At 42.6% G+C, this 61251-nt stretch overlaps 3 protein-coding genes across 3 annotated transcripts; 1 reads left to right on the plus strand and 2 right to left on the minus strand.

Moving 5' to 3' along the window:
* The first annotated feature begins 15313 nt into the window (after positions 1-15313).
* On the plus strand, positions 15314-21483 carry smdt1a (single-pass membrane protein with aspartate-rich tail 1a). Its single transcript, XM_079520370.1, has 2 exons — positions 15314-15520; positions 21058-21483. The coding sequence occupies exons 1-2, from the start codon at positions 15353-15355 to the stop codon at positions 21193-21195; spliced, it is 306 nt and encodes a 101-aa protein (XP_079376496.1). The 5' UTR covers positions 15314-15352; the 3' UTR covers positions 21196-21483.
* Positions 21484-22435: 952 nt separating this feature from the next.
* Positions 22436-28493, minus strand: ndufa6 (NADH:ubiquinone oxidoreductase subunit A6). The gene is made up of 3 exons (XM_079521090.1): positions 28335-28493; positions 24767-24882; positions 22436-22674 (listed from the first exon to the last, which is right to left on the minus strand). The coding sequence occupies exons 1-3, from the start codon at positions 28471-28473 to the stop codon at positions 22543-22545; spliced, it is 387 nt and encodes a 128-aa protein (XP_079377216.1). The 5' UTR covers positions 28474-28493; the 3' UTR covers positions 22436-22542.
* Positions 28494-30493: 2000 nt separating this feature from the next.
* On the minus strand, positions 30494-60603 carry triobpb (TRIO and F-actin binding protein b). Its single transcript, XM_079521062.1, has 13 exons — positions 60161-60603; positions 55292-55348; positions 54088-54156; positions 52176-52265; positions 51694-51803; positions 49426-49897; positions 47150-47408; positions 41863-41974; positions 35954-36113; positions 34444-34560; positions 32827-32913; positions 32299-32490; positions 30494-31637 (listed from the first exon to the last, which is right to left on the minus strand). The coding sequence occupies exons 1-12, from the start codon at positions 60164-60166 to the stop codon at positions 32329-32331; spliced, it is 1701 nt and encodes a 566-aa protein (XP_079377188.1). The 5' UTR covers positions 60167-60603; the 3' UTR covers positions 30494-31637; positions 32299-32328.
* Positions 60604-61251: the final 648 nt, after the last annotated feature.

Below are 61251 nucleotides of genomic sequence, written 5' to 3' on the forward strand. Positions count from 1 at the left end.
CGGAGTGATTTTCGTCTTTTTTTCAAATCCTCAAAAATGCTATAGCCCATGGCCTCGGACGGCATACTATAGCATGCCGTTTTTCATCATTTTTGAGGATTTGAAAAAAAGATGAAAATCACTCCGGGCCTCGGACGGCATACTATAGCATGCCGTTTTTCATCATTTTTGAGGATTTGAAAAAAAGATGAAAAACACTCCGAGACCATGGGCTATAGCCCATGGCCTCGGACGGCATACTATAGCATGCCGTTTTTCATCATTTTTGAGGATTTGTAAAAAAGATGAAAATCACTCCGAGACAATGGACTATAGCCCATGGTCTCGGAGTGATTTTCATAATTTTTGAGGATTTGAAAAAAAGACGAAAATCACTCCGAGACCATGGGCTATAGTCCATTGTCTCGGAGTGATTTTCGTCTTTTTTTCAAATCCTCAAAAATGATGAAAAACACTCCGAGACCATGGGCTATAGCCAATGGCCTCGGACGGCATACTATAGCATGCCGTTTTTCATCATTTTTGAGGATTTGAAAAAAAGATGAAAATCACTCCGAGACAATGGACTATATAGCCCATGGTCTCGGAGTGATTTTCGTCTTTTTTTCAAATCCTCAAAAATGATGAAAAACACTCCGAGACCATGGGCTATAGCCCATGGCCTCGGACGACATACTATAGCATGCCGTTTTTCATCATTTTTGAGGATTTGAAAAAAAGACGAAAATCACTCCGAGACCATGGGCTATAAAACGACGAGTATAATAAACTGGAATTAAAGTAACAAGTGTGTGTTCTGGTCCTGTTGATTGAGCTGAGCAGGGCCTATAAACCTTCAAGGTTTATAAGTCCTTCTCAGCTGGGCTGGCTGCCAGGATCACATCCACCAATGGGGAGGCTGTCTGTGTCCTGTCATGGTTTCTCCTCTGTATTATCTGATTAACATCCACGATAACACTTACAAGCACTAAAGACACCTTTGATGCACAGCACCATTCAAATGCTCTGTACATGATCCCAAGGCCCCATTTGAAAAGTGACACCAAGAAGAACAACTTTCAACCTAAAAATCACTGAGAGCTCAGTGGCACCCTTGTTAAGATGATGTCCATCTGAGCCAGAGGTTGTGAGTTCAAATCCTGCTGAGATCCTGCTACTTTCACTTTGCAGCATGTTTTGGAGAATAACATCCAGAAGAGAACTGGAAAGAGATGGAAAGCTGAGAAGATTCTCAGAGAGCATGGTGGCCTCTGTCATAAGCTGCTGTCTATGAGAACCACAGGTCGTGCGTTCAAGTTCAGTCCATGGCCTCAGATGGCATACTATAGCATGCCATTTTTCATCATTTTTGAGGATTTGTAAAACAGATGAAAATCACTCCGAGACAATGGACTATAGCCCATGGTCTCGGAGTGATTTTCGTCTTTTTTTCAAATCCTCAAAAATGATGAAAAACACTCCGAGACCATGGGCTATAGCCCATGGCCTCGGACGGCATACTATAGCATGCCGTTTTTCATCATTTTTGAGGATTTGTAAAAAAGATGAAAATCACTCCGAGACAATGGACTATAGCCCATGGTCTCGGAGTGATTTTCGTCTTTTTTTCAAATCCTCAAAAATGATGAAAAACACTCCGAGACCATGGGCTATAGCCCATGGCCTCGGACGGCATACTATAGCATGCCGTTTTTCATCATTTTTGAGGATTTGAAAAAAAGATGAAAATCACTCCGGGCCTCGGACGGCATACTATAGCATGCCGTTTTTCATCATTTTTGAGGATTTGAAAAAAATATGAAAATCACTCCGAGACAATGGACTATAGCCCATGGTCTCGGAGTGATTTTCGTCTTTTTTTCAAATCCTCAAAAATTATGAAAAACACTCCGAGACCATGGGCTATAGCCCATGGCCTCGGACGGCATACTATAGCATGCCGTTTTTCATCATTTTTGAGGATTTGTAAAAAAGATGAAAATCACTCCGAGACAATGGACTATAGCCCATGGTCTCGGAGTGATTTTCGTCTTTTTTTCAAATCCTCAAAAATGATGAAAAACACTCCGAGACCATGGGCTATAGCCCATGGCCTCGGACGGCATACTATAGCATGCCGTTTTTCATCATTTTTGAGGATTTGAAAAAAAGATGAAAATCACTCCGAGACAATGGACAATATAGCCCATGGTCTCGGAGTGATTTTCGTCTTTTTTTCAAATCCTCAAAAATGATGAAAAACACTCCGAGACCATGGGCTATAGCCCATGGCCTCGGACGGCATACTATAGCATGCCGTTTTTCATCATTTTTGAGGATTTGAAAAAAAGATGAAAATCACTCTGAGACAATGGACTATAGCCCATGGTCTCAGAGTGATTTTCGTCTTTTTTTCAAATCCTCAAAAATTATGAAAAACACTCCGAGACCATGGGCTATAGCCAATGGCCTCGGACGGCATACTATAGCATGCCGTTTTTCATAATTTTTGAGGATTTGAAAAAAAGATGAAAATCACTCCGAGACAATGGACTATATAGCCCATGGTCTCGGAGTGATTTTCGTCTTTTTTTCAAATCCTCAAAAATGATGAAAAACACTCCGAGACCATGGGCTATAGCCCATGGCCTCGGACGGCATACTATAGCATGCCGTTTTTCATCATTTTTGAGGATTTGAAAAAAAGATGAAAATCACTCCGAGACAATGGACTATATAGCCCATGGTCTCGGAGTGATTTTCGTCTTTTTTTCAAATCCTCAAAAATGCTATAGCCCATGGCCTCGGACGGCATACTATAGCATGCCGTTTTTCATCATTTTTGAGGATTTGAAAAAAAGATGAAAATCACTCCGGGCCTCGGACGGCATACTATAGCATGCCGTTTTTCATCATTTTTGAGGATTTGAAAAAAAGATGAAAAACACTCCGAGACCATGGGCTATAGCCCATGGCCTCGGACGGCATACTATAGCATGCCGTTTTTCATCATTTTTGAGGATTTGTAAAAAAGATGAAAATCACTCCGAGACAATGGACTATAGCCCATGGTCTCGGAGTGATTTTCATAATTTTTGAGGATTTGAAAAAAAGACGAAAATCACTCCGAGACCATGGGCTATAGTCCATTGTCTCGGAGTGATTTTCGTCTTTTTTTCAAATCCTCAAAAATGATGAAAAACACTCCGAGACCATGGGCTATAGCCAATGGCCTCGGACGGCATACTATAGCATGCCGTTTTTCATCATTTTTGAGGATTTGAAAAAAAGATGAAAATCACTCCGAGACAATGGACTATATAGCCCATGGTCTCGGAGTGATTTTCGTCTTTTTTTCAAATCCTCAAAAATGATGAAAAACACTCCGAGACCATGGGCTATAGCCCATGGCCTCGGACGACATACTATAGCATGCCGTTTTTCATCATTTTTGAGGATTTGAAAAAAAGACGAAAATCACTCCGAGACCATGGGCTATAAAACGCCGAGTATAATAAACTGGAATTAAAGTAACAAGTGTGTGTTCTGGTCCTGTTGATTGAGCTGAGCAGGACCTATATAAGTCCTTCTCAGCTCAATCAACAGGACCAGAACACACCTGGGCTGGCTGCCAGGATCACATCCACCAATGGGGAGGCTGTCTGTGTCCTGTCATGGTTTCTCCTCTGTATTATCTGATTAACATCCACGATAACACTTAAAAGCACTAAAGACACCTTTGATGCACAGCACCATTCAAATGCTCTGTACATGATCCCAAGGCCCCATTTGAAAAGTGACACCAAGAAGAACAACTTTCAACCTAAAAATCACTGAGAGCTCAGTGGCACCCTTGTTAAGATGATGTCCATGTGAGCCACAGGTTGTGAGTTCAAATCCAGCTGAGTTCCTGCTACTTTGCAGCATGTTTTGGAGAATAACATCCAGAAGAGAACTGCAAAGAGATGGAAAGCTGAGGAGATTCTCAGGGAGCATGGTGGCCTCTGTCATAAGCTGCTGTCTATGAGAACCACAGGTCATGCGTTCAAGTTCAGCCCATGGCCTCAGATGGCATACTATAGCATGCCATTTTTCATCATTTTTGAGGATTTGTAAAAAAGATGAAAATCACTCCGAGACAATGGACTATAGCCCATGGTCTCGGAGTGATTTTCGTCTTTTTTTCAAATCCTCAAAAATGATGAAAAACACTCCGAGACCATGGGCTATAGCCCATGGCCTCGGACGGCATACTATAGCATGCCGTTTTTCATCATTTTTGAGGATTTGTAAAAAAGATGAAAATCACTCCGAGACAATGGACTATAGCCCATGGTCTCGGAGTGATTTTCGTCTTTTTTTCAAATCCTCAAAAATGATGAAAAACACTCCGAGACCATGGGCTATAGCCCATGGCCTCGGACGGCATACTATAGCATGCCGTTTTTCATCATTTTTGAGGATTTGAAAAAAAGATGAAAATCACTCTGAGACAATGGACTATAGCCCATGGTCTCAGAGTGATTTTCGTCTTTTTTTCAAATCCTCAAAAATTATGAAAAACACTCCGAGACCATGGGCTATAGCCAATGGCCTCGGACGGCATACTATAGCATGCCGTTTTTCATCATTTTTGAGGATTTGAAAAAAAGATGAAAATCACTCCGAGACAATGGACTATATAGCCCATGGTCTCGGAGTGATTTTCGTCTTTTTTTCAAATCCTCAAAAATGATGAAAAACACTCCGAGACCATGGGCTATAGCCCATGGCCTCGGACGGCATACTATAGCATGCCGTTTTTCATCATTTTTGAGGATTTGAAAAAAAGATGAAAATCACTCCGAGACAATGGACTATATAGCCCATGGTCTCGGAGTGATTTTCGTCTTTTTTTCAAATCCTCAAAAATGATGAAAAACACTCCGAGACCATGGGCTATAGCCCATGGCCTCGGACGGCATACTATAGCATGCCGTTTTTCATCATTTTTGAGGATTTGAAAAAAAGATGAAAATCACTCCGGGCCTCGGACGGCATACTATAGCATGCCGTTTTTCATCATTTTTGAGGATTTGAAAAAAATATGAAAATCACTCCGAGACAATGGACTATAGCCCATGGTCTCGGAGTGATTTTCGTCTTTTTTTCAAATCCTCAAAAATTATGAAAAACACTCCGAGACCATGGGCTATAGCCAATGGCCTCAGATGGCATACTATAGCATGCCATTTTTCATCATTTTTGAGGATTTGTAAAAAAGATGAAAATCACTCCGAGACAATGGACTATAGCCCATGGTCTCGGAGTGATTTTCGTCTTTTTTTCAAATCCTCAAAAATGATGAAAAACACTCCGAGACCATGGGCTATAGCCCATGGCCTCGGACGGCATACTATAGCATGCCGTTTTTCATCATTTTTGAGGATTTGTAAAAAAGATGAAAATCACTCCGAGACAATGGACTATAGCCCATGGTCTCGGAGTGATTTTCGTCTTTTTTTCAAATCCTCAAAAATGATGAAAAACACTCCGAGACCATGGGCTATAGCCCATGGCCTCGGACGGCATACTATAGCATGCCGTTTTTCATCATTTTTGAGGATTTGAAAAAAAGATGAAAATCACTCTGAGACAATGGACTATAGCCCATGGTCTCAGAGTGATTTTCGTCTTTTTTTCAAATCCTCAAAAATTATGAAAAACACTCCGAGACCATGGGCTATAGCCAATGGCCTCGGACGGCATACTATAGCATGCCGTTTTTCATCATTTTTGAGGATTTGAAAAAAAGATGAAAATCACTCCGAGACAATGGACTATATAGCCCATGGTCTCGGAGTGATTTTCGTCTTTTTTTCAAATCCTCAAAAATGATGAAAAACACTCCGAGACCATGGGCTATAGCCCATGGCCTCGGACGGCATACTATAGCATGCCGTTTTTCATCATTTTTGAGGATTTGAAAAAAAGATGAAAATCACTCCGAGACAATGGACTATATAGCCCATGGTCTCGGAGTGATTTTCGTCTTTTTTTCAAATCCTCAAAAATGATGAAAAACACTCCGAGACCATGGGCTATAGCCCATGGCCTCGGACGGCATACTATAGCATGCCGTTTTTCATCATTTTTGAGGATTTGAAAAAAAGATGAAAATCACTCCGGGCCTCGGACGGCATACTATAGCATGCCGTTTTTCATCATTTTTGAGGATTTGAAAAAAATATGAAAATCACTCCGAGACAATGGACTATAGCCCATGGTCTCGGAGTGATTTTCGTCTTTTTTTCAAATCCTCAAAAATTATGAAAAACACTCCGAGACCATGGGCTATAGCCAATGGCCTCGGACGGCATACTATAGCATGCCGTTTTTCATCATTTTTGAGGATTTGAAAAAAAGATGAAAATCACTCCGAGACAATGGACTATAGCCCATGGTCTCGGAGTGATTTTCGTCTTTTTTTCAAATCCTCAAAAATGATGAAAAACACTCCGAGACCATGGGCTATAGCCCATGGCCTCGGACGGCATACTATAGCATGCCGTTTTTCATCATTTTTGAGGATTTGTAAAAAAGATGAAAATCACTCCGAGACAATGGACTATAGCCCATGGTCTCGGAGTGATTTTCGTCTTTTTTTCAAATCCTCAAAAATGATGAAAAACACTCCGAGACCATGGGCTATAGCCCATGGCCTCGGACGGCATACTATAGCATGCCGTTTTTCATCATTTTTGAGGATTTGAAAAAAAGATGAAAATCACTCCGAGACAATGGACTATAGCCCATGGTCTCGGAGTGATTTTCGTCTTTTTTTCAAATCCTCAAAAATGATGAAAAACACTCCGAGACCATGGGCTATAGCCCATGGCCTCGGACGGCATACTATAGCATGCCGTTTTTCATCATTTTTGAGGATTTGTAAAAAAGATGAAAATCACTCCGAGACAATGGACTATAGCCCATGGTCTCGGAGTGATTTTCGTCTTTTTTTCAAATCCTCAAAAATGATGAAAAACACTCCGAGACCATGGGCTATAGCCCATGGCCTCGGACGGCATACTATAGCATGCCGTTTTTCATCATTTTTGAGGATTTGAAAAAAATATGAAAATCACTCCGAGACAATGGACTATAGCCCATGGTCTCGGAGTGATTTTCGTCTTTTTTTCAAATCCTCAAAAATGATGAAAAACACTCCGAGACCATGGGCTATAGCCCATGGCCTCGGACGGCATACTATAGCATGCCGTTTTTCATCATTTTTGAGGATTTGAAAAAAAGATGAAAATCACTCCGAGACAATGGACTATATAGCCCATGGTCTCGGAGTGATTTTCGTCTTTTTTTCAAATCCTCAAAAATGATGAAAAACACTCCGAGACCATGGGCTATAGCCCATGGCCTCGGACGGCATACTATAGCATGCCGTTTTTCATCATTTTTGAGGATTTGAAAAAAAGATGAAAATCACTCCGAGACAATGGACTATATAGCCCATGGTCTCGGAGTGATTTTCGTCTTTTTTTCAAATCCTCAAAAATGATGAAAAACACTCCGAGACCATGGGCTATAGCCCATGGCCTCGGACGGCATACTATAGCATGCCGTTTTTCATCATTTTTGAGGATTTGAAAAAAAGATGAAAATCACTCCGGGCCTCGGACGGCATACTATAGCATGCCGTTTTTCATCATTTTTGAGGATTTGAAAAAAAGATGAAAATCACTCCGAGACAATGGACTATAGCCCATGGTCTCGGAGTGATTTTCGTCTTTTTTTCAAATCCTCAAAAATTATGAAAAACACTCCGAGACCATGGGCTATAGCCCATGGCCTCGGACGGCATACTATAGCATGCCGTTTTTCATCATTTTTGAGGATTTGTAAAAAAGATGAAAATCACTCCGAGACAATGGACTATAGCCCATGGTCTCGGAGTGATTTTCGTCTTTTTTTCAAATCCTCAAAAATGATGAAAAACACTCCGAGACCATGGGCTATAGCCCATGGCCTCGGACGGCATACTATAGCATGCCGTTTTTCATCATTTTTGAGGATTTGAAAAAAATATGAAAATCACTCCGAGACAATGGACTATAGCCCATGGTCTCGGAGTGATTTTCGTCTTTTTTTCAAATCCTCAAAAATGATGAAAAACACTCCGAGACCATGGGCTATAGCCCATGGCCTCGGACGGCATACTATAGCATGCCGTTTTTCATCATTTTTGAGGATTTGAAAAAAAGATGAAAATCACTCTGAGACAATGGACTATAGCCCATGGTCTCAGAGTGATTTTCGTCTTTTTTTCAAATCCTCAAAAATTATGAAAAACACTCCGAGACCATGGGCTATAGCCAATGGCCTCGGACGGCATACTATAGCATGCCGTTTTTCATCATTTTTGAGGATTTGAAAAAAAGATGAAAATCACTCCGAGACAATGGACTATATAGCCCATGGTCTCGGAGTGATTTTCGTCTTTTTTTCAAATCCTCAAAAATGATGAAAAACACTCCGAGACCATGGGCTATAGCCCATGGCCTCGGACGGCATACTATAGCATGCCGTTTTTCATCATTTTTGAGGATTTGAAAAAAAGATGAAAATCACTCCGAGACAATGGACTATATAGCCCATGGTCTCGGAGTGATTTTCGTCTTTTTTTCAAATCCTCAAAAATGATGAAAAACACTCCGAGACCATGGGCTATAGCCCATGGCCTCGGACGGCATACTATAGCATGCCGTTTTTCATCATTTTTGAGGATTTGAAAAAAAGATGAAAATCACTCCGAGACAATGGACTATATAGCCCATGGTCTCGGAGTGATTTTCGTCTTTTTTTCAAATCCTCAAAAATGATGAAAAACACTCCGAGACCATGGGCTATAGCCCATGGCCTCGGACGGCATACTATAGCATGCCGTTTTTCATCATTTTTGAGGATTTGAAAAAAAGATGAAAATCACTCCGGGCCTCGGACGGCATACTATAGCATGCCGTTTTTCATCATTTTTGAGGATTTGAAAAAAATATGAAAATCACTCCGAGACAATGGACTATAGCCCATGGTCTCGGAGTGATTTTCGTCTTTTTTTCAAATCCTCAAAAATTATGAAAAACACTCCGAGACCATGGGCTATAGCCAATGGCCTCGGACGGCATACTATAGCATGCCGTTTTTCATCATTTTTGAGGATTTGAAAAAAAGATGAAAATCACTCCGAGACAATGGACTATATAGCCCATGGTCTCGGAGTGATTTTCGTCTTTTTTTCAAATCCTCAAAAATGATGAAAAACACTCCGAGACCATGGGCTATAGCCCATGGCCTCGGACGGCATACTATAGCATGCCGTTTTTCATCATTTTTGAGGATTTGTAAAAAAGATGAAAATCACTCCGAGACAATGGACTATAGCCCATGGTCTCGGAGTGATTTTCGTCTTTTTTTCAAATCCTCAAAAATGATGAAAAACACTCCGAGACCATGGGCTATAGCCCATGGCCTCGGACGGCATACTATAGCATGCCGTTTTTCATCATTTTTGAGGATTTGAAAAAAATATGAAAATCACTCCGAGACAATGGACTATAGCCCATGGTCTCGGAGTGATTTTCGTCTTTTTTTCAAATCCTCAAAAATGATGAAAAACACTCCGAGACCATGGGCTATAGCCCATGGCCTCGGACGGCATACTATAGCATGCCGTTTTTCATCATTTTTGAGGATTTGAAAAAAAGATGAAAATCACTCTGAGACAATGGACTATAGCCCATGGTCTCAGAGTGATTTTCGTCTTTTTTTCAAATCCTCAAAAATTATGAAAAACACTCCGAGACCATGGGCTATAGCCAATGGCCTCGGACGGCATACTATAGCATGCCGTTTTTCATCATTTTTGAGGATTTGAAAAAAAGATGAAAATCACTCCGAGACAATGGACTATATAGCCCATGGTCTCGGAGTGATTTTCGTCTTTTTTTCAAATCCTCAAAAATGATGAAAAACACTCCGAGACCATGGGCTATAGCCCATGGCCTCGGACGGCATACTATAGCATGCCGTTTTTCATCATTTTTGAGGATTTGAAAAAAAGATGAAAATCACTCCGAGACAATGGACTATATAGCCCATGGTCTCGGAGTGATTTTCGTCTTTTTTTCAAATCCTCAAAAATGATGAAAAACACTCCGAGACCATGGGCTATAGCCCATGGCCTCGGACGGCATACTATAGCATGCCGTTTTTCATCATTTTTGAGGATTTGAAAAAAAGATGAAAATCACTCCGAGACAATGGACTATAGCCCATGGTCTCGGAGTGATTTTCGTCTTTTTTTCAAATCCTCAAAAATGATGAAAAACACTCCGAGACCATGGGCTATAGCCCATGGCCTCGGACGGCATACTATAGCATGCCGTTTTTCATCATTTTTGAGGATTTGAAAAAAAGATGAAAATCACTCCGAGACAATGGACTATATAGCCCATGGTCTCGGAGTGATTTTCGTCTTTTTTTCAAATCCTCAAAAATGATGAAAAACACTCCGAGACCATGGGCTATAGCCCATGGCCTCGGACGGCATACTATAGCATGCCGTTTTTCATCATTTTTGAGGATTTGAAAAAAAGATGAAAATCACTCTGAGACAATGGACTATAGCCCATGGTCTCAGAGTGATTTTCGTCTTTTTTTCAAATCCTCAAAAATTATGAAAAACACTCCGAGACCATGGGCTATAGCCAATGGCCTCGGACGGCATACTATAGCATGCCGTTTTTCATCATTTTTGAGGATTTGAAAAAAAGATGAAAATCACTCCGAGACAATGGACTATATAGCCCATGGTCTCGGAGTGATTTTCGTCTTTTTTTCAAATCCTCAAAAATGATGAAAAACACTCCGAGACCATGGGCTATAGCCCATGGCCTCGGACGGCATACTATAGCATGCCGTTTTTCATCATTTTTGAGGATTTGAAAAAAAGATGAAAATCACTCCGAGACAATGGACTATATAGCCCATGGTCTCGGAGTGATTTTCGTCTTTTTTTCAAATCCTCAAAAATGATGAAAAACACTCCGAGACCATGGGCTATAGCCCATGGCCTCGGACGGCATACTATAGCATGCCGTTTATCATCATTTTTGAGGATTTGAAAAAAAGACGAAAATCACTCCGAGACAATGGGCTATATAGCCCATGGTCTCGGAGTGATTTTCGTCTTTTTTTCAAATCCTCAAAAATGATGAAAAACACTCCGAGACCATGGGCTATAGCCCATGGCCTCGGACGGCATACTATAGCATGCCGTTTTTCATCATTTTTGAGGATTTGAAAAAAAGATGAAAATCACTCCGGGCCTCGGACGGCATACTATAGCATGCCGTTTTTCATCATTTTTGAGGATTTGAAAAAAAGATGAAAATCACTCCGAGACAATGGACTATAGCCCATGGTCTCGGAGTGATTTTCGTCTTTTTTTCAAATCCTCAAAAATTATGAAAAACACTCCGAGACCATGGGCTATAGCCAATGGCCTCGGACGGCATACTATAGCATGCCGTTTTTCATCATTTTTGAGGATTTGAAAAAAAGATGAAAATCACTCCGAGACAATGGACTATATAGCCCATGGTCTCGGAGTGATTTTCGTCTTTTTTTCAAATCCTCAAAAATTATGAAAAACACTCCGAGACCATGGGCTATAGCCCATGGCCTCGGACGGCATACTATAGCATGCCGTTTTTCATCATTTTTGAGGATTTGTAAAAAAGATGAAAATCACTCCGAGACAATGGACTATAGCCCATGGTCTCGGAGTGATTTTCGTCTTTTTTTCAAATCCTCAAAAATGATGAAAAACACTCCGAGACCATGGGCTATAGCCCATGGCCTCGGACGGCATACTATAGCATGCCGTTTTTCATCATTTTTGAGGATTTGAAAAAAAGATGAAAATCACTCCGAGACAATGGACTATAGCCCATGGTCTCGGAGTGATTTTCGTCTTTTTTTCAAATCCTCAAAAATGATGAAAAACACTCCGAGACCATGGGCTATAGCCCATGGCCTCGGACGGCATACTATAGCATGCCGTTTTTCATCATTTTTGAGGATTTGAAAAAAAGATGAAAATCACTCCGAGACAATGGACTATATAGCCCATGGTCTCGGAGTGATTTTCGTCTTTTTTTCAAATCCTCAAAAATGATGAAAAACACTCCGAGACCATGGGCTATAGCCAATGGCCTCGGACGGCATACTATAGCATGCCGTTTTTCATCATTTTTGAGGATTTGAAAAAAAGATGAAAATCACTCCGAGACAATGGACTATATAGCCCATGGTCTCGGAGTGATTTTCGTCTTTTTTTCAAATCCTCAAAAATGATGAAAAACACTCCGAGACCATGGGCTATAGCCCATGGCCTCGGACGACATACTATAGCATGCCGTTTTTCATCATTTTTGAGGATTTGAAAAAAAGACGAAAATCACTCCGAGACCATGGGCTATAAAACGCCGAGTATAATAAACTGGAATTAAAGTAACAAGTGTGTGTTCTGGTCCTGTTGATTGAGCTGAGCAGGACCTATATAAGTCCTTCTCAGCTCAATCAACAGGACCAGAACACACCTGGGCTGGCTGCCAGGATCACATCCACCAATGGGGAGGCTGTCTGTGTCCTGTCATGGTTTCTCCTCTGTATTATCTGATTAACATCCACGATAACACTTAAAAGCACTAAAGACACCTTTGATGCACAGCACCATTCAAATGCTCTGTACATGATCCCAAGGCCCCATTTGAAAAGTGACACCAAGAAGAACAACTTTCAACCTAAAAATCACTGAGAGCTCAGTGGCACCCTTGTTAAGATGATGTCCATGTGAGCCACAGGTTGTGAGTTCAAATCCAGCTGAGTTCCTGCTACTTTGCAGCATGTTTTGGAGAATAACATCCAGAAGAGAACTGCAAAGAGATGGAAAGCTGAGGAGATTCTCAGGGAGCATGGTGGCCTCTGTCATAAGCTGCTGTCTATGAGAACCACAGGTCATGCGTTCAAGTTCAGCCCATGGCCTCAGATGGCATACTATAGCATGCCATTTTTCATCATTTTTGAGGATTTGTAAAAAAGATGAAAATCACTCCGAGACAATGGACTATAGCCCATGGTCTCGGAGTGATTTTCGTCTTTTTTTCAAATCCTCAAAAATGATGAAAAACACTCCGAGACCATGGGCTATGGCCCATGGCCTCGGACGGCATACTATAGCATGCCGTTTTTCATCATTTTTGAGGATTTGAAAAAAAGATGAAAATCACTCCGAGACAATGGACTATAGCCCATGGTCTCGGAGTGATTTTCGTCTTTTTTTTAAATCCTCAAAAATGATGAAAAACACTCCGAGACCATGGGCTATAGCCCATGGCCTCGGACGGCATACTATAGCATGCCGTTTTTCATCATTTTTGAGGATTTGTAAAAAAGATGAAAATCACTCCGAGACAATGGACTATAGCCCATGGTCTCGGAGTGATTTTCGTCTTTTTTTCAAATCCTCAAAAATGATGAAAAACACTCCGAGACCATGGGCTATAGCCCATGGCCTCGGACGGCATACTATAGCATGCCGTTTTTCATCATTTTTGAGGATTTGAAAAAAAGATGAAAATCACTCCGAGACAATGGACTATATAGCCCATGGTCTCGGAGTGATTTTCGTCTTTTTTTCAAATCCTCAAAAATGATGAAAAACACTCCGAGACCATGGGCTATAGCCCATGGCCTCGGACGGCATACTATAGCATGCCGTTTTTCATCATTTTTGAGGATTTGTAAAAAAGATGAAAATCACTCCGAGACAATGGACTATAGCCCATGGTCTCGGAGTGATTTTCGTCTTTTTTTCAAATCCTCAAAAATGATGAAAAACACTCCGAGACCATGGGCTATAGCCCATGGCCTCGGACGGCATACTATAGCATGCCGTTTTTCATCATTTTTGAGGATTTGAAAAAAAGATGAAAATCACTCCGAGACAATGGACTATAGCCCATGGTCTCGGAGTGATTTTCGTCTTTTTTTCAAATCCTCAAAAATGATGAAAAACCCTCCGAGACCATGGGCTATAGCCCATGGCCTCGGACGGCATACTATAGCATGCCGTTTCTCATCATTTTTGAGGATTTGAAAAAAAGACGAAAATCACTCCGAGACCATGGGCTATAAAACGACGAGTATAATAAACTGGAAGAAAAGTAACAAGTGTGTGTTCTGGTCCTGTTGATTGAGCTGAGCAGGACCTATAAACCTTCAAGGTTTATAAGTCCTTCTCAGCTCAATCAACAGGACCAGAACACACCTGGGCTGGCTGCCAGGATCACATCCACCAATGGGGAGGCTGTCTGTGTCCTGTCATGGTTTCTCCTCTGTATTATCTGATTAACATCCACGATAACACTTAAAAGCACTAAAGACACCTTTGATGCACAGCACCATTCAAATGCTCTGTACATGATCCCAAGGCCCCATTTGAAAAGTGACACCAAGAAGAACAACTTTCAACCTAAAAATCACTGAGAGCTCAGTGGCACCCTTGTTAAGATTGTTTCTATTAAGAAAAAGGAATGCCAAATGCAGATTTACAATTCACACGCAGAATTGAGGATTTACAAATGTTTTTTTAGGATAAATGCACACACAAATCTAATATTTTCTTTGTAAAAATACAAAATACATTTGTAAATCATGGAAACACATTTGTGAATCATGGAAACACATTAGTAAATTGTGGAATATTTACAATACATTTGTGAAAATTATCATAAAAAAGCGTGACGTTTGTCTCAAAATGATTCAACAGGAAAAAGGAATGCCAAATGCAGATTTACAATTCACACGCACAATTGAGGATTTACAAATGGTATTTTAGGATAAACGCACACACAAATCTATATTGTTTTTGTAAAAATACGAAATACATTTGTAAATCATGGAAAAACATTTGCAAATCATAGAAAAACATTTGTAAATCTTGGAAACACATTTGTAAATCATGGAATATTTGTAAATACTTTTGAGACATATTTCTCCCCATAGTCAGTCACAATGTGGGACAGGGTCTCAATTTGAACACTGATGCCTGTCGGTCACAATGTGGGACAGGGTCTCAATTTGTGGGACGTCTGAAAAGTCTTGGAAATGAGGGACTGTCCCACACAAAGTCAACCTCACACACACACACACACACACACACACACACACACAGTTATCCAGAGTCAATCTCAGTTTTCCGCATTGCTGCTGCTGCCTCCCGACTCCCGAGGCAATACTGCTGCATCAACCTGGAAAGATGGCGTCGGCCTACTACGGTCGCTTGGTCGGCCTGTCGGCGTTTCGAAATTCCCCTAGAATACGCAACCTAAAGTTTTCCACTTCGAGCTGCTCTGGGACGGCGCTGACACCGTGGCGGACGGCCGTGCATAAGGACTCAGGCGCCATCCGGCCAAAGCCCAGGAAGGTGAGAGTGCTGACATTGAATCATGGTAAACAAGTGTAGCCTATGTGTGTGTTCAGGTAATCAGGCTGATTATGATCCCATGGTGTATGAACGAAACAGACGATGTATAAGCTCACATGGAGTCGCATTCCTGCCGCGTTGTGAACTTGTAGATCGGCTATTTATTTATTTTTTCCAAATAATTGTAGTAATAGTATTGAAAAGTGGACATACTCAAGTAAAGTACAAATACCTCAAATATTCTGAGATGTCCCATATCGTTTTTTTGACTCAGGAGTTGACACGGGTGTGATTTGTTTTTCATTAACTTTAATTCATTTACACTGACTAGTTTTTCCAAAATAAATGTGAGCGCTGTGGCTGCAACCTTTGAAAAATGTTTCTGTCTCTGTAAAACGTCTGGAGACTCATATTGTCCTACATGTGAGGGGTTCTGGTGACTCATATTGTCCTATGTGAGGGGGGCCGTACTGGGGGCTGTACTGGGGGCCGTGCTTTTTCTTTTACTGTTTTCATTTATTTTTAATAATTGTTTTTGGAAAAGAATGACGACTCCTTGGAAGACGGAGGAGACTAAAGAATAAAAATAAAAATATTATGGCAATTCGACATTCAAATTCATGATTTGAGGCTGTGATCAAGCCAACGGTGCCGGAGATTAGCTGTCCACAGCTGTCCGCAAAACGTGGCCTACTCTTTTTTTCATTTTCATTTATTTATTTATTCCGAACATGTTAAAATATAAACAAGAAAAGACAAAGTAAATATTAAAAACAAAAAAAGAAGCGTCCAAAAATAATAATAATAGTGATCTTTCATAATCCTTAACTTATGTTTATGTTCGAAAAAGGAGTAGGAAGAAGTTTATTGAAAAACGTCCCCTTCTTTGTGTATCTCAATACATCAGAACTTGATTTTTTTTCTTTGTTTACACACTCACAGTATAATAACAAAATGGAAATACAAAACATTTCAATAAAAACAAGTCTATATAAGACAATTCAACTAAATATATAATTACAATGTATAATAACAATACTCTCCCCATGCCTTCGGCCTGGTGGAGACAATGAACAGAGCAAATTCAATATCCATATTCGTACACAATATCAATGGTAGAGGGGATATAAGTAAAGGAGAGAACAAATGTTTCCTTGTTTACCTTGTTCAACAGATGGCAGTCTTGAGCTACAAGATGTCTATCAGTCTATGATCATAACAAGATAAGATTATAATAAAAACCTTTATTGATCCCTGGAGGGAATCAACAAGATGCACTGCACCCTGAATGAGCATATCTCTGCTCCAAAATGGTAATTTTTTAGGAAATGAAAAATATACATTTTTCAGGAAATTAAGAAAACCATATATTTTGAAAACAAAGCAATACTCTGCCTCATCAAAGTTGGTGTTGTGTGTGACTTTATATAATGTCAATTACTTTGCATGAGATGGGGAGAGTTGGTGGAGCTAGTTGCTTTAGCAGACCGTTTGAGGGTCCGATGGAGTTAAGAGGTTTTGTCCGAAGCATGTTTTACTACTTTCCACTGGTTCAGTATTTTCGAACACAATGTCTCCTGGTGCTTTTGAGTTTTAATTTTTTATTCAAGCCTTGAAAAGTTCAAATTACTGCAGAATTGAGCTGTAGGAGGAATGGGACTTGAACATGGAATGTCTGTACTGAAAGCCTGATCATTAGACCGCTGCGCCATCAGTCAGACACTCTCAGCCAAAGTCTCCTGGTAAATTTGAAGTGATGTGAATAACACTAACACAGAAGTTAATAACACAGAATCATATTAATCAGATGTTAATTAGCGCTGTTGAGGTCTTCTTTTGTATGTTAGTGTAACATCCGGGAATCGAACCCTAGTCTCCCACGTGGAAAGCTGACATCTTAACCACTAACCCAAAGCAACTGCCTATGGCTCAGGGGAGATATGAGACTTTTGAGGTCATCAGGCTGAGGCTGTGAGCCACTGCTATACAATAGGCTTCAGTAAATACACCTCTACATGTTCAAATCCCTGTTCTCCTATAGTTTAATACTGGAGTGTTTCAACTTTACTAACTGAAGGCCAACACACAATTACCTACTTTGGCTGAGGGTGTCTGACTGATGGTGCAATGGTCTAATGATCAGTCTCTCTGTACGGACATTCCATGTTCAAGTCCCATTGCTGCTATATAGCACAATGCTCTAGTACTTTGAACTTTTCAAGGCTCGAATACAAAATAAAAACTCAAAAGCACCAGGAGACATCTGCTGAATGCCCTAAGGTGCCTTGGCTCAATGGCATGGTGTGCTTGATATTGCTTGATATTGGTTGATTCGGTTCCCTCTGCTACAGACAGTTGGCAGGTTCAAGTCCCATGTCATCAAGGTGCTGGAACGGACCATCGGGAGACGGTGCTCTCTCCCCCTGTTTCCTGATAAGTAACCGCTGGTGCTTATGTCTGAAAGAACCCTGTCCACCTAACATTTTACAGATACGAATTAGGTCAAACGTTTAAAAATAAAATAGCAATGCATTTTGGCCCATCATCTGACAGAATAGTCTGTGTATTTCATCTGACAGAATAGTCAGTGTATTTGCATACTGGGCCCCGATTATAATCGTCGACAATGGCAATGTCATTTTTCTTGACTTTTGACGATGAAAAAACTACACACTATAGTATATTTGTTTAATCATTTTCATCTTTTTTTGTAATCGTCGCAAAAACCATGAACTATAGTTCATGTTTTTCGTAACGATTTAAAAAACAAATATGAAAATGATGAAAAAACGACATACTATAGTTCATGGTTTTGGCCCATCATCTGACAGAATAGTCTGTGTATTTGCATACTGGGCCCTGATTGGTGGCCCAAAACTTGGTGGGAAAGTCCCTCTTTTATGTCTGGCTTCCAGGCCAGTTGGAAAAGGGCACACTGAGAGCTGGTAAGAGTATGTTAAATTGGACATTTTCATGGTAAAAGTTTAGCTGGACAGGGTTCTTTCAGACATAAGCCCCAACCGTTACATCTCAGGAAACAGGGGGAGAGAGCACCGTCTCCCGATGGTCCTCCAGCACCTTGATGACATGGGACTTGAACCTGCCAACTGTCTGTAGCAGAGGCAACCGATCAAGCGCACCACACCATTGAGCCAAGGCACCTTTGGGCATTCAGCAGACGTCTCCTGTTGCTTTTGAGTTTTTCTTTTTTTATTCGAGCCTTGAAAAGTTCAAGTTACTGCAGCATTGAATGAGACTTGAACACAGAAAGCCTGTACTGAAAGACTCATCATTAGACCACTGCGCCATCAGTCAGACGCTCAGCCAAAGTCTCCTGGTACTTTTGAAGTGATCTTTTGTGTGTTAGGCTTCAGTTAGTAAAGTGAAGATAACACAGAATCATATTAATCAGATGTTTCTTAGCGCTGTTGAGGTCTTCTTTTGCATGTTAGTGTAACAGCCGGGAATCGAACCCGGGTCCCCCGCACGGAAGGCCAACATCCTAACCACTAAACCAAAGCAGTTGCCTATGGCGCAGGGGAGATATGAGAGGTCATCAGGCTGGGGCTGTGAGCCCCTGCTACAATAGGCTTCAGTTAATACAGCTCTACATGTTCAAATCCCTGTTCGCCTATAGTTTAATGCTGGAGTGTTTCAACTTTACTAACTGAAGGCCAACAAACACAATTACCAGGAGACTTTGGCTGAGAGTGTCTGACTGATGGTGGAATGGTCTAATGATCAGTCTCTCTGTACGGACATTCCATGTTCAAGTCCCATTGCTGCTATATAGCACAATGCTCTAGTACTTTGAACTTTTCAAGGCTCGAATACAAAATAAAAACTCAAAAGCACCAGGAGACATCTGCTGAATGCCCCAAGGTGCCTTGGCTCAATGGCATGGTGTGCTTGATATTGGTTGATTCGGTTCCCTCTGCTACAGACAGTTGGCAGGTTCAAGTCCCATGTCATCAAGGTGCTGGGACGGACCATCGGGAGACGGTGCTCTCTCCCCCTGTTTCCTGATAAGTAACCGTTGGGGCTTATGTCTGAAAGAACCCTGTCCACCTAACATTTTACAGATAAGAATTAGGTCAAACGTTTAAAAATAAAATAGCAATGCATTTTGGCCCATCATCTGACAGAATAGTCTGTGTATTTCATCTGACAGAATAGTCAGTGTATTTGCATACTGGGCCCCGATTATAATCGTCGACAATGGCAATGTCATTTTTTTTGACGATGAAAAAACTACACACTATAGTATATTTGTTTAATCATTTTCATCTTTTTTTTTAATCGTCGCAAAAACCATGAACTATAGTTCATGGTTTTGGCCCATCTGACAGAATAGTCTGTGTATTTGCATACTGGGCCCTGATTGGTGGCCCAAAACTTGGTGGGAAATTCCCTCTTTTATGTCTGGCTTCCAGGCCAGTTGGAAAAGGGCACACTGAGTGGCAGGCATGATATGACTGGATAGATCAGTCGTTTTCAACCAGTGGTCTGGGGACCACCAGTGGTCCCTGAGGGGGTACCAGGTGATCCCAAGCTGAATGATGGAAAGTTGGTAACCAAATGGACCCGTCCCTTTTAGATCTTTAACTCTTGAGAGTGTAGAATGAAACCTTTAATTTTACACTCTCAAGAGTTAAATTATTGTTAAACATCTGCATGACTTTAATTTATAAGAAGTCTTACCTGTTGTCTCTCCTATGGTACCAACAGTGGAAAAACTTTGTCCAACCAATTAATGATTACAAAATATCCCTTATTTTTGGGTCTGCGAGGCTAAATCTCATCAAACGGTGGTCTGTGGCCAAAAATACTGAATAATATTGAATACCTTGAAATGAAAAGGGTTGAAACCCACTGGGATAGATAACTATTGACCACTACTAGGGTTATATTTCATAATACATCCACAATGATTGATTTTGATGATTGATTTTGTGTAACTAGGGACCAGTGGAAATACGCCTATGGCACCTTCTATGTATGACAGACAGTTATAAGCAATTCAATAAATACAAATCAAATTATACTAATTAAGATTACATTCCATTTCTAGTGAACCAACATGCACAATAGCAGCACCCTGAGAGATGTAATTAGTATCCCTGGTAGAGTAATAACCTGTATGGGCTGTATAAAACCTGTAATTTAAACAGAATATATGATCAAATCAAAAAATATATATATTTGTATGGACAGACAGTAGGCTGACAGGAAATGGGGAGAGAGATGACATGCAGTAAAGGCCGTCGGGATCGGGAGTCGAACCCACGGCACACTGCCAGACTGGATTACCAGCCAAGGTGCCTGGACCGCTGAGCCACGGCCCAGGCCGATCAAATCAAAATTAACCTTTAAATTTGAATTAACCCATTAAAAAAAAAAGGTATAGTTTTATAATCTTACATTATTGCTCTACCAAAGCCCATTTTCTCTAAAAGAACATAACCAATGGTAGCTTTTTCTTTCGATGAACTAAACGTTGTTTCTGTGATCTTGGGATGTTTGACGCTGGAGGACAGACCTCCTTCGGCCTCACACGGATCATGATGGTCGTGGTGCCGTTCCTGTACGTGGGGACGCAGATCAGCAAGACCTTCGCTGCACTGCTGGAGGAGCACGACATCTTTGTCCCCGAGGATGACGACGATGATGACTGAAGACAAGAGTCTGTGTGCTTTCTGGGAACCTGGCTTTGACTGAGACTAGCTCGGAATATTGTATCTGACCCTTTGCATGTGTTGTGTTGTACCGAGAGTACGAGCTAATGCCATCCGGTATGGAGATATAGAACTCCACGGTATATGTATAATAGATTTAAACACTCATTTGTTCCCCTGTCAATCAAAATGCTCAATCAGAGATTGCCGAATGCACTTTATTGACTCAGAGATTGCCGAATGCACTTTGACTAGTTGCACTTTATCAAGGGAATGTGTGCAATTTTTTTTTTAAAGACTCTGTAAACAACTTGTCTAGTTTTCTCTCTGTTTGCCTTTCCATTTCTGGCAGTTGAGATACATTTTACTTTGTTTTGTACTTGTACCTGCAATACTTTCTTCCTCCCCAGATCACCCTGCTTTGTGTAAAAAAAACAGACACCACCACCCTGGGATAAATCTGTGAGCTTCCGTATACAGACAAACCAAGGATAATACTTCCTGAAGTTCTGACTGCTGCCTTTTCCTCCATCTGCCTTGGATATAAAGCTGTTAAACTGATTTCACTAGATAAGAAATGGGGGTGTACCCATCTGGTGATCATATTCTGTGTTTGCAAGTCTTAATAAAAAAGGGAAATTATAACAATTGCAAAATTCACCAAATGTGTTATCAAGTTGATGTATTCAAGAATACGGTATGATTGATTCATGTGCAAAGGTTGCAATGGAACAGGATCACCTGTTCCGTGTTCTTTGTATACACAACCAAATTTCAATGACACATTGACATTCTCTCACACACAGTCACACACACACACCACACACCACACACACACACCACACACCACACACCACACACACACACACACCTCAGGATCTAATCATAATTTAAAAACATTAAAACCAAGGCATGGATTTCCCGAAGATACAAGTAAAGTATCTTTACAAATCTGTCAAGGTCCATGTGACTAAGGCGCGATTCATAGAGCCGAATAAAAGTCGGTTGGGCTCTGTAGAGCCTACAATGTGACATCATTGGAGGTTCGGGGGGGCGGGTACCGTCCTAAAGTCGGCTCTTCGGTGCTACTGAAACACAGCCCCTAGATACCAACCCATGATAACAATGTATTAATTCCCTACTTTGCATAAGATCATAAGCCCATTCTTTCTTCAAGGGAACACATATCATTCTAGATCAGCCTAAAAAAAAATAATACATTCAATGAAAGATCATGAGGCACAGATTTAGACATTTGTAATGTGAATGTATTTACATTTGAATAAAGAGGAATACAAGCAGGGAAGGAGCCAGAGGTCACAGAACATAATATTCTATATCAAGAGTTCATGGGTCGTGACCGTGATAGAATTTGGACAGGAAGTCTGTAGGGCGAGCTGCCTCCGACTCATGGAAATACCGCATAATATGAGTCTTCTGCTTCCAAACGTTGACGGTCTCCTGGAGTTCCATCTTTCCCTGGTAGAAACAAAAATACAGAACCATTACTATACTTAACAGTTCTGCTTTATAACCCGCTTTCCACGCTACTTAATCCATGTTTCTGCCCTGCGTAATACGCTAAACCCGCTATTTGTTTTATGTGTTTAATTCGCCGTTTAATAAAATAAAAATTTAAATTAAAAATAAATCGCAGATTTGTCGCGGACCTGGTGACGAGGCCGTCGCATTATGATGACGAAAGCGGAAATCGACCCGTGCTCTGGGCTGCAAGGGCTTCTGGGAAAATGAGTTCAATGCAAGTTAACGGTAGTTTCAACTACACTCCAGCAGCTCTCACTGCCTGTTGTGCCAGATCGCGACGGTGGCATATTTTTCGGTTCGACAACAAGCCATGGAACTATTTTCATGGATCAAAGGCACAAATACTTCGGCGTTATGCTCCAAAGGTAATTAAACAATCTCGGCAGCCTCGGTATATTAATTTAAAGCCCTCAATCCAATTCTAACTGGAAAGCAGAAAGAAATGTTCAAGAAATTCTAGCAGCAACATTAAGTGCATCAATACGTGTCCTTATTATATTTTAAAGCGAGTATCATGGTGAATGGAAAAGGTAGCGTAGTCTACAGGTTCAATGAGGTTGATGCAAACACTGAACAGGTAAGCCCTGGTCCAGGGCGTCAGCGAGTCTCTCACTGATGACCTGTCGGACTCTCTCACTGATGACCTGTCCATCCACTGCTCTGTAGCAATTTTCCCACTGCCGTGCGAGGCTATAGAATTCTCCGAAAATAAACAAAACGACGTAACTACTCACCGAAACAAAGCCTGCTTTGGTAAAAGTCTATTCTCAAAGCTGGGAAGCGTCTCAGGTCCCCAGCTTCTCTCTAAAATGCACTGTGTGCCATTTTAATAAAGCAATGTACCGGAGAGAGTAACTTCTTCTACTACGGCATTTCCCGGGTTGTGACTGCGCCGATCCACTTGGAATGGATGCATTTTATTTCATGACAAAAATAGTGCATTTTAGAGAGAAGCTGGGGATAGAATAGACTTTTACCTTAAAGGTGTAGTGAAATAAAAAATACGTTTTTCACACTTTTAGACCATACCCGTGGTCATCATATGGGCATACCTAACAATGGATGCCAAAAAAACTAGAAAATTCTCATTTTTGTGTGTTTTTATATCAAACGTCCATAAAAATATATTTTGTATTACTTCCTGAAAACAAAAACGTGCTGCGTGATGACGTGTCGAGGCCCACATCGATAAAAGCCAATAAAAATGAAGCTCACCCGTTTAATTCCCCATATCTCCGCATCCGTCCAGCACAGGCTGCACAGCTGCTACTGATTACAAACATCTTCCGTTTTTATTCCCATTCAAGATAACATCCAGGGAGTGTATTACTCGGTTTCAACTTAATCATCACGCTAAAAAATTTATCTGAAAACATTATAGGGTAGAAATAAGCCACATAAGAGTAAACTGGTAAAGCTGGACGACTATCTGAGTTGTAAACAAACATCCACACGCTGTCCTGCGTAGCATAGCAGCAGCATAGCTACGGCCCCTAGCTACCGTCCCATCCCCTGAAGGGATGCGACGCTCTGATTGGTTCAGAAACTTCATAGCGGTGTTTCAACTTGAAACTTCACAATAAATGTCCACCATTTCCGTTTCACTACACCTTTAAGGTCTAGCAGGCTTTGTTTCGGTGAGTAGTTACGTCGTTTTGTTTATTTTCGGAGAATTCTACAGCCTCGCAAGGCAGTGGGAAAATTGCTACAGAGGGCGTTAGTGAGAGACTCGCTGATGCACTGGACTGGAGGCAGCGGTGGCCGAACAGTTTGCGGAGCGGTCTTGATACCGGAAGGTCGCCAGTTCGAATCCCCGGACCGGCACGTTAAAATTACCACCGCTGAAGTGCCCTTGAGCAAGGCATTGAACCCCAACCATGAAATGTTATATGAGCAGGGCGTGGCTGTAAACAAGCATCTCAAGCTTAGTCCACTTACCCTGGGTAAACAAAGAACTTTGCTTTTTTGCTTTGCTTTATGAACAGGACAGGACAGATGAGGCAGGAGCCAAGTTGATGAGGTTTACCTTGATGACAAGCAGGTCAATCACGCGTGGGTCGGTGACGTGCTGGTTTTTGTTGAACAGCTCTCTTACTTTCTCTCTTGCCTGACGTCCAGTTATATCCAACTGGAACAATGCCACTATGGATGCACAGTTGCACACATGATGCAGTGTTACAGTTATATCCAACTGGAACAATGCCACTATGGATGCACAGTCACATGATGCAGTGTTACAGTTATATCCAACTGGAACAATGCCACTATGGATGCACAGTCACATGATGCAGTGTTACAGTTATATCCAACTGGAACAATGCCACTATGGATGCACAGTCACATGATGCAGTGTTACAGTTATATCCAACTGGAACAATGCCACTATGGATGCACACATGATGCAGTGTTACAGTTATATCCAACTGGAACAATGCCACTATGGATGCACACATGATGCAGTGTTACAGTTATATCCAACTGGAACAATGCCACTATGGATGCACAGTCACATGATGCAGTGTTACAGTTATATCCAACTGGAACAATGCCACTATGGATGCACAGTCACATGATGCAGTGTTACAGTTATATCCAACTGGAACAATGCCACTATGGATGCACAGTCACATGATGCAGTGTTACAGTTATATCCAACTGGAACAATGCCACTATGGATGCACACATGATGCAGCGTTACAGTTATATCCAACTGGAACAATGCCACTATGGATGCACAGTCACATGATGCAGTGTTACAGTTATATCCAACTGGAACAATGCCACTATGGATGCACAGTCACATGATGCAGTGTTACAGTTATATCCAACTGGAACAATGCCACTATGGATGTACACATGATGCAGCGTTACAGTTATATCCAACTGGAACAATGCCACTATGGATGCACACATGATGCAGCGTTACAGTTATATCCAACTGGAACAATGCCACTATGGATGCACACATGATGCAGCGTTACAGTTATATCCAACTGGAACAATGCCACTATGGATGCACACATGATGCAGCGTTACAGTTATATCCAACTGGAACAATGCCACTATGGATGCACACATGATGCAGTGTTACAGTTATATCCAACTGGAACAATGCCACTATGGATGCACACATGATGCAGCGTTACAGTTATATCCAACTGGAACAATGCCACTATGGATGCACACATGATGCAGTGTTACAGTTATATCCAACTGGAACAATGCCACTATGGATGCACACATGATGCAGCGTTACAGTTATATCCAACTGGAACAATGCCACTATGGATGCACACATGATGCAGTGTTACAGTTATATCCAACTGGAACAATGCCACTATGGATGCACACATGATGCAGCGTTACAGTTATATCCAACTGGAACAATGCCACTATGGATGCACACATGATGCAGCGTTACAGTTATATCCAACTGGAACAATGCCACTATGGATGCACACATGATGCAGCGTTACAGTTATATCCAACTGGAACAATGCCACTATGGATGCAGTGTTACAGTTATGTCCAACTGGAACAATGCCACTATGGAAGCACAGTCACATGATGCAGTGTTACAGTTATGTCCAACTGGAACAATGCCACTATGGATGCACAGTCACATGATGCAGTGTTACAGTTATATCCAACTGGAACAATGCCACTATGGATGCACAGTCACATGATGCAGTGTTACAGTTATGTCCAACTGGAACAATGCCACTATGGAAGCACAGTCACATGATGCAGTGTTACAGTTATATCCAACTGGAACAATGCCACTATGGATGCACAGTCACATGATGCAGCGTTACAGTTATATCCAACTGGAACAATGCCACTATGGATGCACACATGATGCAGCGTTACAGTTATATCCAACTGGAACAATGCCACTATGGATGCACACATGATGCAGCGTTACAGTTATATCCAACTGGAACAATGCCACTATGGATGCACACATGATGTAGTGTTACAGTTATATCCAACTGGAACAATGCCACTATGGAAGCACAGTCACATGATGCAGCGTTACAGTTATATCCAACTGGAACAATGCCACTATGGATGCACACATGATGTAGTGTTACAGTTATATCCAACTGGAACAATGCCACTATGGAAGCACAGTCACATGATGCAGCGTTACAGTTATATCCAACTGGAACAATGCCACTATGGATGCACACATGATGCAGTGTTACAATGTGCATTATCCATAAACAACCTAGACTCCTCCACAAAAACACAATTAAACGAATGCTTGAAATGTAAAAGATATGAGGCTGAACTTGAGGCCAATAGAATGGCATCCACCTTGTTTAGTAATTAGTACACATTCTGTAAAGCTCCATTACTATTTGCAACTCTAGATTTTTTTATAATGGGATGAATCTAGAGTTGCAATACCCTCCATTGACTCCCCACTCATCATTTTGCGTTTGTGATCTGCTTGTCTTAAACGACGTTAAACTCACCAACATTGCAGCTGTAGTCCAAGCTTGAATTATTCTCTTTCAATCTGCAAAGCTTGTTTTTCATAAAAATCCCCCGTAGACATGTTATGAGCTACTTTCTGTCAAGAAATTCTGTGCAAGTGATTCTTTTTCTAAGTGCTGGAGTTTGGAAGCGCTCGTCGTAAGTCACTGAACGTCCCTGCATGCATCTGATTCGCATTTGCACATAATGCAGGAGGCAGCAGCGCGACCCTTTAATACAAACGAGCGCTTCCAAACTCCAACATTTCTTCTTCTTGACAGAAAGTAGCTCATAACATGTCTACGGGGGATTTTTATGAAAAACAAGCTTTGCAGATTGAAAGAGAATAATTCAAGCTTGGACTACAGCTGCAATGTTGGTGAGTTTAACGTCGTTTAAGACAAGCAGATCGCAAACGCAAAATGATGAGTGGGGAGTCAATGGAGGGTATTGCAACTCTAGATTCATCCCATTATAAAAAAATCTAGAGTTGCAAATTGCGGCTACATTACTATAAACATATCAGGGTTATACTTATACCATACCACAGCAAAGACATCTTCTAACCAAAGTTCAGCCATAATACAATAAAGGGAATAGTCATAACAAAATGGATTATTTTTCACCCTGTATATAGAAAGCACCATAATATGTAACCTATCTACCTACGAAATGATTGTATCTGAACTGTTGAATGCCTTCTTGGAGATTGTTATGGTGTCCATTACATTTTTCATGATTTTCAGATTGGACCAAGTAACCACCGTATCATCAGAATAATATTGCTTTTGCCGAGTTCAAGTTTGTTCATTCCTAGCCATGCAGCTATAATTGCTGTCAATTGTATGAGTGAGTTTGTCCAGCCAGAACATACAGCTGACAATCCCGGAGGACGAGGACCCTGACATCTTTGCGTTGATATAAACTTCAGTTTTACAAATCCAAATTAGTTTATTTTCCTAAATGCGTGGGTAATTACCATGTTAAAAACGAGTAATAGTAGAATGATTAGCCACTGCCAGCGTACAGTACATAATTCAGATACGACCTTGACGGCTCAACACGACTCTGCTTTATATGCCTCTTACGCACGAATCTAGGAGCCAATATACCTGAATTTGGCACTTCACGGTACCAGGCCCGGTACAGTTCCCGAACCCTGCGTTTGGCTTCATCCAAGTCCCGGGAAAAGATAGGTTTAACTACTTTAGCAGCACCGGCTGCTGTTCGGGTCGCCGCGCTGGCCGCCATGACAGTTGCTGTTTACTAGAAGAATACTTCTTCAATGGAAGTGTCATTATTTATGACACTTCATATAGGACAGAGGTCGTGCTGCTGCCACCTACAGTCGAGGATGTTTAAAAAGGACAACTAAGGTTCATGTTTTAGGTTGTTATTAGAGAAAGTAAAAAAGATGACTCGAGTGTTAATTGTTTTTCATTTGCTGCTTTCTTTCGTTTTAGGGATTTTAGCTATTTTTGACAGGGGGGGGGGGGGCAGGGGCATTCGAACATGGGGCTGAATTAATGTGTATTTTTTAACACAATGTTATAGCGATTTTTATTTATTTATTATTTACTATAGTCTTACTAGACCCCAGGAAATTACATCTGGCCACAAAAGATCACAGGATCTACTGAATGTGAAGGGGGGTACTAATACTATAGGGGGATGCCATACTGTGTTGTATGTCAGTTTGTCACCCCTTCACATTCAGTAGATCCTGTGATCTTTTGTGGCCAGATGTAATTTCCTGGGGTCTAGTAGGACTATAGTAAATAATAAAAAAATTAATCTCTGTAAAATCGTGTAAAAATACATATTTAGCCCCATGTTCGAATGCCCCCGCCCCCCTGTCAAAAACAGCTAAAATCCCTAAGCAGCAAATGAAAAACAAATAACACTCATCTTTACTTTCTCTAATAACAACCTAAAACATGAACCTTGGTTGAAAAAAACTAAAGTTGTCCTGTGAATAATAAATGCAGAAAGAAATCTTTAATTACGTAAATTATTTTATGTTTAAACCACTTAAACTTCAACCACTCCGGGCTATAATATAGTATTTAGTTTAGACTAGTCATTGGTTAGACCAGTCCTTAGTCCGGCTACAACCTATCTCAAACCCTCACCCTAACCTCCCACGGGGCAGAACACCTAAACCTAACCTTAACCCTCTCCCAACCCTTAACACACCCCTCACCAACATTAATCCGGTCGTTTTAACGCACCCCTCACCAACCTTAATCCGGTCGTTTTAATGCACCCCTCACCAACCTTAATCCGGTCGTTTTAACGCACCCCTCACCAACCTTAATCCGGTCGTTTTAACGCACCCCTCACCAACCTTGATCCGGTCGTTTTAACGCACCCCTCACCAACCTTAATCCGGTCGTTTTAACGCACCCCTCACCAACCTTGATCCGGTCGTTTTAACGCACCCCTCACCAACCTTAATCCGGTCGTTTTAACGCACCCCTCACCAACCTTGATCCGGTCGTTTTAACGCACCCCTCACCAACCTTAATCCGGTCGTTTTAACGCACCCCTCACCAACCTTGATCCGGTCGTTTTAACACACCCCTCACCAACCTTAATCCGGTTGTCTTAACGCACCCCTCACCAACCTTATGTCTAACCAATGACTAGTCTAAACTAAGTATGCACCCATCTTTACACCAAATCTTTGCCAAACATAGAGCTCTGCAATTTTCACTGAATCTTCGCTCCAGTCAATTTAAAACAAGGACACTTCCTTGAGTCAGAATAGGCACAGGTTCATGTTTCTGTAACATTTCACCCCCAATGGAAAACAAACCAATTATTGGGTTTAAATCCTCTTAGCAGCCCTTATATTGAACTGTACTTTCCTGTGCTATGTGTGTGTGTGTGGGTGGGTGCCTGGGTGTGTATGTGGGTGCCTGGGTGGGTACGAGCACGAAAAGTTCGAAAACAGCATGGTTGTTTTTCACCACCTGTGCGCAACCTAACACACACACAAACGCACACACACATATTAACTGTATGATGATATGATGATTTTGGGTGTGCCAGTACAGTACAGTAGAGGGTACAGTAGAGGGACCCCCACACGGTAACTCTGTCAATTCTCAACCATTTCGGATGTGCGGCGGCTCGCCGGAATCGGCCCGCCCCCCTGGCTGTGGTCCTGTGGGTCTGGAATTTCCGGGGACCCCCACACGGAGTTGCACCACTCACTTCACACGGGTGTGATTTTTTGCAAACAGTTAAGTATTCAATCAACCCAACATTTTTCTAATAACCTGTGTTTTATTGATTGCAAAATGTGGATAATTTACAAATTTGTCAATGCTCTACACACATTAAATAAGAAAACATTGTCAAAAGACAGGTAGCTAAGTTTTAGCATGTTAATCACAATACACAATATAAAAACATTGGCTCATTGACGCAATACTTGACATTTGATGTGATAGTGGTGGCACACAATTGCCAAAAATAAATTGTAGGAGTTGGAGACTGGGTATTTGCTCTCAGTTAAGATCTACTTTTCTCTGTCATGGTTCAAACTTAAAAAGAAAACACAATCTCAGATTTAAGACAAACATTCATCAACGTTTGGGAGCTTCTCCACCAAAAGACGATCCCAAACATGTTCATACAGTCATGGATAATGGATCCCAAACATGTTCATACAGTCATGGATAATGGATACAGTTCCAATTTGGCTCTCCAGGAAACAGAATCTTTCACAGTCTCTTCCTGAATCAATCCCCCCCAAAAAAAGTCAAGACAGTAATAATTAATGTCCACAAATAACACAAATGTTTCAGGATTAAAAAAAATAATAATTACAGCAATTGAAATATGCTCCCATTTCTGGAAAAAATAAAATAAAAACTGTGAGGCCATTTTATATGGTAAACATGAGACAAAGGTGTACAAAGACAAAAATGAGATGACGGTATAGTTCTGCTGGTGCATTCATTCTGTCCGTCTCACTCAGGTCTGTCCGTCTCACAGTTTCTACAAGCTAAAGAAAATAAAAGGATGGTGCAGACCGTTAAAAACTCACGTCCCGCGTTTATCCGCAAGACGTGATAATACAAAAAAAAACGTTGTCGTTCAAATATTCCAGTTTTCAGACCAAAAATTGCTCAATCACCCACGCAGTCTCTCTCGCACTCACACAGCAGATAAAAAATTAAAATAAAAAGTGCAGATTCCTATATCATGCGCGACCCCAGTGTTACAGTAATTTAACCGATCATCAGCTGATAGATAGTCTATGGTGCTGATTGGCAGAATGATTGAAAGCTAAGGCACTAGCGTGGTCCCCAAATGACCAGCATGGTCCAGAAATACGTCCAGCAGTGGTCTCTCCCTGCTTTACTGTATCTTCTCTTGCTTCAGTCACCATAGTGCAGACACGACTGGAAAAGAAAAATATGGAATTAAATGTATTGTTAAAAACTGAATACTACTGTACAATACAGATTGGTTAAAATACCATTTCAGTGTCATATTGAGGTTGAGGTTGACAGATACCTGTGTGTGTCCATCGGTCCAGTGGCTGAGTGTCAGTGGTCCTGATAGTACCATACCTGTGTGTGTGTCCATCGGTCCAGTGGCTGAGTGTCATTGGTCCTGATAGTACCATACCTGTGTGTCCATCGGTCCAGTGGCTGAGTGTCAGTGGTCCATAGTACCATACCTGTGTGTGTCCATCGGTCCAGTGGCTGAGTGTCAGTGGTCCTGATAGTACCATACCTGTGTGTGTCCATCGGTCCAGTGGCTGAGTGTCAGTGGTCCTGATAGTACCATACCTGTGTGTGTCCATCGGTCCAGTGGCTGAGTGTCAGTGGTCCTGATAGTACCATACCTGTGTGTGTCCATCGGTCCAGTGGCTGAGTGTCAGTGGTCCTGATAGTACCATACCTGTGTGTGTCCATCGGTCCAGTGGCTGAGTGTCAGTGGTCCATACATACCTGTGTGTCCATCGGTCCAGTGGCTGAGTGTCAGTGGTCCATAGTACCATACCTGTGTGTGTCCGTCCATCGGTCCAGTGGCTGAGTGTCAGTGGTCCATACATACCTGTGTGTCCATCGGTCCAGTGGCTGAGTGTCAGTGGTCCAGGCTGTTGCCCAGCATCTGTCCCTCCTGCAGAGCGGCCATGGCCAGCCTCAGGTTCTCTTTCAGATTGTGGATCTCCCTCTCGCTTCGGCCCTTCATCCCACTGAGCTCCTCGTGCAGCTCCTTGTAGCGATCGCAGGCCACGCGCTTCTCCTGCAGGTTAAGGTTTCGCACATTTTAAGTACGAGTTGATTTTCTTTTTTGCACTGGATTTTCAGATAGGCAAGGAGTTTTAGATTTAAGGATAGCAGGTTATTTATCCTAATGATGTGTGGTACATAGAATACAAACTCTGTTTTCAGTTATGACAAGAACAGAGGCATGATTACACACACACACACACACACACACACACACACACACACACACACACACACACACACACACACACACACACACACACACACACACACACACACACACACACACACACACACACACACACACACACACACACACACACACACACACACACACACACACGTTTACCGTGTTGAGAAACTGCAGCTCATTCCGCAGACAGCCGATCTCCTTGTGTAAGTACTCCACCTCATTTTCCTTGACTCGGAGAAGAACCTGGAAGGAGCAACATAGTGTTCAGCATGTGCTGCCAAAGGCCACACAACACCTACTTAACCCATTTTGGCCTGAGATCAGATTCTAAAAATGTCTTCTACATCCTGACAGTTTTCTGAAAAAGCTATGTTTCTATGTCAGTGGTTCTTCGATTTTTCAAAAATAGCAGACCTACAAGCTCGTAGCGCGCCACTTGGTGGCGCGCTACGAGCTTGTAGATCTGCTATTTTTCAATAGCTAAAGCATAACATAATGCTAACACCAAATGTTTCTGTATCAGTGGTGCGTGTGGAGCAGAAGAAGACAGGCTTGCTTGTTATGTTTCAGGAACTGACCTACCCAGGTGACTCTTTGTAAGCCATGACAACCATTGCCCTTGCTCATGATAAATGGATAGACCTGAGGACGATTCTACGAATGCCTTCTAAATCCTGACAGTTCTCTTGAAAAACCCCTATGTTTCTGTGTCAGTCGTTCTCAAACATTTTCATGTCAAGGACCCCCAAAAATATATGAAATTGGCCGCAGACCACCATTTCAATATATGAAATTGGCCGTAGACCACCATTTCAATATATGAAATTGGCCGTAGACCACCATTTCAATATATGAAATTGGCCGCAGACCACCATTTCAATATATGAAATTGGCCGTAGACCCACATTCATGATTTTTCAAAAATAGCAGATCTACAAGCTTGTAGCACGGCACTGCCGCGCTATGAGCTTGTAGATCTGCTATTTTTCAACAGGGGTTCCCGTCCAGAATGGGGTTAAAAGGCAACTATCCTCAAAAGGCACAAAAGGGGATGCCCACTAGAGGGCGCACTAATGCATGTATTGCTTTTTTGTAATGATCCCATAAGGCTCAGTTTAAGACTAAAGATGGAGTTCTATATCTGGTGAGAGAATGTCGTTGGGCCCAGAGCCATCTAATAGAAGAGTTGCGACATTGAGGGGGCAGAAAACAGCCTGGTCACGTGGTTCATGTACTCGCGTGAGCCCCATAGACTCCAATGCATTCCGTAGACTTCCGGTTTGTCCCTATTTGAAGCCTTCAATAGGCCTATCTCACAGCCCGTTTTTCACGCCCACTTCCGGTAAATAGTGGTGACTTTAACATGAGCATTTACACGTTTTTTTCTCTGGAGAAAGTACATTTTCTAATGTAAAAATGTGACAGACCAATATTATTATGAAGCAAACAATATGGTAAATCAGCTCGAACAGATAGAACAAACCTTACCTTGAGAAAACAAAAGTTGTAGACTTCTTAAATTACCTCTGTTAACATGAAGCGTCTATGGAGTGACGTCACGCTATCACCACTAACCCCGAAAGGGGGCGTATTAAGGGGGGCGGGGAAATTCTGTGAGATAGGCTTATTGGGGACAAACCAATAGAAGTCTATGGAGGAGAGCCGGACGGACTGGCCCCATGAAGTGAACGGAGTTTGCGTAACTCTGTCTTACTCTATGGCTCTGGTTGGGCCCATCTCCTCTCTCTCTCTCTCTCCCTCTCGATGACCTACCTCCAGTTCACAGGACGTCCTGTCTCTGTTATCGTTGGAGACTGCCTCTGATGACCCTTGACCTGAGATGACGGCGCGCATGCGCCTGATCTCCTCCTTTAAACGGGTCTGTAGGTCCTGAGGGAGGGAGGAGGGGAAACAATAGACATTATTAACCCATTCTGACCTGAGATCAGATTCTAAAAATGTCTTCTACATCCTGACAGTTTTCTGAAAAAGCTATGTTTCTGTCAGTGGTTCGATTTTTCAAAAATATCAGACCTACAAGTTCATAGCGCGCCACTCGGTGGCGCGCTATGAGCTTGTAGATCTGCTATTTTTCAATAGCTAAAGCATAACATAATGCTAACACCAAAAGGGGTTCCCGCCCAGAATGGGTTAATGTGTATTGTCTTGGCAATAAATTATACAAAAGCATAAAAAAACACAGCTGCTTTCCATAGAATTATAGTGTCCTTGGCCGTCCACTTGCTATTTATCAGTAATTATTTTGAAATAATTCCGCCGGGCCAAACAGTGGAAGGATAGAGATTATGTTCTTACCCCTCTGTCCTGTCCCAAGTTTTAAGAGTCAGCCTGATGGTAAACATGAAGCAAGCAGTGTAGGCCATGCCGGGACTGCTATATTTTGTCCCTAATTTAGCCTTTTCTTAAAAAACATGCTTTTATTCCTACACATTATCTCAGGAGTCATGTGATCAAGATGTATCAGAATTTGTTTTCATATTCAACTTGGTTCTAAACTTTGCGGGCCCTGGGTTAGCCAACCTGGCCTGGCGGAGATCTGAGGAGCGCACTTTTCTAGTTGAAAGATTTATGGTAGCCTGATTTAGCAATGAGTAACCAACAACTCCCAAATCCCTACCTACATGAAAATACTTTCTAAATTGAAATGAGTCAAACGGGATGCTATCTTGCATAATCCATTTTCTTTCTGGGAAGTGGGAAGGTGCTCATAATCTAACTCATCATCATTTTTCGACCGCGGTCGAGATTGTGGATTTCACAATATCACGCCAGACTTCCCGGTCCTTCATTGCCATCCCCAGTTCCTGCTTACTGATGCCTGTGTCCCTATAGCGATGACATCAGAGGAAACGACAGTTTTCTACCTCTGGTCTGCTTTGAGGCAGGACTCCAGAAAAGAAGGGAAGATATAACCTCATTGTCAGCTCTGTAGCAGTGGCCGGCAAACTGTGTTCTTCTGGATCGGACCAGTGAAGAAACACGGGGAAGATTTTGCGCTCTCATTAGAAGGCGGGTGTACGTAAGTGCCATCCAACCGTTTCTCTAGTTTCTTTGAAAGTGTCCATGTCTCGGATCGGGATAAGCACTGACAACACTTCTCCCTACATAAGATACGATGCAACTGTCACTTCCTCTATTATGAGACTGTTGCATGAGATCCCATGTACTGAAGTACTTATTTGGACTATTAGCTTTGGGGTGAACAATAGTTGCTCCTTTTTTCTTCACCTAAACTCCTGTACAAAACATAAAGAAAACCCACCTGGTTCTCCTTCCTCAGCTGTTCTATGTCTCTCTCCTTCCGGCAGACCTCTCTCTCCCTCTCAGCATTGTTCTGCTCAGCCCGGTTCAGCTCCAGGCACTTCTGAGAGTATCGCTCCGAGAGGCCGGCCAGCTCTCTCTGCAGAGCATGGGTCTCTGCCCTGGGGAATAACACAATACAGAGCATGGGTCTCTGCCCTGGGGAATAACACAATACAATAGTGTTGACTTTGAACAGCACATTTAGGCCTGACCTCGAAATTTAAAAAAAAATCTTCTAAATCCTCCAGTTTTCTGAAAAAAATATTTTCACGATTTTTCAAAAATAGCAGACCAGAGCTTGTAGATCTGCTATTTTTCAATAGCTAAATTATAACAATGTTTAAAACACCAAAAGGGGTTCCCGCCCAAAATGGGTTAGAATACAATGTTTTGAATTTAGTTTTAGTCATATTTTAGTCATTTGAAATGTTTTAGTGTTAGTCTAGTTTTAGCGGACTAAATATAAGATTTTGGTCGACTAAATCTACAGTCGATTTAGTATTTAGTTTAGTATGGACATAAAATAGAGCCCTTGGTGTCATAGTAGCTAAATGGAGCTTTCCAGAGGCATGGAAAATAATTCTGATCTCATGCATTTGAATCCAGCTCAGTCTCTTGCTTAACTCTCTCTCCACCTTCCATCTAGTAGTAAATCAACACAGACTTCAAATCATTGGCAAATGTCCAATATTTACAACAAAGACGGCAAATATGGGCCAATAGAGCCGGTGTATGAAGCGCGTTGTGTCATATCAAAACAAGGTTGTGGAATGAGTGACCTACTGTATGTTTAAACAACCATGCACAGAATCTTTGTTTAAACCAGGGGTTCTCAACCCGTGGGTCGCGACCCCTCAGGGGGTCGCCAAATTATTTTAGGGGGTCCCCAAATTATTTTCAAAAAAAAAAAGATTTTTTTTTAAATTTTATTTTCACGATCTTTCAAAAATAGCAGACCTACAAGCTCGTAGCGCGCCACTCGGTGGCGCGCTATGAGCTTGTAGATCTGCTATTTTTCAATAGCTAAATTATAACAATGCTTAAAACACCAAAAGGGGTTCCCGCCCAAAATGGTTTAAGGTTATTGTAGCAGTCAATTTATATTGGGGGTCGGGAGGGGGCGGGGCGGGGGTCCCGAGACATTGCCAAAGCATTTCCGGGGGTCCCCGGCCAAAAACGTTGAGAACCCCTGGTTTAAACAACAGGCACAACCAATACAAATCTTCCTACAAAAGCTTCCATTTTATGTTGGCTCCTGCCTGCATCAATACTACACTACTCTTCTAATATTCTCATCAGAGTTTATGACTGCATACTAGTAAAGTAGTGTAACAGACAAAGGGATAAGTATTGCGTGGGCAGAGCATGTTTCAGTTTGACTTCTCAAATAACCAAGCAACCGTTTCCTACTGTGGGCAGAATATTTTTCTTATGTTCACCCTGTTAACCACAGAAATACCCACAGTGAACATGTGAAGAGCATTAGCGCACAGAGAGAGAGAGTAGCACATCTCTTCTCCCTAATACAGGCTCCAGTAGTCATCACAGAGAGAGAGTAGCACATCTCTTCTCCCTAATACAGGCTCCAGTAGTTATCACAGAGAGAGAGTAGCACATCTCTTCTCCCTAATACAGGCTCCAGTAGTTATCACAGAGAGAGAGAGTAGCACATCTCTTCTCCCTAATACAGGCTCCAGTAGTTATCACAGAGAGAGAGTAGCACATCTCTTCTCCCTAATACAGGCTCCAGTAGTTATCACAGAGAGGGAGTAGCACATCTCTTCTCCCTAATACAGGCTCCAGTAGTTATCACAGAGAGGGAGTAGCACATCTCTTCTCCCTAATACAGGCTCCAGTAGTTATCACAGAGAGGGAGTAGCACATCTCTTCTCCCTAATACAGGCTCCAGTAGTTATCACAGAGAGAGAGAGTAGCACATCTCTTCTCCCTAATACAGGCTCCAGTAGTTATCACAGAGAGAGAGAGTAGCACATCTCTTCTCCCTAATACAGGCTCCAGTAGTTATCACAGAGAGGGAGTAGCACATCTCTTCTCCCTAATACAGGCTCCAGTAGTTATCACAGAGAGAGAGAGTAGCACATCTCTTCTCCCTAATACAGGCTCCAGTAGTTATCACAGAGAGGGAGTAGCACATCTCTTCTCCCTAATACAGGCTCCAGTAGTTATCACAGAGAGAGAGAGTAGCACATCTCTTCTCCCTAATACAGGCTCCAGTAGTTATCACAGAGAGAGAGAGTAGCACATCTCTTCTCCCTAATACAGGCTCCAGTCGTTATCACAGAGAGAGAGAGTAGCACATCTCTTCTCCCTAATACAGGCTCCAGTAGTTATCACAGAGAGAGAGTAGCACATCTCTTCTCCCTAATACAGGCTCCAGTAGTTATCACAGAGAGAGAGAGAGTAGCACATCTCTTCTCCCTAATACAGGCTCCAGTAGTTATCACAGAGAGAGAGAGTAGCACATCTCTTCTCCCTAATACAGGCTCCAGTAGTTATCACAGAGAGAGAGAGTAGCACATCTCTTCTCCCTAATACAGGCTCCAGTAGTTATCACAGAGAGAGAGAGTAGCACATCTCTTCTCCCTAATACAGGCTCCAGTAGTTATCACAGAGAGAGAGAGTAGCACATCTCTTCTCCCTAATACAGGCTCCAGTAGTTATCACAGAGAGAGAGTAGCACATCTCTTCTCCCTAATACAGGCTCCAGTAGTCATCACTGAGAGAGAGTAGCACATCTCTTCTCCCTAATACAGGCTCCAGTAGTCATCACTGAGACGGCTCTATGTACACTTAGGAAAGCCAACAAAAGGAAAACTAAATCCAGGGCCAAATTCTTCTTCTTTTACATTCCAAAAAGTGCCAAACGACAACCACTGGGCAATTGCGGCTACTGGTTTGGCTACAACACAAAGAAACCCTGGATGGTTGTTGTGGATTCTCTGAATTCTGATTCTCAACTCAAAGCATCACATACAAAGCCTTTTTGTGGCATGCTAGCACCCACTTACAGTTAAAAGCATGAGACTAAAGCTACTCCCATGAATTACCAATGTAGGTCTTTTCAGAGACTGGCGGTCATGAGTCCATGACCCTGATAGAGACTGGCGGTCATGAGTCCATGACCCTGATAGAGACTGGCGGTCATGAGTCCATGACCCTGATAGAGACTGCCGGTCATGAGTCCATGACCCTGATAGAGACTGGCGGTCATGAGTCCATGACCCTGATAGAGACTGGCGGTCATGAGTCCATGACCCTGATAGAGACTGGCGGTCATGAGTCCATGACCCTGATAGAGACTGGCGGTCATGAGTCCATGACCCTGATAGAGACTGGTGGTCATGAGTCCATGACCCTGATAGAGACTGGCGGTCATGAGTCCATGACCCTGATAGAGACTGGTGGTCATGAGTCCATGACCCTGATAGAGACTGGCGGTCATGAGTCCATGACCCTGATAGAGACTGGCGGTCATGAGTCCATGACCCTGATAGAGACTGGTGGTCATGAGTCCATGACCCTGATAGAGACTGGCGGTCATGAGTCCATGACCCTGATAGAGACTGGCGGTCATGAGTCCATGACCCTGATAGAGACTGGTGGTCATGAGTCCATGACCCTGATAGAGACTGGCGGTCATGAGTCCATGACCCTGATAGAGACTGGTGGTCATGAGTCCATGACCCTGATAGAGACTGGTGGTCATGAGTCCATGACCCTGATAGAGACTGGCGGTCATGAGTCCATGAACCTGATAATATTCTATCAGAGACTGGCGGTCATGAGTCCATGACCCTGATAATATTCTATCAGAGACTACATGGCGGTCATGAGTCCATGACCCTGATAATATTCTATCAGAGACTACATGGCGGTCATGAGTCCATGACCCTGATAATATTATATCAGAGACTACAGTATATGGCTTTCATTATTTACTGTTTTGGCAATATTTACCAGTTGCCATAACCAGCGGTGCACACAAGCGGTGCGCCAGTGCGCATGCGTCGTCAAAACGTTTGGTGCGCGGTAGATAAAATGGTAAATGGTGCATTTATATAGCGCCTTTATCCAAGGCGCTTTACATAGATTGTGCATTACATTCACCCATTCACACACACATTCATACACCGATTGCGGCAGAAGCCATGCAAGGTACCAACCAGCACATCGGGAGCAATTTGGGGTTCAGTGTCTTGCCCAAGGACACTTCGACATGTAGACAGGAGGAGCCGGGATTCGAACCGCCGACCCATGGATCATTGGACGACCTGCTCTACCTCCTGAGCCACAGCTGCCCTAGATCAAAGGCATGCGAGCGCATTTGCGCACCAACAGCTGAGAGACAGGGATTTTAGAGAATGCTGACAGGCATTCAAAAGAACTCAAATGAGATGTTAACATCCTGTAAGTAGACTTAGAAATAAAACTAGTGTTGACTAATCATTACAAGTAGCTCTTATTTTGATGAGGAAGTCAGAGGACAGGAAGTCCGTTTCAGTTGTAAACAAGCTACGATGACAAGCTACGATGACAACGGAAAGGGAAAGTTATTGTGAGCTCAGCTGTAAACCACGTTAGCGACCATAATATGAAAACTATCTGTCACTTAAGCAATGCAGGTTACACATACTGGAATTAAACATGGAACCTGCATTAGGTGCAGCATTAGGTGAGTAATTCATTGTATATGTGTTGGACGTTTGTGGTTGTGCTAATGATAAACGGACAGGTGCTGCCAGTGGGACCGTACTGCTGCTTAACGACGACACTGTCTGTAACTAGGTGTACTAGTGTAGCTTTGCATCTGTTGCATCTGCCCGTGTGAATGCAGCATAACATTGTGGCAGGATACGAACGTCCGTTCCCTCCAAGCTTTTATTTTAGAAATGGGTCAAACATACAATTACTTTTACTGCGTGGCCCCAGTGCCCCCAACAAAATGACCGGATTTACTTAATATTGACCAAAACCAGAACAGAACTCCCACCACGGGACTCGGGCAATCAATTAATACAGTTGCAACAACTATATTAATGGAAAGTATTTCATACAGCTTAAGTTAAACAAATCTGAACTATCCCTTTAAGGCACAGCATAGAGCACAAGACAGGCCCATGGAAGCCTTAACCCATTTAGGACGTCGAAATTTAAAAAATGTCTTCTAAATCCTGACAGTTTTCTGAAATACCTCATGTTTCTGTATCAGTGGTGCTCAATATTTCATGTCAAGGACCCAAAAAATGATATGTAATTGACCGCCGACCCCCCATCTGAAAAATATGAACCCCCTCAGAAGCAAAGATTTGAGTTAAAAACATTCGCTCTGAAAGAATTGATATTCAAAGATTTGTGGTGCATTTTCACGATTTTTCAAAAATAGCAGGCGCTACGAGCTTGTAGATCTGCTATTTTTCAATAGTAGCCTTGTCGAGCCATGAGGCCCATAGGGGCAGGAGCCTATCAGGAGCCTATCTTACCCCCAATCCAACCCTTGATGCTGAGTGTCAAGCAGGGAGCATTGGGTCCCATTTTTAGAGTCTTTGGTATGACCCGGCCGGGGATTGAACCCCGATCTCCCAGTCTCAGGGCGGACACTCTAACCACAAGGCCACTCTAGCTATTTTTCAATAGCTAGAGTATAACATAATGCTTAAAACACCAAAAGGGGTTCCCGCCCAAAATGGGGTTAAGGCACAGCATAGATAAGAGCACAAGACCATCATGGAAGATCATGGAAGCCTAATTGTACCGTGGGAACATAAGGCTACCCCATGGGGACACATGAGGCGAGTTGGGACAAAGTGAAGGACGTTTAGTAAAGAGAGTGTAACAGAAGTGACTTACTGTTGATGGGAACGCAGGGTCTGGGAGTCCACAAGGCCTCCATTTAACCTCTTGGCTTTCTCCACCTCCCTCTCCATCTCCTCCTTGTGGGCCTTCCTCAAAGCCTGCATCACTATCACACATAAAAACACACAGCCGGACAGGGAGTCAACATCAGTGTTGTTTATGGCAGCACATTTCTATTTTAGTCGTAGTCTCTTGAAACGTTTTCATTTAGTTTTAGTCACATTTTTTGTCACCTGGAATGTTTTAGTGTTTAGTCTAGTTTTAGTCGACTAAATATAAGATTTTAGTCGACTAAATCTACAGTTGATTTAGTCGACTAAAATGTATTTTGGCGGGCCTTGATGCCGTCGTAATGATTGTTTTTACACTTGCTGAAAATAGCCGATCTACAAGCTCACAACGTGTCGCAGCGCGGCGCGTTGTGAGCTTGTAGATCGGCTATTTTCAGCATGCAACCAAGTGTAAAATGACTTATACTGGATCTCTTGTCCACTAGTCCCTTCCTAACTTTTTTGTCTAGTTTTTATTTGTTGACGAAATTGTCAGTATATTTAGTCTTAGTTTTAGTCATCATAGCTTAGTTTTCATTTAATTTCCATTTAGTTTTCGTCAGTGGAAAAAGGTAGTCGACGAACATTGTTTGGTCTTAGTAGTGTCTGGTAGTGTTAGGCTCACTTGTTATCTCTCCCACAAATACCTCTGACCAGGTTTGATACTAAAGCTGCAGTTTACTGACCCGTGTGTGAACCCAACTCAACTGATAACAGAACACAAATGATTGCATTGCCTGAGCCAACTAACACCTTGCTTCATCAACGCTATGGTTATACTTGGGAGTACTGTCGAGGACCGTTTAACCAATTTAGACCCGAGGACGATTCTACAAATGCCTTCTAAATAGTTTCCTGAAAAACCCATGTTTCCATGTCAGTGGTTCTCAAACATGTTGTTCCAGTGACCACCCAGAAGCAAAGATATGAGTTAAAAGCGTTCGCTCTGAAAGAATATATTCAAAGATTTGTGCAACATTTTCACAAAAATAGCAGATCTACAAGCTCATAGCGCGGCACTCGGTGCTGTGCTATGAGCTTGTAGATCTTCTATTTTTCAATAGCTAAAGTATAACACAATGCTTAAAACACCAAAAAGGCGTTCCCGCCCAGAATGGGTTAAAAACAGCTCCCTTTGACTTTAACCAAGCATTAAACCCATTACTTTGGATACATGATAATATTGGAAGGGTGTTATTTGTTGCACAATAGTTTTTGTTTTTCTCCTCAGTGTATCGTTTAGTAATAGTTGGAGTCAAGATATCAAGAGCAATAAACATCCATGTGAAAACTGGCCAGTGGCAACCTTTGTTCCACTTGCTTGTGTCATTAAGACAGCTGATCTAATGAACTTTGTTTTGTGTGTTTATAACAGGCATTTCTAACTGGTTCCTATGGTGTATTAATAACAATGTAATACTCTTTCATAACAGGTTTAAGGGGAGTAGTTCACCCCAACAATAACTAATCTTCTGTCAGTGCCGCACTATGAGCTTGTAGATCTGCTATTTTTCAATACCAAAAAGGGGTTCCCGACTCCCGCCCAGAATGGGTTAAATGGGATATTTAGTTTGCAGCATGGTAGACAGACAACAACACAATGCAGACTCTCAAACAACAACACACATTGACACACCGATTACACGCATACAGCAACAACAGCAAGAAAAAACACAATACCAACACACACCTGCTGCAGGTCATTAAGCACAGCATCCCCGTACTCAAACATGACCAACACACACCTGCTGCAGGTCATTAAGCACAGCATCCCCGTACTCAAACCTGCTGCAGGTCATTAAGCACAGCATCCCCGTACTCAAACACCTGCTGCAGGTCATTAAGCACAGCATCCCCGTACTCAAACACCTGCTGCAGGTCATTAAGCACAGCATCCCCGTACTCAAACATGACCAACACACACCTGCTGCAGGTCATTAAGCACAGCATCCCCGTACTCAAACCTGCTGCAGGTCATTAAGCACAGCATCCCCGTACTCAAAGTCTCAAACATGCCACATCCTATTCTAGCCTAGGCCAGAGTATCTGCAGGTATTATGAGTCATCACTAATGTCAGCGCCAATCCGAATCCGCAGGGTTTTCTGCAGACCATTTTTGCCCTGGTGCAGCACCATGCCTAAAATCTCTGTCACCCTGACAAGACAAGCCAAGAAAGTGAAAGTGGAGTGAAATATATAATATTATACTACAGGCAATTGGTTGAAATTTTTCAAAAATAGCAGACCTACAAGCTTGTAGCGCGCCACTCGGTGCCGCGCTATGAACTTGTAGATCTGCTATTTTTCAATAGCTAAAGCATAACATAATGCTAACACCAAAAGGGGTTCCCGTAATGGGTTAATAGAAGATTTGAGAATGGATTAATCAAAAATAAATGTGTCTCTAACTTCTATTCTATTTTGAGGGTAATAATAATTCAATCAAATTAATGAATTGATAAAACAATGTCAGCGCACACTTGGGGTGCACGCCGGAGATTCTCCCCCTCGGTCAGCACCGGAGGAAAGCTTTTTCCTGCAGGAAACACTGATCCGTCTATTTCTAATTAACTGGCTTAAGGCCAGCCTAATTAACCCCCTTATGGCCACTGACGTAATTGACGTAATCGTTTAATTCCCTGTAATCAGAATTAGAAAGAAGAAAGAAGAAAAAAACGGCAGGTTACAACACTTTTTTTGTTGTTTTTCTTCTTTGTAATTATTTGTTTGGTCCAAAATATTGTTTGTGTTGTCATGAGTTGTCACGACTCGAGTTGGCTTTGTCCGCGGCGTAACCGTCTTTAAATAAATACTTTAAGAAATGTCTATGAGAATAATGCATTGGATTTCATTTCCTGGTCCAGGGTAGGAGGCGGGACTGCGACGCTCTATTGAGACAATACACCATAAATAAATACTGAAACCAGATATAATCATTAGGGAAGGTGTATGCATGTACTATGTAAACTCTTCATTTCCATTTTCCAGCCATTCAGTTTCAAAAAAATAAAAAAAATAAAAACTTTTTTTTGGGACCCCCCAAAATAACCCGTGGGTGAGAACCCCTGACTTACCCCACCTTTAAATGTATTTTGTGATACTGTATGATCAGATTACTTTTTTTGGAGGGTAAATGCTGAACTACGTTGTTCAGGCTCCCCTGTAGCCTGTTGTGTAACAACCAGAAGGATCAAAAGCCGGCCTGACAGAGTCAACAGAGCAGAGGACCAGTGGCGCAATGGATAACGCGTCTGCCTACGGAGCAGAAGATTCCAGGTTCGAGTCCTGGCTGGTTCGAAGTTTTTCGCTTATGGGAAAGAATTGTTAGGGAATAGTTATGTAAAACTCATCATGCACTTGACAGACAACCGGAGGGGGTTTAGTGCACAGTGTCGAGTTATTGTCTCCACCAGGCCGAAGGCAGTTTTGCACTCCGTCCGTGTGCGAGTCTGTCTGTGTGTGTGTGTCCGTCTGTTTCTGTTACCAGCTAATCTCCGGCACCGTTAACCCGGTTGATGCCAGATTTTGCACACACACACTCCCTGGATGCCAACGATGAACCTCTGCCCCAAATATTCCAGAATGGCCTGTTATAGCGCCACCAGGAGGCCGACTTTTGTAAAACACATTTCTTAGATATTACGTGAAATCTTTCACAGACTTTTCTACTAGGCTGAGGAATATATCCCACCCTTTTCACATTGGCCTGATATAGATCTACAAGCTCATAGCACGGCACCGAGTGCAGCGCTACGAGCTTGTAGATCTGCTATTTTCTTTTTAATCGTGAAAATGTGACTCAAATCTTTGATTATTATTATATTCTTTCAGAGCGAACGCTTTTAACTAAAATCTTTGCTTCTGTGGGGGGGGGGGGGTCGCTGGAACAACATATTTTCAGATGGGGGGGGGGGGGCACTGGAACAACATATTTTCAGATGGGGGGGGTCACTGGAACAACATATTTTCAGATGGGGGGGGGGGTCACTGGAACAACATATTTTCAGATGGGGGGGGGGGGCCAATTACATATTTTTGGGGGTCCTTGACATGAAAATGTTTGAGAACCACTGACATAGAAACATAGGGTTTTTCAGAAAACTGTCAGGATTTAGAAGACATTTGTAGTGGCGAGGTGTCTTAAACGTGAACACCTCGCCGATCATCAGGCATACTCAACGAGTCACATTCACAAAGTGACACAAAACACACAAGCGGAAGCGAATATCAGGCCAAGTGACAAATAATCTAATAATAATAATTTCTAATGAAATGATTAAACCTTTTCAGTTCTGAGTTTTGGCATAACTGATCATTTTCCAGACTTTGGAATAGTCCATAGAGACCCTGGCCTGGCTGTACCTGTACCACATACAACACCAACTCAAATGCTGCCCTGTTGCCATGCTGCATCCGATACAATCCAAGTCCAAACTTATTCCGTGCAATCCCTTCTATTATATACTGTAGTGTACAACTCTAAACGCCCTGTTTTCCATAACCCATTCCGGGGCGGGAACCCCTGTTGGTGTTTCAAGCATTATATTATACTTTAGCTATTGAAAAATATCAGATCTACAAGCTCATAGGTCTGCTATTTCTGCACCACTAAAGAAATTGCAAATAAGTTTAGGGTTGGCCCACAGTGTGTATTACATGCAGATCCACTCTTGACCATTTGACCATATCACTCCAGTTCTAGCCTCCCTCCACTGGCTCCCGGTTAAGTTTAGAATTGATTTTAAGGTTCTTTTATTTGTTTTTAAAACACGACATGACCGGCTCTCACCCTCCTACCTCTCTGACTTAATTGTGCCCTTACGTCCAACTCAGAGCTCTACGGTCTGCGGACCAGCTGCTGCTGGTCGAGCCTACGACCAGCAAGAGAAGTAGGGTGACCGTGCCTTTGCGGCTGCGGGCCCCAGGCTCTGGAACGCACTGCCTTTCACCATCAGATCTGCCCAGTCGATCTGTGTTTTTAAATCCCTACTCAAAACCCATCTGTTCTCCCTTGCCTTTAATTGCTCTTGAGTTCCCTTTTCTACTTTTTATTGTTGCTCTTTGTCAACGTTGTTTTTTATTTTCTTGCCTTCAATGTCATGTTGTATGTTTTATTTTTATTTTTTCTTGTTCAGCACTTTGGTCGGCCTTTGGCTGTTGGAAATGTGCTTTATAAATAAAGTTTGATTGATTGATTTCCGTAATAATACTAGCCCTGCTGTCTGTCTGACCTTGTGCCGTGGCCTGGCTCTCCTCCAGCAGCAGCCGGTCCTTCTCCGCCTCCAGCTCGCGGGTCTGTCTCTGGTGCTGCTTCTGGAGTTCTTCCAGGGCCTGCCGGTGGGCTCGCTCCATGGCTGAGAGGCTGCGGCCGCAGGGGGCCTCCGGACCACAGCCTCCTCCTCCTCCCGCTCTCCCCCCTCCACCTCCTCCCGCCTTCCCTCCTCCTCCTCCACCATGCAATCGCTCCACCTGTTGCCTCAGTGACGCCACCTGAGCGGGGGGGAAGAACGAGAGAAGGCAGGGTAAAGCCAACTGAGAGGGTAGGGTGGTAAGCGGTGTTGATTTTGTCGATTTTTAGGTTTTAGTCGTAGTCTCTTGAATGGTTTTAATTTAGTTTTAAGTCACATTTTAGTCACCTGGAATGTTTTAGTGTTAAGTCTAGTTTTACTGGACTAAATATAAGATTTTAGTCGACTAAACAATGTATTTTGGCCAACATTGAGGCCGTCGTAAGGACTGATTTTACAATTTACACAACTTGTCGCAGTGCGGCACGCTGTGTAAAATCAGTACACAAACTCAGTTTGTAGATCTGCTATTTTCAGCATGCAACCAACTGTAAAATGACTTCTACTGGATCTCTTGTCTACTAGTCTAGTACAGGGGTTCTCAACCCGTGGGTCGCGACCCCTCGGGGGGTCGCCAAATTATTTTAGGGGGTCCCCAAATTATTAAAAAAAAAAAAAAAAAAAAAATTTAAAAAGAAATTCACGATTTTTCAAAAATAGCAGACCTACAAGTAGATCTGCTATTTTTAAATAGCTAAATAATAACAATGCTTAAAACACCAAAAGGGGTTCCCGCCCAAAATGGTTTAAGGTTATTGTAGCAGTCAATTTATATTGGGGGTCGGGAGGGGGCGGGGCGGGGGTCCCGAGACGTTGCCAAAGCATTTTCGGGGGTCCCCGGCCAAAAACGTTGAGAACCCCTGGTCTAGTACCTTCCTAACATTTTAGTATAGCTTTGTTGACGAAATTGTCAATATATTTAGTCTTAGTTTTAGTCAGAGAGAGACGGACATTTTTCATCATAGTATTAGTCGACGACAAAATCAACGCCGGTGGTTAAGAATTATGGGTCAATAATACGACGGCGTGCAGCAGCTGGTGTTGGCAGTGAGAGACTCCGTAGCGATGAGGACACCGTTGTGTGAGAACAGAAGAGACTCAGATGGGCCAATCATGTGGGAACAGTAGGGCTTCAGATGGCCCAATCAAAAAGGGATAAACAAACAACGGGCGCAATTATTTAGCCTCAACTTGGCTCGCGAGTGTGTACATTTGTCATTTACCAAGTGAAGATTGTATTATTCACCTCGATGAGTCACTTTGACGTGTCCCAATGCCAACATGTTTTACAACAGGAGACTCAGTGTGTAGGCGAAGAAGCAAGACACAACACTGCACGCCACACACAAACACAGAACAGGGGTTTTCAGCAACGTTTCCACCATCAAATGGACCGCATGTGTGTCTTACAGTGGCAAATCTTTGTTTTTGTTTTTTAATGTGATTTTGGAGGTGAGGAGGTATGACCAGAGTGTAGAGTAGGAGAGTAGCGACACGCTTTGATCTGGCCGCAAAGCGGGTGCCCTATGGGCTGTAGTTCCAAACATTGCCCCTATGGCTGGAACTATCCCATTGAGATAGAATGGGCTGTAGTTCCAAACATTGCCCCTATGGCTGGAACTATCCCATTGAGATAGAATGGGCTGTAGTTCCAAACATTGCCCCTATGGCTGGAACTATCCCATTGAGATAGAATGGGCTGTAGTTCCAAACATTGCCCCTATGGCTGGAACTATCCTATTGAGATAGAATGGGCTATAGTTCCAAACATTGCTCCTATGGCTGGAACTATCCCATTGAGATAGAATGGGCTATAGTTCCAAACATTGCTCCTATGGCTGGAACTATCCCATTGAGATAGAATGGGCTATAGTTCCAAACATTGCTCCTATGGCTTGAACTATCCCATTGAGATAGAATGAGCACTTCCGCATTCCATTGTTACAACGGGAGTCAACGCTAGTGTTGCCACTCTCTTACTATATTACTCTGGGTATGACTATAACTGCTTTAGTTGGAAAACGTTGCTGAAGAGCTAAAGGTACGCATGCAGAGACAATATCTAAGTGTTAGATATACATCTGGGAAGGATGAAGGGTTAATTTGCATGTTGTTTTGCTGAACTTTTTGCAAATTGGAAAATCAACTCCACGCACTACCTCCCTCTGCAGCGCCTCATTGGCTGACTGGCTGGAGGGTCGCGACCCCACAGAGGGCAAAGACCTCATCTCCGTCAACGGCATCCTCTCGAACTCCGCCCACTTCCTCTCGATGTCTTCTTCCGTCTGCAGCCTCGGGTCCGAGCCGCCTGAGCCGCCGTGCCCCTTCCTGGACAGCACCGCCTCCCATGTGCTCGTCGTGGCGTCTTTGTTCCTCTCCTGCTCCTGCCACTGGTTGTGTTCGCGGCCCTGCCCCTCCCCTGCTTCTCTCTGACTGGTCGGGAGCGGGTGGGACGGCACGGGCACGGGGGACAGCTCCACGTAGTCGAAGCGGCGAGGGGTCGAAGGGGCAGAGGCCGGCGTCGCCGACGACCGCGAGTCACCGTGTCGCGACGGCGGCGGCGGGCGACGAGACACCGACGACAGGGGGCGAGCGTGGGAGTTCTCCTTGTCGCTGCTGCTGTCGGGCAGTCTGGAGATGGAAGGAGAGGAAAAACGCAATGGAATGAAGCTAAAGAAAATCTCACGACTTAAAATTAGATTAGGATTCTATTTTTTATTTTTCAGTCAGAATCTGTGATTTGTGAAACAGCATGAAAGTTTCCTAAACAATGAACTAATATTATGTAGGACTGTGATGTTTAGATGCCATACACAATATTTTGGACCAAACAAATAATTACAAAGTGTTGTAACCTGCCGTTTTTTTCTACTTTCTAATTCTTTGTTTGGCCCAAAACATTGTGTTTATTGTCATGATTTGTCACGACAGGAGTTGGCTTTGTCCGCGGCGTAAACATCTTTAAATAAATACTTTTTGAAAAGTCTATGAGGAAAATGAACGGGGATTTATTTTCCATTTTTTCTTGCTGCTGTGGAATCCCATTGACTGAAATCAGTCGTGAAGACTGAGAACTTGTATCCATGCAAACGTAGAATGTGGGAAATCATCCGTTTTATCCAGCTTTGAGCTTTCATACTATATAATCTTATCACCTGTAACATCGCTCTGCCGGTCCCTCAGACATCCAGGGCCGTGTTTCCCCCGAATAAATCAAGAGCCACGGAATTAACTGCCCGGCAAAAGGTGATTCTGACTCTATGAATAACTGAGGCTCAGCTGCAGGTGAGTCATTGTGTAAGCAGAACATACAGTTAACATTTGCCAGTGATTAATGAGACCTGGGAGCGATTCTTTTGATTGGCCAAGCATACATGCAGCTACTGGAATTCTCCATGGGCAGTACTGTGAATAACAAGCTCTTATCTGGGCTGTGTGTATTTAGACAGGGCAGAGGCACAGAGCAGAAGTGATCTGGAATCTGCTGCAATCCAAGAGTGACACAAAGTGTGCTTCTTCTTGAGAGAAAGAGTAGACTATAAACTAGGTCTCAATGACATCCATTCTGTCCGCGGCTAATTGAATGAAAACCGAGTCACTGGGAGTGAGTGTCCAACCTTTGGTACTTTGTTTTGCCATCATAGGTGTTTGTTGGCTGTGAATTCACTACTTGGATCTTTCACTGGAACTATGTGAGGTCTCAGGAGAATGGTGTTACTACCATAGGGTAATAATAGGTTAATACCGGTCAAAAGCGGCGTGGGAACTGGGAGTGGGCTTCAGTATCCACAAGGAATCCATTTCATACGTTGTGTCAAATAAAACCTGAATGCATGTTTAGTTTTACTCTCCCTTATCCCATTTACTGTAGGCCTGACGTCAACATTTTAAAAATGTCTTCTAAATCCTGCCAGTTTTCTGAAATACCCATGTTTCTATATCAGTGCGGTGCTCAATACTTCATGTCAAGGACCCCAAAAATGATATGTGAATGATATGACCCCCATCTGGAAATATGTTGTTCCAGGAACCCCTCAGAAGCAAAGAGTTGAGTTAAAAACGTTCGCTCTGAAAGAATATATATATTCAAAGATTTGCGCCACATATTCAAGATTTTCCTACAAGCTCGTAGCGCGGCACTCGGTGCCGTGCTATGAGCTTGTAGATCTGCTATTTTTCAATAGCTAAAGCATAACATAATGCTTAAAACACCAAAAGGGGTTCCCGCCCAGAATGGGTTATAACAGAACATTTCGACGGGAAACTACGACTCAATCTTCAAGAATGCTATAAGAAGCACAACAAAGACAGGGAAGACGACGTCTGCCAGGTCCCTTTGGAGATCAATCAGTTTGAAATACAAACGAAATATCACATTACTACTCGTATTCAAACAATCCTCCCCAAAATGTCCGTATAAAACTCACAGTGTGAGGTCTGGGGAGCTGATGGGCCTGACACTCTTTCTCAGGACCTCGATCCAATTCCGCCTGATCCCTGCCGTCATGGCAGACAGAGTAAACACCGCCTCCCGTGTCTGAGGGGAGGAGTGGAAAAACAGGTTAAGAAAGAGAGATGGTGAGGGAGGGAGGGACAGAGATGTGATGGAACAGGATAAGATCGGAAGGGTGGGGGTGGAGGGGGTGGGGGGAGTAGCAAGCAAAATGGTTTTGGAGACAGTTTTGCAGAAAGACAATGGAGGGAAAGGTTGAGGTGGTACTGAGAGACATGAGTCGAGATGATGAGATAAAATTAAACTAAAAACTGGGACGGAACCTGAGGAAGGGCGTGGTGACCTACACGAGGACAAGATGTCAGGATATAATGAATGTACAGAAAAGACACAGTTATTGTTAGTTAGTTGTCTGAGCTTTGCATACAAAAATGAACATGAACCTGAGACACTCACCTGTATCTGAAACCCATAGTTCTTCTCCACGTCAAACTCTGACACCTTCACGCAGGATTTCAGGTCAATCTCTCCGTCGAGGTCATCTTTCTGTTCCAAATAAAACAGGAACACCAAGTCCATAACGTGAAGCTACGCAGAGTCACCAGCAACCAGGGTTGTTTTAGTCGACTAATACAGGGGTTCTCAACCCGTGGGTCGCGACCCCTCGGGGGGTCGCCAAATTATTTTAGGGGGTCCCCAAATTATTTAAAAAAAAAAAAAAAAAAAAAAGATTTTTTAAAATTTTATTTTCACGATTTTTCAAAAATAGCAGACCTACAAGCTCGTAGCGCGCCACTCGGTGGCGCGCTATGAGCTTGTAGATCTGCTATTTTTCAATAGCTAAATTATAACAATGCTTAAAACACCAAAAGGGGGTCCCGCCCAAATTGGGTTAAGGTTATTGTAGCAGTCAATTTATATTGGGGGTCGGGAGGGGGCGGGGCGGGGGTCCCGAGACATTGCCAAAGCATTTCCGGGGGTCCCCGGCCAAAAACGTTGAGAACCCCTGGACTAATACCATGACGAAAAATGTCCGTCGACTACCTTTTCTCACTGACAAAAAATAAATAAAAACGTAGCCATGATGATTAAAACTATGACTAAATAATATACTGTCGATTCTGTCAACAAATAAAAACTAAACTAAATTTTTAGGAAGGGACTAGTGGACAAGAGATCCAGTATAAGTCATTTTACACCTTGTTGCATGCTGAAAATAGCCGATCTACAACCTCACAACGTGTCGTAGCGCGACGTGTTGTGAGCTTGTAGATCGGTTATTGTAAAAACAGCCATTACGACGGCATCAAGGCCAAAATGCATTTTAGTCGACTGAAATCTTGTGATATTTAGTCAACTAAAACTAGACACTAGACACAACTAACACTAAAGCATTCCAGCCAGGTGACTAAAACTGAATGAAAGTTATTCAAGAGACTATGACTAAAACTAAAACAGAAATTAGCTGCCAAAACCAACAGCGTCAGCAACGCAGGACACTGGATCTACTGGATATCCTACGTTTAACAGAGGCCTAAATATAACTATATAACTATATAACTATATAACTGGATATCCTACGTTTAACAGAGGCCTAAACAAGAGGCTAGAAATATAGAAACTAAAATGTATAATGGTTACCTTAACTTAAAGCTGCTATAAGCAATAATATGTCAACATTTTAACCCATTTTGACCTGAGATCAGATTCTAAAAATGTCTTCTACATCCTGACAGTTTTCTGAAAAAGCTACGTTTCTATGTCGATTTTTCAAAAATAGCAGACCTACAAGCTCATAGCGCGCCACTCGGTGGCGCGCTATGAGCTTGTAGATCTGCTATTTTTCAATAGCTAAAGCATAACATAATGCTAACACCAAAAGGGGTTCCCGCCCAAAATGGGTTTTATTTTTTAGGTATTCAAACAGCCAGCAATGGGTAGAACGCTTCCAAAAAAGATGTAGTCTCTGTGACACATCTAGGGGCCGCTATCTGCATTCAAAGATGTTCCTAGAAGCTTTGTCATTGGTCGAAAAAAACCTGGTCGCAATGACTAACCAATCAGGACGCAGACAGGCAAATCGACCAATGACAAAGCTTCTAGGAAAATCTTTGAATGCAGATTGCGGCCCCTAGATGTGTCAGAGACTACATTTTTGGGGAGCGTTCTACCCATTGCTGGCTGTCTGAATAGCAAAAACATTAAAAACTAAAAGGGTTTTGACATATTATTGCTTATAGCAGCTTTAAGTGACAATAAATCAACTTATTTCAGAATTTCAATTCAATCACACACAGGTTTATTTTACGACAGTTAGAAAATGTGTTTATGTGCTGATAAAAGAATAAATGTTTGGCTGAGACTATACCTCCTCTGCCCCAGAGTCTCGGTAATACTTCAGTCCAGCATCTGACAACACAAACCAGTGCTTCTTCCACTAAAGACACAAAAACAAACAGCGTAAAAGTGGTGCTGAAGAACTGCACTGATCCGAAACTAAACAAGCCCATTAAAACAAACATGCCCATAAAATGATACGTGTAAAACACTGGTAGCTCGGCGGCTCCACTCGTTTTAGTTTTATTGCTCGGTCAACATTTCGATCCTGCCGGATCTTCTTCAGGAATTTGCAATAAAACAAACAAGTGGAGCTGAGATACATTGCATTGCAGACTTTTTTTTTTTTTTTTTTTTTTTTTTTTTACAATTCATCATTGTTTGTCCAGCACCTGGGTGAGATCGGATGTGCATCGCCTTTGTCATAAAAATGATACTTAACAGCAAATAAAATGAACATAAAGGTTTGCTTTTAAAGTTAAATAAATTGACTGTTAAGTATGAAACATGAGACATACTGGAATGGTGGAAAGGTGCTATATAAATACAATTTGTTCATTCATTCATACTGAAACTAGAGTTTTTTCTTTTAACTCATTTAGGCCCGACGTCGGGGGGGAAAAAGTCTTCTAAATCCTGACAGTTTTCTGAAAAACCTATGTTCAGTGGTGCTCAATATTTCATGTCAAGGACCCCAAAAATGATATGCATTTGGCCACCGACCCCCATCTGAAAATATGTTATTCCAGGAACCCCTTAGAAGCAAAGATTTCAGTTAAAAACGTTCGCTCTGAAAGAATATATATATATTCAAAGATTTGTGCCGCATTTTCACGATTTCTCTAAAATAGCAGACCTACAAGCTCGTAGCGCGGCACTCGGTGCCGCGCTACGAGCTTGTAGATCTGCTATTTTTCAATATCTAAAGTATAACATAACACCAAAAGGGGTTCCCGCCCAGAATGCGTCGAACTCACGTGACGAGAGAGAAGAGACACCTGCTGTGCCTCTCCCCCGACTGCCACGCGCTATTACTGCGATAACATGGACGATCTGATGCTATCCTCTTACTCACAACCCTTCATTAGGAAAGAGGGATCGATGGAGAAGATGGAGGAAGGAGACAAGAAGAATCAAAGAAGAGGAAAGTGACTATAGTGATATATTGACTTTGGACGAGGAGAGAGAGAGAGAGCTGCTGGTAAATGGTACGGAGCCTTGGCTTAGGACTTTACCTCTCCACTTTCATCCAGTTTTGACATCCATCCCTTCTTGAAGTTAAGGAGGTCAGGCTGTGAGGGGCAGAAGAAACACAGTGTCATGTTCAACCGTCTTTGTGTGTTGTAAAAAGAACCAAAAAATTAAAAATGTTGACAAAGGAGAGCATTTTACATCATAAAAAGTCTTATTTTGTCAAAGAGAAGAACGCCAACATGAAAGAAAATGTAACACTGTACGCGAGAGGCTGCTGTTCAACTGCCCTGTAAACAGAAAGGTTACAGCACGGTGGTTGCAGAGCGAGATGGATTAGATTTACCAAAGAAAAATGTTAGAGGTGTTAACTTAACAGGAAGCAGAAAGTAACTGAAGTCAGGAATAGAAAGAAAAAAAAGCTATGTCTGTAGCTGAGGATGAGCGAGACATCATCGCAAGGTTTAGACTAGTCATTGGTTAGTCCAGTCATTAGTCCTACAACCTATCTCAAACCCTCACCCTAACCCTAACCTCCCACGGGGCAGCACACCTAAACCTAACCTTAACCTTCTCCCAACCCTTGACACCCCCTCACCAACCTTAATCCGGTCGTTTTAACGCACCCCTCACCAACTTTATTAAATCCGGTCGTTTTAACGCACCCCTCACCAACCTTAATCCGGTCGTTTTAACGCACCCCTCACCAACCTTAATCCGGTCGTTTTAACGCACCCCTCACCAACCTTATGTATTGTCTCTAACCAATACTATGTCTAACCAAAGAATGCCTCCCAATGAGGGATGGGCAAGATTATGATCCAGAATGATGAAGCGTCTCTATTCCACGAACAAAATGAAAAAGTGAAGTCAACTCATTAATTTTACAGCAGGAACAGGAGGAACGGGGGTATCCACAGTAAGACTACCTGCTCTGTTCCATGTCTCCAGAGCCTATTATCAGGCCGTGGAACAGTTGAGTACAGTACTGTATGTATGTGCCAAACGGGTGTCCTCCTCTATCTGCACTGCTCTCAGACATGTCTTAACTAATCTGTCTCCCATCAATTCCAGGAATAGCCTGACGTTGGGTTCTGGCAGGGAGACGGGAAGAGGAAACGCTGTGTGCTTTGGGGTAGGTACTGCAATGATGTCATGTGATGTGATGTGACGTGTCGAGATTAAGATTAGGCAACGTTTTCCGCTGTGTACATGCATCACTTCGCTCCCTTGTCTGACTTTGACACTGTCACACTTACTCTAGTGCTGCCAACGAATATTCCATATTCGAATGAATATTTGAATGTAAGAAATATAAGAATAATCGAATATATTAAATTAAGGTTTGAATTTAAAAGAAATAATAAAAATGCTGTGTGAGTTCTCGCGGGACTCTGTGCCATGTAAACTAAAAAAAAGTTATACAAAAATTAGGCTATTAAGATAATTATGAATCATAAATTTGACTCAAGAGAGTGCATTTCTCAGCACCAACAGGACCGGACCATATAGAGAAAGAAAGAGAAGGTTTTACAGCATATTAGGCTGCAATATTCATATTGAAATCATATACATTCGACATTCGAATCATTCGAAATTCGTTCGAACCCACGTGACGTTTTAAAAGGAATATTCAAATGTCATTTTTGGCCAATTCTGGCAGCACTAGACTTCTCTGATTTTTAACTTTCACTAAGGCCGCTGCTTGTTCTTCAACACTCTCTGCACCAAATGTACGATTTATTTTTTTAAATCCAAAAGGTAGCACATCCAAAAATTCAAATAAATGGCTGACAAAAGTAAAGTACTCATTTCCATTCCTTTACTGGCACACACCAAAAAGGAACGCTTACGCATTTTGGCTATGAGCTCTAATGAAGGCTCTGATGACGTAAACATTGCTTAGTTTTTGGTGTGCGCCAGTATTTACTTAGTCCGCCATTTATTAGATTATTTTTTTTATTCCTACATTTTGATGCATACTGTTTGCGTGTTTGGTCTTTGTTGCTCAAACATACTATATAGAAGACTAATAAACTGTGCATTGGGAAACATCTATGCAAGCATGGCACGCTCAAGTCACCAAGCAAGGACTTAAGTTAGCGCATATGGTGGTACACCTAATAAATACTTTTGTGAAGTGTTGTGCAACATGTAGGGTGTAACTGTAACAGGACAGAAATGCATGTGTCCTTTAACTTTCGTATTAGCGTGTTGTTCCAACAGTGTTAATACTTTGTGAAAACACGTACATCCGGGCCTTTTGGTTGATCTAAGGGGGTGTGTGTGTATGCATACAGTACACCGACATGTGCTGCACAAACATGTATGACATGCATGCAAAACCCAAGTATGGTAATCATCAGGAAAGGATTTGATCCGCTTAGTAATGAATAGTGACATGTTTGAGCAGCTGACAACTATGATGGCCTCCATGTGGGGTTTTAAATACAGGTAAGTGTAGGTACAGTACATAGTCAAAATGAATTAAAGATGAATAGGCTCCACTCCTGTTCTGTTAGGGCCAGCGGTTCCCAAACCTTTTTGGCCATGCACCCCGTTACCTCCCGACCTAGCTGACGCACCCCCCCCACATGGAAATGTAAATTGCATAAGCTATATAGAGACATATATTTCCTATTTATCCACATATATGCACATATATGAATCTGAATATGGCATATATATGCAGGATAGGCTGTATTCTGCATATACTTGCCATATATTGGCATATGTTAATATTTAAAATAAAACCATAGCACCACCTTTTCATATTGCGCACCCCCTAGAAGGCAAGTTATAAGGCTTTCCCCCCCCTCACTGTATATGTTTCTTCTCCCTTTTTACCTCCTCTATGATGATTTCCTGTTTTGACTATATAGTTGTGTATTATATTCGTACGTCTCTTAATGTTTTGATGAATTGAAAATGGCGGACCCTCTTGTAAACAAGTGTAATGCTTTTATGGTGTCGTCCAACTCACAGTTAACAGTTTTTTGTATCGAGTTGTACCTTGAAATCTACTGTAAATTCTTCAAACTGTTAATGAAATCAATCAATCAAAAGGCTGCAGTCACCAAGTGTCCATGAGCAGCTTGTCATGTGCTTCACGATCAGTGACCATGTCGAAAGAGGGCAAAGAGCACAGAAGGGCAGCTGTCCACACTGTGGACTCCACAGTGACCAGGGGACACTGTGGAGTCCACAGTGACCAGGGGGGGACACTGGGACACTGTGGAGTCCACAGTGTCACTCCACTGGTCACTCCACACTCCACTGGTCACTGTGGAGTCCACAGTGACCAGGGTGGACTCCACAGTGTGCCCTGGTCACTGTGGACTCCACAGTGACCAGGGGACAGTGTGTGGACAGCATCCACATTTCCTGGTCTGTCCACCACCCCTCAAGAAGAGCAGGGGGCCACAGTGACCAGGGGACACTGTGGACAGGGGACACTGGACAGGGGACCACAGTGACCAGGGGACACTGTGGGGACACTGGACAGGGGACCACAGTGACCAGGGGACACTGTGGACAGCATCCACCATTTCCTGGTCTGTCCACCACCCCTCAAGAAGAGCAGGGGACACAGTGACCAGGGGACACTGTGGACAGGGGACCACAGTGACCAGGGGACACTGTGGACAGCATCCACCATTTCCTGGTCTGTCCACCACCCCTCAAGAAGAGCAGGGGACCAACCCTTCACCTCAGTAGTACTAAATATGTACCACAATGGACAGCTTTGGAATTGCTTCTCTTTCTTAATAATATAGAATGGTTGTCAACTTGAGAATGCCCACTTTTTAAAAACCCTATTTGTCAGTTGTTGTTTAATATATAGTCCAGTGTCTCTAGGTTGTGTGCCTCAGAAAATAAGTTACACGTATGATATTCTGCTGGCTGTGTAGCTGTGTGGCTGTGTGGCTGTGTATCTGTGTAGCTGTGTATCTGTGTGGCTGTGTATCTGTGTGGCTGTGTAGCTGTGTGTCTGTGTGGCTGTGTGGCTGTGTATCTGTGTGGCTGTGTATCTGTGTGGCTGTGTAGCTGTGTGTCTGTGTGGCTGTGTGGCTGTGTATCTGTGTGGCTGTGTATCTGTGTATCTGTGTGGCTGTGTATCTGTGTGGCTGTGTAGCTGTGTGTCTGTGTGGCTGTGTGGCTGTGTATCTGTGTGGCTGTGTATCTGTGTGGCTGTGTAGCTGTGTGTCTGTGTGGCTGTGTGGCTGTGTATCTGTGTGGCTGTGTATCTGTGTATCTGTGTGGCTGTGTAGCTGTGTGTCTGTGTGGCTGTGTGGCTGTGTATCTGTGTATCTGTGTATCTGTGTGGCTGTGTATCTGTGTGGCTGTGTAGCTGTGTGGCTGTGTATCTGTGTGACTGCATGTTGAGAGCATTATGGAAGAAGACAATGCTGGCTCTCTCACACTGACACGTACAGGGCCAGGGTGTAATGACACTTCCTTCTATACTGTAAACACAAACTGAGTAAACAATGAAACTACCAACACCCCTGGAAATAATAAGCATGTCCTCTTTCTTCGGATTCGTTAGACATTTGGACACATTGGCCACAGCATAGGCAGAAAGAAAGAAGGCAGATTTCACAAAAGAAGAATTTCTACGGAGTTAAGTTACATGCAGTTCAGTCCACACTTACACAGAGACACACCCTCATATCAAAACAAAATCGACCCCGAGTCGTTGTCAGTTAAACGTTCACTGCTTACGGCTATCCCCCTTTTAAAAATATATATCATGAAAAAATAAATAAAAAACAAATACTGATAAAACGCACAGACTCTTGGAGTTTATTTTGAGAAAACTCGTGAAAAAGCACACGTTTCCAGTGTCAAGACATCTTAATAAATAAATCGCACCACCCACACAAACTACCTCTCAAGGTAGTACAACTTACCGTCATGGTAACAAAATCCAGAAGGCAAAGTAGAAGAAGATGAGAGGTGGTGAGGAGGAAGAAAAGTACAATTATCTGACACAATGGCGAGGCCTTCCTTGTCGCTGAACTTTCTATCTCTAACGTTAATCCGTCCGGGTGAAGAAAACCTGCGTTTCTCGCTGGAGGCTATGCGGAATTACAACAAACCCCGCCATTTCTGACCATTTTCTAGTCGGTCAAAAACCGCAAGCAGAGTTGATTTCCAAACGAATTCCACTATTCAGTCCCCGAGCATGAAATACACAACATCCCCCAAAGACTGAACCTTTTGGTCCAAACTGCTGCTAGAAAGGAACTCCCCAATTTCTCAACTTTCTTCTGACAAATCGTGAGCAGTGCTGCTGCAGTGCAGAGGGAGCTCTCTCTCTCTCTCTCTCTCTCAGTCTCTCTCTCTCTCTCTCTCTCTCTCTCTCAGTCTCTCTCTCTCTTTCTCTCCCTCCCTCTCCCTCCCTCTCTCTCTCTCTCTCAGCCTCTCTCTCTCTCTCAGCCTCTCTCTCTAGGTGCTGCCACACGGTCGAAAGAGCTGCGCACGTTCTCGGCTGCGCGCAGCTTAAAGCTTGAGTTTTTAGACAGCTGGTGGATGGAAATTAAGCTCCACCTCCGCCGAATACTTGCGCGACGGCCAGATTCCCGGAAACGCTCTCCTCCGCTCAAGTCTTCCGCGGAGGTGGAGCTTCTTTTCCATCCACCAGCTGTCTAAAAACTCAGAATTTAAGCTGCGCGCAGTTTAAGAAGTGCGCAGCTTAAGACCGTTTTGCGCTATGGTGTGGAGACGGTGTCTCTCTCTCCCCGTCAGTGTGCCATGCACTTCCTGGGCGGATCCGTGAAGATGGTTTGAGAAAACAATCCTTCACCGAACCAATCAACTCATCACTGACACAATATATTTGCATATTATTGGAATATTTATGTTTTGCATGCACAGTAAAATATATATTTATGACAAATAAATATCTTTTTTTTCTTTTTTTTCCTCTTTTTTCTTTTTTTCCCTTCCTGACAGAAAAATGAACTGCCAAACTATAGACCTGCACAGTAAAATATATATT

Source organism: Electrona antarctica, assembly GCF_951216825.1.
Source record: "Electrona antarctica genome assembly, chromosome: 14".
In the NCBI taxonomy this organism is placed as follows: domain Eukaryota; kingdom Metazoa; phylum Chordata; class Actinopteri; order Myctophiformes; family Myctophidae; genus Electrona; species Electrona antarctica.

Bases quoted from the DNA above. Each gene is read 5' to 3' on its own strand.
- smdt1a (XM_079520370.1), top strand. From the start codon at position 15,353: ATGGCGTCGGCCTACTACGGTCGCTTGGTCGGCCTGTCGGCGTTTCGA. The intron at 15,521-21,057 runs GTGAGAGTGCTG...GCTGGAGGACAG, and splicing joins TCCGGCCAAAGCCCAGGAAG to ACCTCCTTCGGCCTCACACG.
- ndufa6 (XM_079521090.1), bottom strand. From the start codon at position 28,473: ATGGCGGCCAGCGCGGCGACCCGAACAGCAGCCGGTGCTGCTAAAGTA. The intron at 24,883-28,334 runs GTATATTGGCTC...GTGCATCCATAG, and splicing joins CCGTGAAGTGCCAAATTCAG to TGGCATTGTTCCAGTTGGAT. The intron at 22,675-24,766 runs GTAAACCTCATC...TGTTTCTACCAG, and splicing joins TTGACCTGCTTGTCATCAAG to GGAAAGATGGAACTCCAGGA.
- triobpb (XM_079521062.1), bottom strand. The intron at 51,804-52,175 runs GTGAGTGTCTCA...TCCTCCCCTCAG, and splicing joins ACTATGGGTTTCAGATACAG to ACACGGGAGGCGGTGTTTAC. The intron at 34,561-35,953 runs GTGGGTTTTCTT...TCCCTCCCTCAG, and splicing joins AGCTGAGGAAGGAGAACCAG to GACCTACAGACCCGTTTAAA.